At 46.8% G+C, this 71,095-nt stretch overlaps 3 protein-coding genes across 3 annotated transcripts; 2 read left to right on the top strand and 1 right to left on the bottom strand.

The window, feature by feature from the left end:
• The first annotated feature begins 24,697 nt into the window (after positions 1-24,697).
• On the top strand, positions 24,698-49,084 carry LOC120842608 (U3 small nucleolar RNA-interacting protein 2). Its single transcript, XM_040213747.3, has 15 exons — positions 24,698-24,889; positions 25,022-25,140; positions 25,646-25,758; positions 25,846-25,913; positions 25,991-26,032; positions 32,936-33,062; positions 33,663-33,796; positions 34,346-34,438; positions 36,260-36,360; positions 37,176-37,310; positions 38,729-38,791; positions 41,512-41,645; positions 44,519-44,598; positions 46,161-46,358; positions 48,640-49,084. The coding sequence occupies exons 1-15, from the start codon at positions 24,821-24,823 to the stop codon at positions 48,700-48,702; spliced, it is 1,539 nt and encodes a 512-aa protein (XP_040069681.2). The 5' UTR covers positions 24,698-24,820; the 3' UTR covers positions 48,703-49,084.
• Positions 49,085-50,855: 1,771 nt separating this feature from the next.
• Positions 50,856-57,856, bottom strand: LOC120842602 (kinetochore protein Nuf2-like). The gene is made up of 4 exons (XM_040213740.2): positions 57,147-57,856; positions 55,769-56,062; positions 54,281-54,491; positions 50,856-52,857 (listed from the first exon to the last, which is right to left on the bottom strand). The coding sequence occupies exons 1-4, from the start codon at positions 57,788-57,790 to the stop codon at positions 52,651-52,653; spliced, it is 1,356 nt and encodes a 451-aa protein (XP_040069674.1). The 5' UTR covers positions 57,791-57,856; the 3' UTR covers positions 50,856-52,650.
• A 5,647-nt stretch (positions 57,857-63,503) lies between these two features.
• Positions 63,504-64,713, top strand: LOC115325158. Its single transcript, XM_040213748.3, has one exon. It carries the CDS (start codon positions 63,523-63,525, stop codon positions 64,708-64,710), a length of 1,188 nt encoding a protein of 395 aa, XP_040069682.2. The 5' UTR covers positions 63,504-63,522; the 3' UTR covers positions 64,711-64,713.
• The last annotated feature ends 6,382 nt before the right edge of the window (positions 64,714-71,095 follow it).

The following is a 71,095-nucleotide window of genomic DNA, read 5'->3' as shown; positions in this document are numbered from 1 at the left end:
GTAGAGTTACTAAATAAAAACGAAAAAAAGAATCATGTACGCCTATGTATTCAGAGTGACCACGGATTTACTGGAGTTACATCATAGAAAGCTTACAGAAGGCATTTTAGTCACAAAGTGATTCGACTACAGCGCAGCGACGAACGAAGTTGGGAATAAATATGCCTATGTTTTCGGTTTGATGGGAAGTTCCTTCACCTCAGATTCAGGCACGTAGCCAGGGGGGGGAGGGGGGGGGGGGGGGGGGCATGGGGCTAGGGCCTTCTCCCCCCACCCCCCCCCCCCCCCCGAAATCTTCCACTTTGCTGGGACCTTCTCTCCCCCCTCCTCCTCATAAAGCATTTTGTCATGGGCGGCCCCCCCCCCCCCCCCCCGAAACAAAATCCTGGCTACGTGCCTGCTCAGAATGTGCACTGTGTGTGTGCGTTTGCGTGCGTGTGTATATGTGAGTGTGTGTGCGCGTGGGGGATGTGAGAGTGTGCGTGTGTGTGTGTGTGTGTGTGTGTGTGTGTGCGTGCGTGGGTACACGACAGGATGCTATGAGTCAAAGTTGTAAAGCTGTCATTGGCTGCCATTAATAAAACCCGGCCCTGTATATAAATAGAAATAAAGCAAAATTTATACCTTCCGTCGAAATACTTTCTAACCACGGTTTAATTCTTGCTCACCTTAACATATTGCCTATTTATCATGGCCCAAAACGTGAATTAAAAAATTCAACAGCTTATTTACGAGACAATGAAGCAAGATTAAGAGGCCCAACATCCCTGAATATCCCGCCCCCCTTTCCCCACAAAATAAAAATGTACAGGAAGTTTTAGTGCTGGATTTTTAAACGGGTACTCCACCAGTTTTTTCATTGTCTCCGATTTGCTTGAAATTTTGCTAAACTAACCAACAAACATTGCTAAAATAGTATCCCAAACATTAGGTCAAAATATTGTTTTTTCGCGAAGTTATTGAATTTACAGTTTTGGTCTTCACCATGTTTTTCAAACTGGAAGTCTCTACTGGCAACAACAACAAAGTGACGTCAGTGGAAGGCAGGGGTTAACTTTTTGGACTACAGAAGTTGTTCCCAACGGATTTGAAGCAGTTTCATGGTGTCAAATGAGTGCTTTGGAAGCTCGCTCCCGTATCCGCGCTCCAGCACGAAACAAATGATTGGCAAAGTAGAAATTTGGGCTAGTTGGTTCATGATCAGTAAATACAGCGCCAAAAAACGACAGGACAAAGACGAGAGTAAACAGGACGAGGCGCTTCGCAACCAAAGTTTATTTAGGAAAAAACACATAATATATAGGCAGTTAAAAACGCCTATTCATCCCATCAATTCAGAAGACCTCTTGATAAAATCAAACTCTCTCCCTGAGAGGGCAAGGGAAGGCTCGCTAACGCAGTCATCTCCCTCTGCTCTAATCTCATAGCGAGTTCGTTTCACGGCACTCGTGCCCACGCGTGCCCACTCGCAGCGTGGAACGGGTTCGTTTCGGCCGGCGCTCCACGAGTGGTTGCACTCTCCGAGTTCGTTTCAGCGCTGACACCCCACGCGTGCATGCACTCGCTGCACCGAGAAAATCGGGAGTGCGCCAAAATGCAATCCCGTCATGCCTCGCTCCGGCGGGGCCGGCGAGGAGCGGGAGCAGACGACGAGGGTTCGTCTGCTACGATGTGTCGCAGAACCGAAAGGAAAAAAAGTAGATTTTCTGATAGAAATCGCGTCCCGCGGGCAACGAGATCAAACGCGAGCTTGAATTGTGAGCGTCTGCTATTTCACGAAGGAAGCAATCGACAACCCGTGATTTATTTGCAGGTTTTAAATCGCTCTGTTGCCGTACAAACGCTGAAATATACCAGTGTGTAAAGAAATACTCAGAACAAACGCAACACCGGCCCCCGAGATGTCTATCACCATCCGGTGTGCGGGTGAAAAATTTAACATTATTCGATAAAACTCCCCCAGCAGAAACCTCTGACTGCCCAATAAGCAGCAGAGAAAGCTAAAGATGGTGACTTTACCCGAGGATTGGGCAACATCATCATGTTTAACATTTACCTACGCAGCTAACTTGCCCCGTCGTATTTTGTTCGAGAAAGCTCTCGTTCTCGACGCCTTCACCAAGGCTAATATCTAATCCACAATGACGATCCAAATCGAAAGTCCCAGTTTTGCTGGATATTCCAACAGGCTAGTTTTAAGCCGTACCCTTTCAGTCGTTCACGCATAATACCATGCTCAAACGGATCAAGCTTCTGCTCGGACAGCATCATCAGTTTTCTTCAGTGTAAACGGTTATAAGGATTGAAAGATTGCAACCAGTTGCTTTGTGGACAGCTGGTTGCGGAAATTTACGCCGTCTGTAACTATCTCTACGGCAGCCGAGCTGCTTGAAGACATCGCAACTATAAACTACAGGTTGCAGTTGCCAACGTTTGTAGATAAACGTTGGTAGCGACTGCATTCTCGCATTCCCACGCATCACTCGGAACAGAAAGGCGCTAGTTTCGGTTTGAAGTCGGTACCTTTTCTACCACATAGATGGCGGCAGCATCAGTCTTCTGCACTCGGTGCATTTGGCGGGTTCGTTTGAGTCCAGTTTTCCGTGCAACACTCTGTGAGTGCGATGCATTCTGGGAGAGAACTCGAACGGTGCCAGTGCGTGTGAAACGAACTCGCTAACAAACGCCTCGTGCACTTCTCGGCATAATTTATCTTTATATTTCGCAAGAACCTTCACATCATGCAAAAATGATTGGCATATTCTATTTTTAGACTACTTGCTCGACTGGCAAGCCTGCCTGCCACTGACGTCACGGCACTGAAAAGTGCGCGAATATTTGAATATTGGTTTTTGCACCGTTTTCATTTGCCGATTTCACAATACCTATTATGAATTTCGCGATGCTGAATAGCATACCGGAAAGGCTAAAGGCCGGGGAGTCAGAAAATATAGTTAGTTGAGGTAGCCCAAAAAATCGGTGGAGTACCCCTTTAAGGAGTGCGTTAGCATGACTTTTGGAAACGCCACACACGTGCCCCTTCGGGAAACGCTAACGCTGACCCCTTCACTTTTCTCTTCTTGCTTCCTCTATGTTTTCCTGCCTTTTTTGGCCTAATTACAGGGTCAGTGTTAGCGTTTCTTCAAAGGGGGACGTGTGTAGGGTTTCCTAAGGGTCATGCTAACGGTTTCCGTAAAAAATCCGCTAATGGACCTTTCTTTAATTTTTTTCACCCCTTTTTTGTACTCTGCCTGTCAGAGCAAATCGACGGCCTTGGATTCGGTCATTCACATGGCTCGAGGAAAGACCCACATCCATATCACTCATGGGAGGAACCGCATCCATATCACTCCTGGAGGGAACCGCATCTATCGTTTTCACTACACACACACATCACAGCCCATGCACCGCTACTACATAAACCCAGAGCGAAGAACAACCGGCAACAGCAGAGCGGCAACTGAGCACGCCCGCATTCCACCGCGCTGCGGCGCAACACCCCCTAGATAACAAAGCCGCGGAATGAGATGGCGCCATCAGAGAAGGCCAACGCTGGGCACAGATTGGACACGACGATTGCGTCAACGTTCGACTCAAACTTGACTCGAAGCCGAGGGCTGACGCAGCACTCATTTCCTATCTGTGTACAGCGTTGGCCTTCTCTGATGATGCCATCTCATTCAGCTCTACAACTTTGTCATCTAGAAGATGATGGGCGGCACCTCCTCCGCTCTGGCTCCAGGCCAGCTGTGCGCGTGGCTTTGATGAAAACGAAAGGACTCGTTTTGACGAAAACCCGGCGGTGTCTGTCAGTTTGTCAGCACCGGGGAGAGAGGGAGAGGTTGACTGCTAGAAGTTCACTGCTACACTCAGCAGTGAAGCTAACAACTATAAGATCAAACAAAGTTGTTAGCAGGTCACATGAACATAAACATAAGGCGCCAAAATCGCTGGTAAGATATGACAAAAATAGCGGGGTGTTGCTGTAAACTTCTAGAAGAGATAATGGAAAATACAAGCAAAATAAACACTTCATTCACAAGTAGGTACCAATAGACGATACAAAGACATCCGGGGATGATGTACCAGCCACGTCACGCGGATGATCGTTCCATTCAGCTAGCGTTCACGGAAAAAGAAAAAAAAACGATATTCGTGTGTCCTGAATTGAGGCATCACTATTTCTTTATTGTGTTTATTCCGAGTCGGTCGCGCTGTGTTAAACTGCATATGGTCGGGAAAATTCTGTCCTTTTTGGCAATTGACTATAATAAAAAAAAGGGCTTTAGTCGATGAAGCTTGTGGCGGGATTTTAATGTAGGGAGCCCAAAAGGATTCAGGAGTTCAGTCACCGAGACGTTTCTATCATAGGCATGATAAATGAAACGAAGCGCCTTCCTCTGTACGCGTTCGATGCATTCGGTATCGGTCTTTTGTGTGGGGGTCTCAGTCAACGTCACCGTACTCTAGTAGCGGTCTTACAAGAGATGTGTAGACTACCAACTTCGTTTTGCTAGTGCCGTATTTAAGCCAGTGTCGTAACAACCATAACTTTTTGTAGCCGCCTAGACAATGCTATTAATTTGGTTCTTCCAACTTAGATTAGAATTTATAATTATTCCCAGGTACTCAAACTGCGTGACTAGGCTAATCTCAGTGCTAATAATTTTATATATGTACCTGACTTCTTTTTTTGCGTGTAGTAGTCATATGTGTGCACCTAGCGGTATTTAAACTCATTTGCCAAAATTGACATCATTCGGAAATGACTGCTTTAAAATCGTTTAGAGTTACCTTGTCGCCTATTGACTAAATGATTAAATACGACGTCTTCTTAGCTGTGCACGTGCGCACAGTTGCGTTGGAAATGACGTCACAAACGATGATTATTATAGCTAGAGAAGCGCCCCCTGTAGTGCGCGCACGCCGCCAATGCCCGAACGTCCATCGCCTCTTCGAGATCCTGGTGACTCTGCGCGTAACAACGGCGGGAGTTGAGCAGTTGAAAACACACCTGAGAGCGTCCACTTCGAATGAGCGACTTTGAATGTTCACCGCGACATTGAAGTTCCAGCGGAGGACTTCCTGGATATTCTTTATCGTGAACGCAGGCGGCTGAATCTTAATGTGTAAGCGCTTGGCATATATGAGATGATCCAGAGAGCCTGTAAATTGCTTTCTGAAATAACTAGTCACACTTACTTTTTTTATTCGTGGTAATTTCTGGTCGAAAGCACGTAATTCTGATCAGTACTCAAGGTGTGCGTGAGCGCAGCGCCACCCGTTGCTTACAGTGCAGTTGTTTTTACGAAGCATATAACACATCACGGACATTGTTTTATATGATAACCATGTATTCGTTTTATTATGTTCGCTTTGGTTTAATTGAACTGTATATTTTAGTGAAGATAGTTTGTTATACTTATCCTTGAAATTGCCATCCTTCACCCCACAAACGTTTCAAAATATCCGTTCCCTATATATCTGAGAGCAAGTTCCGCATTCCACCAAATAAACGAATAAAGAAATATTGCCTATTTTATTTATTTGAGCAATTTCTACCCCACGAACACTTTTCCCGGAAGCATATAAGTTGGACGTAGTCTGCACTCCCCCTTTGCTCCATGCCCCATGCAAAACCGACTGCGTGAGCAGGGGAGCAAGCGGGCCCGCGGGGGGGGGGGGGGGGGGGGGGGGAGGGGGGGGTTCGACCCCTTCCCCCCCCCCCCCCATCCCCCCCTTGCCTACGCCACTGAGGGTAGCGCATCCTCGGAGCGGTCCACGTCCAAGCACACACTCGCCCAGTCAAGCGCACGAACGTTAAATACGCACACCAACATGGGAACACGACAGCAGCACACGACACGCGGCGGCAAAAACAACAGGTTCAGATCCCAGAAATGAACATCTCGCACACTCCGACTGGCCCCCACGACCCCGCCAACCACTGATCTCTGATCAGTGCCGCCAACCGGATTCCCGAATGAGGCATTCGCGAGGGCTTCTGGGATAGCCTCCGTCGGCGCCGTCGTCGTCCTACGTTGAACGTAGAGCATGTCCAAGTCCGTCGTAAGCTACATGCCGCGCATCGAGCTGCTTGCGCTGCGCCGCATTCAACTTGACGTTTTCGCAGACAGCGTCAGCGAGCGTGAACGAGCGCGAGCGCTCGTTGACGTTACAACGGAGTATAAACAGCCCTTGAGCGGCATAGCCGTCGCCGTCGGCGTAACCGCACGTTGCATTATGGTAAACGTCCCATAATGCAACGCGCGGGTCTCACTCGTGACCCGCGCGGTGCATCATGGGATGTTTTCGATAATGGTCACACGTGATGTCACGTGTGACGTCACGAGGGTCCCGCGCGTTGCATTCTGGGAAGCGTCCCATGATGCAACGTGCGGGTCACGATGTGTGACCCGCGCGTTGCATTATGGGGCGTCTCCCATAATGCAGCGCGCGGGTCTCACTCCGAGATCCCTTTTGATGAATGATCTCTATGGATGAATGGGCTTGAAAATCCCAGCCTCTAATTATTCACCTATCTCCTCCCACTTTATAGGTGGGATTCACTGAGCCTGCAGGTTCGATTTTGCCAGGGAGCGCCACCGTCGATCCGCCATCTTCGAGGTCTCTGTTTGACTGGCTTGGGTACGCTACTCGGCCGTCCGCTGCTAGTGTGTGCTAATTTCATATCGTTGAAGCTTCGTTGAACAGAAGAGAGAAGAAAAGTTGGTCTCGGGGGCGGGCCGTTTTCCTTGTTGCCGCCGAGTACCGTGTGTAAAGGCTGAACCGCATGTAAGCAATTTGGCGAGCGACGGGACGAGAGAAGCGACAGCGACGAGACACGCGACGACGACCCGCTTCGCTGTCGCTCGGTCACTCGCGCGACGTGGCAAACCACATGAAAGCGACGGGAGCAAGCGACCAAGGCGATAAGCGACCCTTTCTAGAAATCCAAAAACCGAGCGACGCGACGACCGACTGCGAGAAATCTACGTCGCTCGTCGCCGACTCCCGTCGCTGTCGCCATCGCTCGCTAAATCGCTTACATGCGGTTCACCCTTCACTGTCACTCGTCGCGTAGCTCGGTTTTGGGATTTCTGGAAAACTTAGCGCTCATCGCCTTGGTCGTGTGCTCCTTCGCTTTCATGCGGTTTGCCTCGTCGCGCGAGTGACCGAGCGGCAGCGAAGCGGGTCGCCGTCGCTTGTCTTCCCGCTCGCCAAATCGCTTACATGCGGTTTTTAAATCGCTTGGGCTAATGAAAAATGCGCCGCATTTTTCATAAGCTGCGCACTCTGTGAGCCGCACGGTATGTTTCTGCACAGGAACGAACACCGAAGGCACGACGTATGTACGACACAGCGGCGATGGAGCAACACGGTTACACGGCCGTAGTACAGAAAATCCGCTAGAGAAAAACAATAAAGAAACTAGCAAAACAAAACAAAGAGTAATCACAGTCGTACTCGGTCGCAAGAGTGTGACCGGCGCTTAACCCCTAGTTTCGGTCAAAAAGACCCCTTAAAGGGGTACGGAAACCAAATTCTGGAGCTCATTTCTTTGTTTCAACACGACGCAGGTAGCAGCACAACCACAGAAACATAAATATTGCGCTAGAAAACGCAAGAAAACATGTTTTAAAGTGAATTAAACGATAATCAAAAACCACCTGGTAGTTGGTTATGAAGCTTCAATGGAATGTCGTGACGACAACATGCCTCTGAAAGCAGCGCCGCAGCGGTATGTCCGCTCACTGGTATAGATTGCCTAGGCCTGAACGCAATACCGAGGCGTCTTGGTGGAAAGAGCCAAAACGAAATGAGCCACCTTGGTTTCAGCTCTCGCGCGACGTGCAAACGCGTGCTTCGGTTGTTCTCAGGTTTGGTGCGCGTGCTGGCCCCGCGATCTCTACAGCCCTTGGGTACTTCGACAAAGCGAGATTGTAACGCGTTGACGCCTCCAAGTGGCAAAACTCGTCACTACGGTACGCTTGGTCGTCCGAGGCATGATGACGTCAAGACGTCTGCCGGATCTCCCGAGATGCATCGCGCTCCTCCATGGCTGATTTTGAAGCGCTCGCCAAAATCGCGGCATTTAGAGCATAAAATATAGCCATCTGCTCAAAATACGACCGTGCGATTATTCATTACAGGCTTAGCTGATCATATTGAACTCATTTCTTGATGTTTTCTCTATATTTCAAGTTTCGATTCCGTATCCCTTTAAAGTTGTAAAATACTGCTAAACCACGCTCAAAAGGTCCGGCCAGATGGCATTCGCGATAGCAAGAGACCTCGAAGATGGCGACCGTGGTGGGCGATGCCAGCGAACCTAGCGAGTGACGTCAAGTGAATGTCACCTATTATGTTCCTACTTCCCAGCATGTTTACGATATTTCTACGGGGCTCCCTCCTGCTCCCCCTGCTGCTCCTGCGGTGCTCACACCCAGGACTCCAGGAGCTTCTCGCGACTCTGGTACCCGAGCACATGGTGCTGGTCAGGGGTTTCCCAAGGAATTGAAATCAGGGGGGGTGTCTAAATCTTTTTTTTTTGGGGGGGGGGGGGGCGGTTAAAGGGGGGGGGGCGGCATTGCGAATATAGGAGTCGTTGTGAATTAAGGGGGTGCCTTCGGAAAAACGAGGGGGGGTCCTAACCCCCCCTAGGGGGGTCTAGGGAAATCCCTGGTGCTGGTGCTGGTACGTACATCTACACCGGTACCCTATGGGCTCTGTGGGTCCCCAAAAAAGCATCAACATGATGACCCATCCTTTTTCGCACTAAAGCCCCTTGATAAAGCCGTTTTTTACAAGTACCGCCAACCATTGTTGTGGAAACGCGCGAGACACGTGCCTCGAGCGGGTGCTCCGCCGCCATTCGCTTCCAAGGGCCGCTCATTTCAGTGCTGCGCCGCCATTTGCTTCCAAGGGCCGCTCGAGACATAGAGATCATACATACTAACTCTAGAGGAAAAGGTCCGCCATTTTCCCATACATTCTGGCTGCCGCAAGCGGCGGCTCCTGCAGGCAGACCCTCGGGCATGGAGAATAGAAGGGTAGGAGAGGGCATGACGTCGGCCGCGTAGCCTCCACAAGCCATGCTCCCTTGACGCCTCGTCTCTTTCTCATTTTCCTCCTTACTCTCCTCTCTTACCATGCCAACGTGACCACATCACATGACCGTAGCTAGACTTCGTCTTGCTGTGGGGTACTAGAATACACCACAGTCTAGACTTCGACCTGATAAAACCTACCGGACGGAGCGCGCGCAAGCCTGCAAGGAGTCCTTCTACAACCAACCATCCATCTCACACGTGACATGTCACGCGCACCAATCGCCAGAGAGATCTACGGTCACGCTGGGCACAAAATCGTTTAAACTTTTTATGACTAGGCTTCACCAACCTTGCAACGTGCCCCCTCCTAGTACTTCTAACCTCCTTGCCCTCGGGGTCCCAAACACGGTTACATCTAGGGGTGTCGCGAACTTTTGTCGAACCAGATATTTTGGTCGAACTTCAGGGGTTCGACTGGGTCGAACCGGTTCGACGAACCTTCGACCTTTTAACCAAATTCGACCGGTTCGACTTTGTGGACAGTGTGGCCAGACCTTTATAAAAGCATGTCTAAGTTTGGAGAAATTTTTTTTATGCGAAGGGTTATTTTTAAATTTATGAACAGTTGCAATTAAAGAAACCAATTATAATCACTGAAGAAGTTAATAACTTAATTGTTTTGTGCTGTATTAACTGAAATAACCAATCAGCGCTGCACTTAATTTATCTCTTAGCCATTATCATCCAATCCGAAGCCAACTGGCCAGCCTGTCGCGCATGCGCACACGAGTCGAACCTCAATAGAAGGTTCGTCGAAATTTCCACCAAAAGGTCGAAAAAGTCGAACCTGGTCGAACTCGAACCGCGGCCGGTTCGCGACACCCCTAGTAGACCTGTGCGCCGCCGCGCCGCGCCGCCGCCGCCGCCTGTTTTGCTCTCGCCGCCCTGCGCCGCCGCCGGAATCCCCAGAGCCAGCACGCCGCCGCCGCCGCCGCACAATAAATCCGGCGCGCCGCCGACGTCGCCACTTTTTTTTTTTTTTTTTTTTTTTTTTTTTTTTTTTTTAAGGGGGGGGGGGGGGGTATTGGTGTGTTTTTTTTCTGCTTCTATGAGTTTTACCTACTATATTATGCATAAAAAATGAATAGATTGTTTTGCCTTTCATTTTTACTCCTGTAAATGTATCAATAAATGTAGAAGTTCCATAAAAAACGGAGACACAGAACGATAAAAAAGCGGACAAAACAACAAGTCTCAAACACTGTTTGTAGTTTATTTGAACAACGAACGTTGTTACATATACCTCAAAACCCTCACCACCAAAAAAGAAACACTTCCCATGCACTAGGTCACCGAGAGCCGGACGCTCAGACAGAACCCATATAATTCATGATTCAGACATATCTAAATGATTCACACCAACCAGCCACCCTGATGACCTACCTCCCTTGAGGGCTGACCAGCCAAATCCGATAACAGGCAACTCCAGCTTCAGCACAGCCCGTAGAATTCTTAGAAAACACGCAAAAACGCTTCATATCACTGCCCAATGCCAAGGACGGTGTGCTTACTCAATTACCAGAGGTCACAATACGCATGGTCTCCCTCAGGACTCTCCTACCATTGCTGATTGTTGGGCGAGTTGGTATTGTGCGTGAGAAAACATGATCGCGCTTTAAGACAAAGAGGAAGAACACTACAGAGCGCTTACTTTCAACTGATTTAATCCAAGCGCCTCAGCGTAGATACACACTGCGTCACCGCACCGCATCGCAACCAATCCGTGGCCCCGCCGAGGACCGCAAATACACTATCACTTTTTCTGCAAAGTCAATTGAAACCACGCATGCCTGCAGGTGCAAACATTATTTGCTTCATCCACTGTTCTCGCAAGGCACAAATATAAGACTGTTAGAGAGATAATTGAGGCGGACGCCATCAATAGTTCCGGCACGTGTTGTGCACGTGTTTTTTTCTGGCACCCCTGAGGACAACTCCGAAAAGGAGGTTGACCTTTCTAATTTGTGCTGAGCTTTAAAAACTAAATTTACACCGAACCTCTCTGCCACTGATATGAATTTATGAGAGATTCTAAAGTAGTAAGGCACACACACAACATTCCTTACAACCGGTTTTTTTCCACAGGAGCCGGATTAAACGTACGCTCCTTACACCTTGAGCACAACTGCAACAATCCCATCCTGGTGTAATTGTTCAAATGGTTCTGAACAAAAATTGAGCTTGGCAGAAGGTGTTGTCGGTTTTTATCTAGAAATGCCTGACAGGAGTGGAGCAACAGCCCATTGTCACTCAAAAACTCTGAGCAATTGATTGAAATATTGAATCCGCATCATGGGAGAAGGTGCGATGTGACAACTGTAGACATCAAGGACTTATGTTACTCTATGGATAAGTCGGAGCTGTTAATAAAGGTCAGGAGGTGGTGTGATGATAATCTAGTGAAGTTGCAGTCTGCCAGTGGGAATGATGTAGATAGTTTTACAGCATTCTGGAGTTTCATTTAGAGTCCACTGCCGTAGACTTTGATGGTTCTCTTTTTATTCAAAAACAGGGTGTGTGTATCGGGTCGTGAATTGCTCCAGTGTTGTCCGAATTTTTTTTTTTTTTTTCAAAACGAGATTTATGTGCACGTTGACACCGTTGTGCGGTCCTTGTCGATTGGACCGCCCTAGGCATATGGTACGCTGACCCCCCTCTAGATTTCTGCATGTGTAAAATTTAGGGCGTTAAACGAGGGAGAGGGGGTTTCTAAACATATGGTACGCTGACCAATACCTGACCCCCCTCCCGTCAGGAAATTCCTGCATCCGCCCCTGGTTGCACACGGTAAAGGGCCTGTGCTGGATGTACGGCAAGGAATCAGCCAAGCCCCTGTTGGCAGCTGAGAGCTGTCACTTGAAAATAGTTAAGAGTGTCGTAATTGCGCCTGCGATGGATAACGCTTGTAACAAAATCCCGTATGTTTTGGGTTGGTGAGGCAGTTGAGTTGCAAAAGATGCGTCGTTTCGAAGCGGGCCATCACCATGACGTAATTGTTAGAGTTGTGCTCAAGCTGCTGAAGGTTTAATCCGGCTCCTGTGGAAAAACCGGTTGTGAAGAATGTTGTATGTGTGCCTTACTACCATTGAATCTCTCATAACTTTATATCAGTGGCGAATAGGTTCGGTGTAAATTTAGTTTTCAAAGCTCAACACAAATTAGAAAGGTCAACCCCCTTTCTGGTGGTATTCAGGGGCGCCAGAAAAAAACATAAGAACCCAGATGTAACTTTTCAGGCAGGAGTGGTGTACGGGACCCTCTCATTTCGTCGAAACTCGTTTCGTGGAATTAAGTATCGCAGACAACATTTCATGGGCACACGTTTCACGGACACACGTTTTGTCGACACGATCGTTTCATCGACGCTCGTTAAGCGAACTGCACGCTGTAGGGACATCTCGTCACGCGTGTATCAAATTAGTAAGGGTTCTGATGGAGTTGCCTGTTATCGCATATATGGCTGGTCAGTCATCAAGCGGGGTCGTCTGGGTGGCAGGTTGGTGTGACCATGAATCATTTGGATCTGCCTGAATGTTTGGCTTTCAGTGACCAACACTCTAAAAAAAGGGTACATTCTTACACCCTTTGTCCCATATAAGACACCCCAAAACTTCAGACGTCGATCTGACGGTACTTAATTTTCACGAGAGGCTTGATAGCCGTGTGGTACAACTTATTAAAATAGCTAATGTACGTTTTACTGAAAAGAACAAGGGAAGGTCCCGAGAAAGAAGTCACGCGCAAGTGCGACCACTTCTCTTTTTTTTCATTAAACGTTTTACACACACACAATGACAAGAAAAAAAAAAAAAAGAATAATCGTTTTTTTTTTTTTGTCCCTGCTGCAAAACATCAGTGTTTTCTTTCTGTGGTCTTCTTTAGCTATTTAATAAGTTATATCGCTCCGTTATCAGGCCCCTTGTAAAATGTGTGGCCGTCTGTGCGCTGTGCATCAAACTAAAGTTTTGGGGTGAGTTATATGGGACAAAAGGGTGTATGGTGATATCCATTTTTTTAAAGAGTACTTTTTTGGTAGTGAGGGCCTTGACGTATATATAAGAGCGTTCCTTGTTCAAAGAAACTATACCCATTGTTTTTTTAAGGAAAAATAAAGTTTTGAGCGTTTATTTATTTATTTATTAAAGTACCCTCAGGGCCCGAAGGCATTACAGCGGGGGAGAGCACATACATGAAACAAAGATGTTCGTATACGCGACGCAAAGTCTTACGAGATTTGGTTGTCGGAGAAAAAAGCGATGATTTTGGCGCTGGAACGTGTACGTCTTGATAACATATAGTAGAATCCAGCTACATATATCTTAATTCTCTACATAAAGGTGGAAAGTAGTAATGGTTCGCAAGGAGTCGGACTCTTTTTACTAAAGTTCTTGACGTGAAAACGGGGTTTGAGACTTGTTGTCTTGTCCGTTATTTTTATCGTTTCGTGTCTCCCGTTACTACAGAAGTTCTTCACCAGCTCGCCTGTGTTTTTAAAATGTTATAACGGAATGAACGGTTTTGTAGACCGCAAAACGATTTAATGAAATTTTAGTGAAATAATTTGATACAAAAGGGCTATATTCGCGTCCGTTTTCAGGCTTCTTTCAAACGTATTTTATTTTGATCCACACTCCTGGCTTGTTCCTGTCACATCGTGTTTCTAGGGGTCCTCCTTTCTCATTCACACGCCGGGATCCAGCATCGGGGGTCGAAGTCGAGCCCCCATCCGGTCGAGTCGGGGAGGCTCTCCTTACGGGTCTTTGCCGCCAGCGTATTTGCTTACACTCCCGAGCTCAAAATCCTTGCGCCCTCGCACATTTTGTTAATGTTGTCATGATCCTCTGTTATGCGTCTAGCCATCGTGGAGGGCGGCGTCGGCGTGATGCGCTTGTAATCGGAAGATCTGCCGCGGTGCAAGGCGAGTTGGTTGAAATCGACGTCAATCGCTGCAGGTTGTTCGTAAAACAAAAAAAAAAAAAAAAAAGAAAAAAAGATCTATCGTGCGGCAGCTTGGCGGCAATCCGGTGTGCCTTGCGGGGTAAACCCGGAAATGGTGTAGGTTTGATTGTTCACGTTGGTGATGAATTAAGTGACCGTGGAAAAGCAAGCCAAGTTTCGAGGAAGGAACGCCGTTCGTGTACCATACACTGTCCCTGACCCTGAATGGAGCTGGTCGATGTTTTGCATCGTAGGAACGCTTCATGCCGTGAAGGTAAGCGAGGCTCGCGTTTGCAGCGTCGCAGTTCGCGCGGACGTCGCCGACCTCGTCGGGAAGCGGGGAAAATTCCATTAGGTCGACGTGGGACAAAGTTGAACAGGAGTTCGAACGCTGATGCCTGGAGTCCGGCGTACGGCTGCTGGTTCACTTGAAAGCTGGTTGCCTGGAGACAATCGCTCCAATGGTCGATGTCGCCGTTGACGTTCTTTCGCGCAGACATGGAAGGATTTTTCCGTTGGCGCGTTCCACAAAGCCGTTAGCTTCGGGAGCGTAAAGTACTGTTAGGGATGCTCTGAATGTGCCTGTCGGCGAAGTCCCCCGTAGCCGAACGAGAGGTTAGGACCCTGTCGTTGTTGGTGATGACGGCTTGCGGCGTATCGAATGAGAGTACGAGTTCTATAAATCGAAGGACGTGCTTGGTCGACTTGTTAGGCACGCGGCGTGCGACAAGCGCGTGGTGAGGTGGAACGCGGTGATAAAATACCTGTTGTCGTCGGTCCTCATCTTGCGGAGGATCTTGCGCCGCCGCTGCCAGCCGGCGACATATTCTCTTAAAGGGACACTGACAGGGTATTTATGCTCGACGAGGTTTTTAGTTGTACGTGACATATGAGAGCTCAACTACCCAGAACAGAATTTGCGGCTCGAAATTCGGTTTCTTTCCACCCGAAAACCGCCGATCAAGAGCTGGCCGGTTCGAGTCTCGCTCACTCTCTTTTTCGCGGTCACGGGCCGTTTTCTAAGGTATCGATGCGACCACCAAATTTAATCAAAGTCGTGGGTCACTGAAGGCACACACTAAATATTAAAAATAGAAAAAAATATGAACCCCATTTTTTGTGGCTTCTAAAAAGCTGTAAATACGTTGATTGAAAAAAAAAAAAAAAAGTTCCACAGACAACCGGAAGCATTCTGTGCGTTCGTCGTTTCGCGTATCGTGGGACTCGCGGAGACGGCGATGGCAGCGGACGACGGGCGTGGGACCTCTATTTCAGAACTGTCGTTCGCGGTACCGGCGAATTCTGTCGACCGTTAAAAGAAAAATTTGGGACTGATCAAAAGAATTGGTATTCATCCCGTACGACACGGCCGGCCACCAAGCCGATTTGCACGAAGACGTCGCCGAGCCGTCGCTCCCACTGATCTCTATGACAGTGGTCGCTCCCTTCTCGTGGCTGAAGACATCGCTCGCGCAAACGTCAAGCAAGACGTGCCTACTTCGAGTTGAATATGCACGCGTACGATTTCTTCACTAGGTGCGAATGTCCCCAATGCGTGGTGCTTCCCGACTTCGACCCGGGAGTGCTTTTTCTAGAGAAAAATCGACAGCAAGCTTTCCAACTTACAGTTACCGGCTGAATTATTACTAAGGAAAGAGATCCACCATCGAAGAAATGCTGCAGTAGCTCAGTGGGAAAGACGTCCGGTGGAACTTTTTTTTTTTTTTCAAACATTTTCCGATGTTTACACATCTTTTTTTTTTTTTTTTTTTTTTTTTTTTACAATCATTACTGAAGAAACAAACAAAAAAATAACAAACAAATGTTGTGGGCGATACTTCTCTGAAATAAATGGTATGGGATTTCCGTTTTGACACCTTCGAACTCCATGTAATCACTTTCCACAAAATGCAAGGAGCATATAAATCGGGTAGCGTCCGCTTTCCGAGGTGCCCGTAACTGTTTTGCAGGAATTGCAGCCAGCCATTGGTCCCGATCCCGTTGATCTTTCGGAAACTCTGTCGCACAATGCCACTTCTGTTTCGGACGCAGGACATGTGAGCCAGCTCTTGACGCAACATCTTGAGCGTATTCTTTTCGGAGCCGATCATGGAAATTCACCAAGTGCACTCACTACTCATCTCCAACTCCTCAATGTACAAAAAAACTCATCTTGGAGTACAGAACAACGAGCGGAACAAACATAACTGCAAGTAATCGCACGGCGAGCAGTTCCCGCACGCCGCATCGCACGCCGCATGTCGTGTCGTCTGCTACGGAAAGGAGAAAAAAAAAAAAAAAAAAACGCACGGTCGGGTGTAGCCACGTGACTTCCGCCACTCGCTCTCTTCTCTCCGCTTCTCCGACCTCTGTCGGGTTTCGGTTTCGGTTTCGAGCAGTTGCGTCTTTTGGCTTTATTAAAAAAATACGCTACTCTGTTGCAAAATATTAATTGGGCAGTCCTCCGACACCATAATAAAGCGCCTGGCAAAAAATAAAAAAAATTTTTTGGGGGGTGTCAGTGTCCCTTTAACAAACGAGAATAAACAAGACGCCGAAGTACCTGATTCTTCTAACGGACGCACTCTTCACAGAAAAAAATAAAATAAAAAAGTGTGTTCCTTTTTATGGTATTTCCATCTTGTTTTCCAAATCCAAGCAACTCCTTTCTCTCTCCTCCTCACTCTCTAATCCCCCCCCCCCCTCCCCCCTCTCTTCCGCGCCGCGCCGCCGCCGGTCCGTTGATCCCCGCGCCGTCAACACGCCGCCGCCGGAGGTATAAACACCGGCGCGCCGCCGCCGGTGATTTCTGACCGGCGCACAGGTCTAACCCCTAGTTACATCATCAGAGCAGTTTCGTGAACTTCAACAATCCACGAACTTACCGGTGGAAAGATATTCGCGTTCCTTCCGAAGATTTCTTTTTGCATAGCGCGCAGATGTACGGCTTCGCGTTAACGCTAAACTAGACCATACACCCGGCTTCGCCGGTAGGGCGCGGGTGGGCGCGGTTGAGGAATACGAAACTGCGCAATCACCAGATTTTCGAGATTTCGACAGAAGGGAAGTTAATGCAGCGTAATTACTTTATTGCTTTTTATAAGCGTTAGAATACGCCTCGCAAGTGGGCTCATTTTTGTCTTCTGCGCATGAGAAAGGAAGTAGCGGTGACGTCAGAACGCCTAGCCCTGATTGGCTGATCGCGACCCCCTATCCGAGCGTCGTCTGCTCCTTTGCAACGTCGTCTGCTCGCAACGTCGTCTGCGTCTGTCTTACCTTTCCTGCGACCTTCGGAAGTGCAGGGTCTTTACGAGCGAGCTCGACTTCGGCTTTCAGAGAGGGCAGACGAAATAACTCGAGCGGTATGTTGTTTTTGTCTAACAACTAGCAGACGTGCATCAAGGAGGGAAGTCAAAGGACTCACTGGAGAGGTGTCCCGAGGCGCCGAGTTTTGTTTGCTAGGAACCGAGAGGTGAGGATGCTTAGTGTCCGCAAGTTCCCTCCCAAATACTTTTTCCCTCCTTTCGTGTGCGGCGAGACCCCTGATTCTTCAACGGCGTCGGCGAGTTGGTGCAGTTAACGTCGTCTGCTTTACGTCTGCTAGTCAAAGCGATGGCTGCTTTACCTTTCCTGCGTCTGTCGGAGATTCACCGCTTTTTTACCGGCGAGAGTCACCGTTGCCTCGAGAAACAAGGAGATAACAAGAGGAAGAAATCGACCTCTTAATCTAAAATTGAGGTCAGCGATCAAAGTACAATACGGGAAGGGTTCACAAGGGTCGCGCGGGCATATTCAATTCAGCACGCCAGCCGGTCGTGGGCAGACGGTCGCCGAGTCGCGGAGTGCCTGCTAGGCCTAACTGCCGTACTCGCTTGGTCGTGTTCGTTGGAATCGTGGTCGTTGGAGCTTTTCCCGGGTGTTTCTGGATCCAGCGTTCTTGTTCGTCGTGGTCTGTTTCAAGTACTTTTTACTTTTTTTCTTGCTGCTTCAAGTTGGGACGCGCGAGAAGCGCACGTAGAAAAATAAACGTCCGTGGGTCGTCGCGACTGCGACGCTGTCGGCCATGCTGATTTGATCGTAAGAAGTGCGTATAGACATGTAGCTTCGGAGCTGTCGTAGGATTTCGTCGTATCCTGCGCAAAACTAACGAAAATTTTGTTTCGTGAATACGAATTCGTTCTTAACTTATGTCTTACGCACATTTTGGCGTAAGATCGTTTCGTGAATCTGCACTTCCGAAAGCTGCAGGAAAGGTAAGACAGATGCAGACGACGTTGCAAAGGAGCAGACGACGCTCAGATAGGGGGGCGCGATCAGCCAATCAGGGCTCGGCGTTCTGACGTCACCGCTACCCCCTGCGCAAGAAGCAGATGAACTTGCCCTCCGCATAGCTCAGAATTTAGTTTACAACGTTAAATTGTCACTGTTTATATTGCTGAGAGTTTTCACTCTTCGCGTTTACCATGGCAACGTTGCTTTCTTTCTCTCGTGTTCTGTCGCTCTCTTTTGCGTTCGTTCACTCGGGACCCCGGGTGTCGGCGCACGGGATTTGTCACTCCTCCTCACCCACTTTTACCCCCCTGGCTCGAGACACGGGCCACGTGAGCTCGCGCATTTGACGCTACTTGCAAGACAAACGGAAACATATCGGGGGGCTTTATTTCGCACTAGTGTAATGTCGATTGTTAGCTAGTTCATGACGCGTGTCGGCGCAACAGCTGAACCAGGGTTGCCATTTTTGTGTGCTTTCAGCTGTTTCAGCCATAGAGATCATACCACTGATCCCACTGATCGAGATCAGTGGATCATACATACTAACTCTAGAGGAAAAGGTCCGCCATTTTCCCATACATTCTGGCTGCCGCAAGTGGCGGATCATGCAGGCAGACCCTCGGGGTCCCAAACACGGTTACATCATCAGAGCAGTTTCGTGAACTTCAACAATCCACGAACTTACCGGTGGAAAGATATTCGCGTTCCTTCCGAAGCTTTCTTTTTGCATAGCGCGCAGTAGTACGGCCTCGCGTTAACGCTAAACTAAACCATATACCCGGCTTCGCCGGTGGGGCGCGGCTGGGCGCGGTTGAGGAATACGAAACTGCGCAACCACCAGATTTCCGAGATTTCGACAGAAGGGAAGTTAATGCAGCGTAATGACTTTATTGCTTTTTATAAGCGTTAGAATAGCTCAGAATTTAGTTTACAACGTTAAATTATCACTGTTTATATTGCTCAGAGTTTACACCAAGGAGGTTGTTTACACTCTTCGCGTTTACCATGGCAACGTTGCTTTCTTTCTCTCGTGTTCTGTCGCTCTCTTTTGCGATCGTTCACTCGGGACCCCGGGTGTCGGCGCACGGGATTTGCCACTCCTCCTCACCCACCTTTACCCCCCCTGGTTTCAGCGCTCAGAGCAACGAGGTAGAGGGGCTTAGAGTGATAAACCGGAAGTTCGGAAGTGGCACCCCCCCGGTTGCCGCCATATTTTACGCAAATGTGACCACTTGTCACGTGACCTCCCAAGAGCCGTGACGTCACAGGTAAGATGGCAGCGCCCAGAGCTGGCGGATGCGAGTTTGTTCGGTGCGCGGTAGCCGTGATGTGCAGCTGCTTTCCGACGACTTCGGGCTTCTTCGTGCTCGCTGACGCAGGTATAATGTGAAAATATGAAGGAATGAGACTTTATACCGTTTTTGCGCAAGATCGCTCTGGATCATCTGGATATTAACGCCTGTGAGACAGCATCAGCTCTGCATCGCCGTACCGGTGCTCGGATTCCGAGATGTGTCCGAGGATCGATAGAACTTTGAGTGCTTTTAACATGAAATTTTCGCATTCTCTTAGCTTTGTTTGAACGTTGAAATATCTGAGAATCTACGCGAAATGTAGACGTCGCGTTAGGGCCTAAGGGAAGTTGTTTCAGCCCTCCGTCACCGAACAACCATAGCAACTTTTATCGAGGAAGCTCCTGCGATTTTAACCTTTTGTGCTAATCCACGATTCTACATTCGATCGCTTTTCTTCCTTTTTTTTTTGTGTGTGTGTGTGTGACTGCGAAGTGCACCCTTATTTTCAGCTACGAGGTTGGCGTTTTATTGAGTATGGGGAAGAATAAATCGTTGCAGGCACCTGCTTCAAAGCTATTCGACTTGCTATAAGAACAACTGTTTTGGTGCATGCATAGATTAACTGCCCATTTTTTCTGTTTTGTAGGATTTATTGCTGCTATACTCTTTTCCATCAAGAGTGCATTGTATTAGTCGGTCAATTATTTAATTGTTCTAATTACCCGGATAAGATGATTCATATTTGTGTTCATCCCTTGCCTGGAGAGCAGTCTTGTTGAAAAATGTTGACTACCATTCCTTTCGGTCTCTTCAATAGACTCTTTGTAAAAGTGTGGGCTGTCTATACTTCGCATCACCGTAACTTGGAAAAGGCCAACCGCCACAGCCCCCTCGAGCCAATCAGAGACGGAGCGAAGGTGTGTGACAAATCTGCAGATGAGCACTGTGGTGATATGCTGTCATGTGCCTCTCTCCAATGTGTGTATTGATTCACCGAGACCGTAGCCTTTGCCGTCTGCCAAATTCTGATGAAACAAATTACTGTAGCTACTACTGTAATTACCCCAGGCTTTCATACTTTGGGTATTTGTTCGACAAGAATGTTATGTCCGCCATCCCTGTGAATTCCGCTCAGCACCTATTGGACTCGAATGCTACATTGGCGTTCGACGTGAACTGGGGCCCATTCGTGTGCTTTGCGCCGAAAAGAATGGTGACGGTTGTGTTGCTTGATAAAGTTCTGCAAAGGGTCTATTGTGTCATACATATAGGAAGTGTCATGCTATATAACAATGCATCAACACACTATTAAACTATATGCTCAGAGGTGTGTTTGTTTTTCCAATTAACAAGTTACAGCAGTGTGCTTTAATGCTATTATCATGTGTGTTGTTTTAAGTATCCTCTCTGCAATGCCTACGAAGGCCCCTGGAAGGAATAAATTAATAAATAACATTTTCACATCACTGGAGTTGGTTTTCGAATGCACCACATGTTCAGGAAAGGTTGTACGAGTGCAGCCCCTTGCAAGAAGTCTGCCAGTCTGGTATGACCCCTTAATTAATATTGAAGGGTCAGAGAAGCGAGTGTCCTCGTAAGGTCCAGAGCGTGCAATGGACACAATTCTCGGTGTGTAGACTCTCAAGGCATGAAGGCAAGCGGAAATATGTTTATCTGGTTAGTGTATCAAATATGTTTATTTCCACTTGATTACATAATTATTGATTCTTAGTAAATGGTTCCATAACGAGTTCTTTCTGCGACAGTCTCGTGTCAGGCGTTCAGTCGTAGTACCTGTGGACCTTGTTGTCGGATGACGCTCCTGGCACGTCGGTATTCAGTTTGGTCGAGTAGCAACTTTGACCGACTGATGCTGTCTTGTAATCATACGTCATGTGCACTGAAGCTGCAGGGCTGGCTTCTAATCCGAAAATTTTCCTGGTAGTTTTAGGCATCAACTTAGCAAGCTCGGGCATGTATTGCTTACGTGGCTGTGCCTTTTGCTGTACCGTTGACTTGAAAGCTGGCAACAATTTTTGTTTGCTATCCAAGTCTGGTGATGCTTGCAGTTCACTTTTGAGAGCAACCAACCATTCTATTCCTTCAAGTCACTCAGGGGCATTCTCCCTCAAAGTTGGAAATTGTGTGCTTCGTGGAGTGGACACAGAAAATTGGTGTCAGCAAATTTTTAGGTATTGTCCTTGGACGACAACCGACACCAAATCCACTGTCACTGCATCGATGCTCACCTGCTTTGTCGTGCTTACCTCTTGTTGAGGTGATGGACATCAGGAGCTTTGGGGTAATCAGGGATTCAGAATCTTCGATTCAGCACCTTCAGCATCAGGGACAAAGGTCGCCGAAGGTAATCCTTAATCTCCTGTGGTCGCTCCTCGAGACGTAATCGAGGGTCGTTTGGCACGAACCCTCGCCGACCGATTCATGGGTACGGGCTGCTTTGGTAGACATGGTCGGCTTCATGCAGTGGTAGCAAAGTGGTTTTCGGTCGCACATTCGCATCACCTACGTTTTCCTCGGTGTACTTTGTTGAGCACAGTCCTACACACGATGTCGGGAATGCTTCGGCGTTAGAGTGTCTCATTGAATTGGCACTGAATACTAAGGGGCAGCCGGTGGCGGTCGTCGTGCCATTGTGGCGTAAGTTGCCCTTGGTTTGTCAGATGCCGCTTCGCTCGCAGAAGTCTCGGTTGAAATACCTATTAAACTTGTTCCGAAACAATCTCGGCAATCAATATAAAAGCCGGGCAACTGATGGCAGGAAGTAGCTCCCTGATCTCCTCCCAGACAACGTCGTGGGTGATGTCGTGGATGCCTGGGAGGCTGGCGTCGAAGTAGTAGCTGGACAACTCTAGTGTCGAGACGCCGGGAAGTTGTTCATAGTGGCAGGCTCGGGCATGCAGTGCACATTCCATGTTGGAAGCCTCAGTGATATGAACACTTCGACTGTTGTTGGGGGGTTGCGGACAAGGCTGCCGAAGGTGTTGTCCCTCACGTGAGGCGCATGGGACTCTTAGGTTCTTGTCTTCTGTAGCATCAAGGTCGGCGTGGGCGTGGGCGCTCGATCAAGCGCAAAACATCCTCCATGAGTGCGGTGGCGCTCTCATTGGGGCAGTGTCCTGGACAGAATCAAGAATGCGGCTCTCTTTCGTTGATGTTGGCTGACGGATGCGCGCTTCAGCTTGATCTTGCAAACTTCCCATGACGTTAAGGAGGATCCATGGTTCTCAGACCAGCGCCGGCGGTTGCTTCCACGAGAAGTATAGGTTCTGCAGGAGCTGGTCTGTCCACCCAATGTGGCGGGCGACACTGTCATATTGTTCAATCCAGTCCTTGACGTCTTCATACAGCTTGCGTGAAAAAGCGTCGGAGTGTGATTTGCGACGGGCATGCAGACAATGGTGGGAGGGGACACGGTTTGCTGCTACAGGTTTGTCATTGTTGGCTCAGTCAGCTTCGGATTTTCTGACAGGAGACCGAATTCCGGTGGTTTTTCCTGGTAGCAGCAACTGGCTCGGATTTCAGGTGCTTTGTGGTGTATTTCCGAGGTTACTCCTTGTGGTACTCGGTCGTCTTGCGGTTGTTCTGCCAGGCTCGGGTCAGGACTTTGCCTACGGCTCGACAGGGGTATAAGACGCAGAATAGTCCGCCAGCCGTGTCCCATTATCGAGTAACTCGGCTGAAGAGCCGCCGGGTTCACACAGAGTGAAGGGCTACGGGTAAAGTGCCCAGCACCTCCACCTGAACATACGATTACAGCTGAGCATGACCTGCAGTGTCCCAGAATAGTGAATATTGATAGAAGATAGGACTGGAACAAGGATCCGTGACAGTATAACAAAACTAGCAGAAGAGAATCTATCCTGACCACTGAAGAAGCTGCATTGCTTTAGTGGCATTCTGTCCGAATAAATCCTCTCCTTCGGGGTTTGGCGACTGCCGTGGACGAACTGAATTGAAATGGATGTGGGACCACTTTTCTGGTAATGAGCCACTGCAGACTTGCCACAAAGCGGCGTGATCTGGGTACGTAACACGCTCGGTGAAATGTCCGGACAGCTTGCAATTCGCGTAACCAGTGTGGATGAAATGTTTGTGTTGACGAAACGTGCGACAGACCAGCGGGATCAATACCAACTGCAACACCTGTGCTCCGTGAAAGTGCACGTCTACGCCGGAACAATTTCGGAAGCAGCACAGCATCACCTAAAGCATGGCACAGGAACTACCAGCTTGAAGGCAGCTCTTCGGTGCGCCGCACACCTGTGCTCCGTGAAAGTGCACTTCTACGCCGGAACAATTTGTAAGCAGCACAGCATCATTCAGCACGGCACGGGAACTACCAGCTTCAAGGCAGCCTTCCGGTGCGCCGCACAACCGAAGTGAGCCCTCGGTCATTTGATCGAAACTGCACCGCGATTGCACACCGCCAAGCACGACTCACGCAATTTCCGTCGCTAAACTGTGTATCCAAATATATTGCACACGCTTCACTGCAAACCTCGATGATTCCGATGGTCAACGAGAGCACAGAAACGTCGCCTTAAATTTTATCCTAGCGGTATCCGAATCAATCCGAGGTCCGAGCAACGTAGGTCAGATTGTCTCTTCCGTGGCAATATCCCGGTCGGTCACCAGCGAAATGCACACCGTTTCTCCGTATTTTCACGTTATACCTACGTCAAACACCACGCTGAACTCTGAACTCGCTTTCGACCGGCCTCATATGACGGCTTCCGCGTCTGAAATCAACTCGCCGATACGAACGACAACCAACAAAGCATCCGACAAGCTCCGGCCAGCCGCTGCATGGGCGCTGCCATCTTTTCGGTGACGTCACGTATTTGGTTTGGTCATGTGACGTGTGGTCAAATTTGCGTACAATGGCAGCCTCCTTATGGGGGTCACTTTCGAGTGCAGACCGGAACCCCGGTTTATCGCTCTAAGCCCCTCTACCTCGTTGGCTCAGAGGTAAGTTTCAGATGATTCCGCGGTGCGTGAGTTGGCTACACTGTCAACTCACTATCATCATCATCGTAACCTCTGTTCCGCATCCGCATGTCCCGACTCCCGCATGGTTTGTGGAGTGCGATGTCTGCTTCAACCGTTTGTACAGGCGTCGCTCCCTTCACGTGCTTATTTTGACGTTCACAAGTGTAAGTATTTTGTCTGACCGCGTTCAGAATGTCGTTCTTCATCAGGAACTCGAAAGGGAACGCTTCAGTTACACAACAACGCTCCAAAGACAGGAAAGTAAGTAGCCACGACTGTCATCCTGGGGAAACAGTTCTCCGGCTTTCAGCCTGTGCTAACTATAAGCATTTTGGGAGGATTTCTGCTCGCCCTCAAGTTCCGGCATGTAAACCGGGTACTTCGTTATTTCAGAAGCGGAAAGGAACGCAGCCATCTAACAGAAACGATGCCAAGAAAGCGGCCGGTGATCGAGGCGCCAAGGCCAATTCAAAAGCTTCCGAAGAAATCCTGTCCAGCGAGTCGGATATTGAGTGAGTTCCGACGGCAATGCTACCCGTTTTACCCATTTCTTTAATATTCTCGACCATCTGTGTCTAGAGATAAGCTTACAGTCTGCAGAGAAATGGAAGCGGCCTCTCTTTTGACTGAATGGAGAGTAGCCCCTTTGAAGGGGCAGGGGGTATCGGTGGCCGAGTGTTGTAACGCACCGCAGCGTGGGGCGAAAGCTCGCGCTACAGAACACAGGGATTCTGGGCTCAATTCCCACCCCTGCCCGTTTCGACCTAGATGAGCATCGTACGACCTGCAGGTGTGTATCACTATACTGCGTGATGCATTTGTAAGACCCCATGCTAGCAGCGGTCGTACTGCACTGGGTAAATTGCTCATCTACAGCTGAGACACCAGACGCCCATTGGGACTGACTTAAGTTCACGCTGTCTAAAAGTACACGCAACATAATTTTTTTTCCAGAAGAAGCACCCATCCTCAAGCATCTGGGTTTGGCAATGAATTTCGTTGATTGTATATTTACAGAGACCGTGTTGTTCCCGGAACCCACTTTTCCGACGACGATGAGGAGCTGGAGACTGAGCAAGAAAAAAAGCTAAGGCTCGCGAAGAAGTACCTTGCTGAAATAGAGAAACAAGGTATACCCCGTTCATCTACTGTGGCAACCTGCCATCTGCATGAAGGTAGAAAGCATTGCAATGGTTTTGTTTGTTTGTTCGTTTCAGAGAAGGAGAGGCTCGAAGTCGAAGAACTCGACCGGTCGGTTCTCTCTCATCGCTTACGTAACGAGCTGGTAAGAGGATTACTATGACATATTTCTTTAATAAACCCATTACTGAGGCATCACATTTTCTTTTTTTTTATTTCTAGCTCGAGCAGAGTGGGCAACTGCAGAAGAAAGTTGCTGACAAGGTGACTAAACATATGCATTTTCATGAAATATTTATACCTTTCATATTACACCTTTTTCAAAAAGGTACTCCCTCCAGTAGCTGCTGCATCAGTTATTCAAGGCCGTCATATTTTGGGTGTGCATTTTGAGCATGCAGTCGACACGAGTACTGCGTCAGCGCTCGGCATGAACTCGGATTCAATTGCACGCTTCATGCAGGAAGCAATGCCCAAGGGTTGTATGCATGAATGAATGCTAATAGCTGTACCCTTCATAACGGGCGGTAGCTTGCGCCACCTAGCCTAGAAACCAAAAGTATTTTTTCTCCCCTTGCACTTCTAATCCACTCTGCTTCTGCTCTGCTTTTCTGTAACTATCACCAGGTAGTGTGGGTTATTGATAGGATTACCTTGAGGGGATTGGGCAAGGACCTAAAAGCATTACCTCTGCCTTCCTCCCCGGTGAGGGAGTCGCCAATTTTCTTCTAGTCAAACCTAGCCGGCACTACCCGAACACCGTGCCCACTGGGCGACAGGATTGAAACTTTGAGCCAGAGCTACACCGGAGGAAATGCCAATTTCACTTTCTTCTGTCCCGCTTGTCCCCAGCTGTGCCAGTTAGTTTTACTTCATTCAGTTTTCCCTGCATAGTTCCCACCAATCTTCTACCTACTCTTTGTTACTGTAAACCTTTTCTCCTTCATTCTCCCATCCTCGCCAGCAAAACCCAGTGCCCCCGCCACATCCGTTACCCTTTCAGGGAGGGCAGCGCGAGCCCCGTCCACTTCAAAACCAAATATCCTAGTGTCTCACTCTCATTATGGCACATACATAATATGTCTATCTTCTGAACTTTAGCCCTATACAGTAGAGAACTTCCACATGAATTATAAAACTCCTTTTCCTTTCTCATGACCTGTTTCTGTGACCTATACACTTTTAAAGCCGATTTTTCTTGCATTCTTTCCTCCCACATTTTCCTTTCTGCCTCTTTTACTCCCTTTTTCACTAAACTAGTCTGCTCAGCCCCATCACTGGCGTGCAGCTTTTTGTCAGCTTGCAGGTTCGGTTTGGGTTCAATTTGTCCATTTTATGTGCATACTTTTGATGCTCATACTTTCGATGTACCTTTCCAAAAAATGCTCCTAGGCCGCCGCCATGTTGTTCATGATAACGCAGCTTGTGCAACTATCACGCCCTCGTCAGCTAGAAATCTTCTGCCTCTTTCTTGGACTGTGGAAACCTGCTCAGCACGAGGTTTTGCTATCAAAGTTTTCCGACCTCTTGAAAGTTTCCACTTTATTTTTCTTATGCATGCTGCACATCCTTTTTATGTTACCTTCCCCTGTGAGAAGTGGGGCTGGTAAGTGCCTGCCATTCAAGCGTTTCTGCTTGACATTTACGGGAAACGAAGGAGGAGATGGATGTCGAACGGCCCTCGGCGTGATTTTGTGAATAATGACAATTTTTCTCCCCCCTTCAAGAGATAATCTGTGTAGAGTCCTTCTCAGCCACTGCCAAAAATAGTTGTTCGGGTCTTAATTGGGCCAGTCGTGTCTGCTCCTTTGCATTGGTGCTGGTGTGAAAAAACGGAGCTCGCCCCAAAATGCAGGGGTGGAACGGCTGCGCCATTTTGCGCCAGATGCATCTGTCTGCGCCATCCTGCGCCATGTTGCAGAAACTGTGCGACAGCCATTACCTCGCACCATTATGCAGCAAATCGCAAAACGTGTGCCAAAACAAATAGGATTTTGTCTTGGTTTCGGTTTTTATCGACTCGATTGGCAACAATGAGCGCGTTTAGCTTGGTTGTCCTTGCAATCCTTTGTTCTTTTTATTCTCCCTGTGTATCCTGAGTCGGAAGCGGATGAAAAACCTCGGGGGTCGGATTCCAAGTGGTACACCGCCTGCGAATAGATTGTTATTCTTTAACCATAAGCGGTTAAGCAAGTCGGCCAAGTTGAGGTCGAATCGTTAATCGTCGGATTGCCTGAGGCTCTGCGGCCCAGGATCCGGACGTCAGCCAGTTGAAGACAATTGAGCAAAAGATTCCTTTTAGTGCTTCGTTGTTAGAAGTTAGAAACGCATTCCCGCAAGATAAATCGTGATTTGATAGAACTGAAACGCGGTACGATCCGAAACCTTGCCAGCCAGTAGCTCTCTGGCGAGCGGTAGATCTGCTCGGCGTACTTCGACCTTGCTCCTGCTTATCGCTTCGAATACGATAACTCCTTTAATCATAGTGTGCTGCTTCGATATTGAGTTGCACAATAGGATAAACTCGAAATTTGTTGCCCTGTTCCTCCGCGCAACTGCATGTCCGTTGCTTACGCGCGTTACGTGGTTCGCACATATAATTACTATGCCAAGCATGTGTGGGTTGCGCGATAAGCAGCGCTGGTGTCCTATTTGAGCAGCTGAAAGCCACTCAGAAAATGTCCAGGACACTATCTTCAGAAACATATAGTACTTTCGTTTTGGTTCTCATTAAGGCTCACAAATTTTCAAGTTTTCGCATCTGTTACACTGTTATCCCATCTACCTGAGGTCCCTAACCACTCATGTTCATCTGTGCTGCTAAGCACAATTGAAATTGCTCCCGTGCTTGTCTAAGACACAAGCTGAAGTGCAATGAAAACTGATCTGGGCTGCTCCTAGCCCGCTCCAGAATGAAGTTTTAGCTGCTCCCAACCTGCTCCAAAACAGCTGTTTCAGCTGCTCCCTTGGCTGCTCCCAAGTACATTTCATGAGTACCACCCCTGAAAAAGTAGTTCTTTCAGATTCTGTCCGATCGGCAAGACGTGACTGTCGTCGGCACAGTAGTGCTACATGTGTTATTTGAGATATTTCTCAAATAAATCCTTTTCGGATAACAGTGTGCCATGTGTGGTATGTACAGTTGTATGTTCTAGTCCTGTCCATCGGTAACAGATTATTTGTGTGCGTAAAATATGTGTGCCTTTCAGCTATCTTTTGTTGTAAATTATTTTCGACCGCTAAGTGCTTTGTCATTTGACACGCAGCTGAGCGGGTGGTGCAAAACTTCTCGTAAAATATAGCAAACATTCCAGTCGCATTTATTTCGTTGCGTGCATACCCGACGAAAATTTTTTTACAATCGACTTCTTCCAAAATTTGAAATGCCATGCAGTGCACACTGGGAACTAGTAAGTCACTCAGTTTCAGTTTCGATTGAACAGCTTCAGTTCATGCTATCACGCCGGGATTGAATGCGCAGCTTGAATTTTGATTATCTGACTTCCCACGAATGTACAATACTCTCATTCTTAAGCAATATAGAAGGAAGACCAGGGCACTTTTCTTGGTTTCTGGCATGCAGGACATTGTGCGTGCACATGCTAACGTAGTAAGACGTGGCTTACCATAGAATACCGCGCATCCACCCATACCACACTAAGTGCCCATACCCAAATTTATAAGGTCTGAGAAAATATGCACAGTACATTGATATGTAAAATTGATGACCGGACAAGTGCCCATCCCCCATTTTTTCGCGATTATCTCTAAATTTTGAGTGGGCGCTTGCCCGGTATTTTACGGTGGTCACCTCACCTCATGATTTTATCTGTGAGCTTAATTTTAATAACCCTGTCTAGTAGCAATGAACCACAATTCATATTCGGTCACTTTGAGCCCTACACATGTTTTGTTTGCCAAATGTCCGCGTCTTGTTGTTTTTTTGGGTGAAAAACAAGCCACATCCCCACAGGGCACCCACAGTTGAGCCTAATGCATGAATGAACTTTTAAGGGAATGCAATTAATTTGCCGTCACTACTGATCAAAAGTTACTATGAAGTCTTCCTTGTGGCATCATATATCTCCCACTCAAGTTCTATGATAACTGGAGATTAAGTTTTCCCAAACGCTGAAATTGACTACAATGGAAGCCCTAACAAGTGTCCCCTGCTCCTAGCTAACCCTTTTTGGAAGAGTCTTTACTGGCATCCAAGGTGTGTGTCTTAATGGTGGGTCTGAAATTATCTTGGCACACTCAGACCGGAAGCAAGCAATAACATAACTAATCTTATGGCCATTAGCAACCATCAAATGCACTTGGAATCATCTAGTTCGCTTGGCGCACCATCAAGGGGTTCCCGCCCGTATACTTGCTGTGCGGCGAACGGTGCTACAATCTTTACGCAAGTGTTCAGCTGTTACTTTCTTAAACATTTTGTATGTGTGAATGTGCCTATCTGATTGCAGGTTAACTTCATGCACATACGCAGTATTGTATTTGTAGAATGCAAGTGGTTGGGTACTTCACTTCGTGCAGTGCTGCAGGCCAGTACAGCTTTAGAGAGAAGTGTGTTCGATTTTAGCCTTTCAATGACATCTCCAAGTTTTATCTCGCGTTCTCAGGCGTGTTAAGATAAACAGTAATTGAAAAAGGTAATTCTGTCAATAGACTCAACAAAACAAGTAACTAGCTTACAAGTAACACAAATGTAAATGTGCAAGCTCTGTGTATGCATATTTATTGGTTGATACAGCGTGTTGACTCGTACACAAGCAAAATCCCCGAGCTTTGCAGCAACGAGATTCCCGGCACCGGCTTGTCTTCATACCTTGAAACTCCAACAGAAAGGCTCGAGTACAAAAATACAACAAGACAAACTTTACGTATGGTTCGGGCTTGTGATGAAGCTTCGAGGCCTGGCCATTTAGGTTAATTTGGAGACCAGAAACAATTCATTCAGGACAAGAAAACATGAGATAAGAGCTGTTTATAGTTCATGGTCTGTGTAGGATTTCTTGTCGACTTGTCGATCATAGCCGAAGCCATGCCACTCTCCTTCCTGGCCAACTACTTCCCAGGGAGCAATGTGTGCATTGTTGCATGCAGGAATTTATGGGGGTTGTCTATTTTTGTTTTGTTTGTTTCAAATGTGGTACAATGCTTTCTCAATGTCCTCTGGAAAATACACACACACCATGAAACACAAAAAACAGCAAGGCCAGCAGTGCCCACCGGATATCACCGGACTCAGTTAGTGTTAGCAGGGACGCCGGTGAAAGACTAGCCTTAAACCCGGTGACTGGGTTCGAAAAGGGTTCTCTTGTCCTTGAGGCCAAGTGTTTCTTGGAAAGGTGCATCGATACTTGACCACTTTTCGTGCCCACCGGATATCACCCATTTCAGTTAACCTTTCTTCAGATTTCAATTTACTAATTTCTTCTTTGCTCTCCAAGCATGACTAGCCCCAAATAATGGCGGTTTCCAGTGTTGCTTTATGGTTTAATGAAATCTGTCTATTAGCTGTTTGTTTGAGCACCTGCATTGTATCTGACCCTTTAGTCGTTCAAAACTATATTCTGAATACTTCACCAGTATCCTGAAAAATGACAAATTAAAACATTACCGTCTTTATGATGACCTGTTTATCAGGCTGGTGTGAGTCATGCATTTTTGGATTCTTTCAAATTCCTAGTCTCAGTTACCTACTTGCTCCTTTGCAATTGGCTTGCAGTCTTTCGCAGTGGCTATGGGCTGAATTATATGCGAAAGGTGTAATGCTCGAATGTGACAAAAAGGCGTTATGCGCAGGCCAAGGCAGCATAAAGGATACATAATCATCCAAAGCATCTTGAAGGCATTATTAGTTACAAAATTTCAAACATAACCATAACGAGGAACAAATCATCAAAACCAGCGAGATTCACCAAGGAGCTCGGTGGGAATTGAACCCTGGACCGCAGGCCAGGGTTCAATGTCTTTGCTCAAAGCCACAAGGAGGACATAAAAGAGAGCACAAACAGATGGACTAGGTATTACTTGCCCCAGACATTAGCTTGGCATTAGCAAGGTACCATGCGACTGTCTGTGGCGAGTGATACTTAGTCCTGGATACTTAGTACACAGCTGATTGTAGGCAGTGAGTCATACTTAGTCCAGTATACTCTGTCCTCAGGTGACCGTCAGTGGCGAGTCATACTTTGTCCAGCGTGCTTAGTCCACAGACGACCGTCGGTGGCAAGTCATACTTATTCCACAGGCAAACGTTGGTGGCGAGTTACATTTAGTCCAACATACTTAGTCCATAGACAACCATTGGTGGTGGATCATACTTAGTCCAGCATGCTTACTCAGTGGACTACAGTTGGCGGCAAGTCATACATAGTCCAGCACACTTAGTCTGCAAGTGAGCACCGGTGGCAAGTCATACTTAGTCTTGCTTACTTGGTCTGCAGGCGACTATCAGCGCTTGCAGCTATAGTCGGGGACAGGTCAAGAACGAAGTGGAAGTTCCTCCCACCTCTTTCCACTTTAGTAGAGCGAACGCGGGAGAGGAGGTGACCTCCTCTCCATCGTTCACTTTGCTGAAGTGGAAAGGGTTGGGGGGAGCTTCCACTTCATTCTTGACCTGTCACCGACTATAGTTTCCAAATGACGAAGACTAGCTCCCTACGTAGGCTCCCAAAATCACGGGGGGCCACATAACGTACCAAGGGATAGTGCGGCGGGCATATGACGTCGCAACTTCAAACACTAGTCAGTAGAGGGCGTAAAGAACGCGATAAACCTCCTTCTTTAATGATTATTTCAGTTAGCACAGAAGGTATCTTACGATGCAAGAGCACTAAGAATTCAACGGCCCTCATGCACCCACGAAAAGAAAGGGTGGAGCCCGTGAAGAACTTCTTAAATCCTCGTGATGTGCTCCACTCCTGAATAAATTTAAACTTGTGTATATCGTTCTGATATACCCAGAGAACACAAGAGTATTGTGTGTGCATCCGCATCCAAGCATAGCAAATCGTAACGCATGCACAACACATGCACGACACAGTCTGCTCTCCGGGGTTTGTCAGCATGATCAAGAAGTTGTTTTTTTTTAATTTTATGAGGACAATTGGAATACTATTTGCATACTTACTACAGTTCCTTTTTGCTCACTGCTAGGTTGAGGGCGTGTATGACAGCGACATCAAGATTTTGAGGGGCCACAAGTTGTCAGTGACCTGCGTGACCATTTCCCACGACGAAAAGCACATCTTTAGTGGCTCCAAGGACTGCTCCATCATCAAGTGTAAGTACTGCAGATTTTTGAATTGGACATGGAGCTTGTAGTCTAGCTAAAGGCCCCTGTGGAGTGCCCTATGGGATGTCACTTTTAAGACCATTCACAGTCATAAACTTTGCTGAAACTCCCGACTTGGCAGAGCCAGCGGATGCTGGATCCCATACCTAAAACATTGTGACCCGAATCGTGCCTTGGCCGCACTGTATGATCTGAAAAGCTAGCTATCGTCCTCTCATGACTGAGTCGCAGTTGTGGACAACAGACCATCTTGGAAATATGCAGTGCCCCTACCATCTTTGTGACACATTACATCATTCCTGTGCATGGTGTGGCATGTTTAGGGATACCCATGAAAAGGAGCAGTTCATGTTGGTCTTGTGGGTTTTTTTGGAAAGGTCTGTTGGCCACGTTGCTTCCTCTCAAGCGATCCAGTGCCCTGTATAAAGAGAGTGTTCTGCCACTGTCCGAAAGTTGTTCTACATTAAATTTTGTTTCTTCCTACCCTGTGGTTTTCCCAGTGCAACAGCAGGAATAGCTGCACCACCATGGTGTCGAGTAGTCGCGTCCTTCTTAATAATGCATGGCGCATGTTTGGGTTACGGGCAGGGTGCACCAGGACGGGAGCCAAACTTCACCAGGTGCCCGGTGCCAAGAAAGCTGCCACATCGGATCAGGAGATACCGTTGGCACATACCGGTCATGTGCTGGCACTGGCAGTTTCCTCGGATGGTTCTTTCCTGGTGAGTGCTTGGAGCTCAAGTGCAGTGCGGTGATATTTGTCAAGGCTAGAAAGTGCACAAAATGAAGAACGGTTGTCGATGAGAAGCCCCTCGAAGCCGAGAGGGTTGAGAAGGGAACGCGATTTTTAACCAACTCGCAACTTGCTTGGGAGCTTAAGGTGCAATTGGCATTCTTTTGTTTTTGCTGGTCCAAACTATGCTTGATTGTTTAGCACACATTGTTTAATTATCTCATTTTATTTTGATGCTAGTGTTAATTTGTTTTAGAAGTAGATCTCCTTTGTAGCAAACAAAAAATGACATGGAATTTAAATACACTTATAGTATTGGTGGTAGTTTACTCAAGCGGTCAATCCGAGCTAGACGCACAGCAGTTTGTGGCATCTGTTGCTCTCCCTCTCGGAAAGGGTAACAAAAAACATTTCTCAGTATTGTGGTTACTCATAAGGTCAAGACCCGTAGCAATGTTTCGCTTGACAAGCTGTGAATGTTCCAGGCTATCCGTGTCGTTCTTTTGGACTCCTCTGCTGATGCCGGTATCCGTTGCAGGCATCAGGCTGCCAGAACAAGGTGGTCTTCATCTGGGACCCAGCAACCATGAACCGCCTTCATACCTTCCAAGGCCACAGAGGTTCCGTCACGGTAAGGGGACATTTTGTTTTCATTCTTTCTCGAGTATGACGTTAAATGACGTTGTAAGGGCAGAAGCATGCATGTTTTTTTACCTTTTAGATTGTATGCTTTACTTCTCGTAAGTGCATGCCAGCAGCATACTCATTCAAGTATTAACTCCCTTCTTTTTATGTTGTGAGGAGGGGGGCAGCAGGACTTTGCATCCATATTCAATTTCAGCTTAATTGTTTGTTTGTAGGTGTTGTGGGTGTCGAGCCACGCATTGAAAAAAAGCTTTATTCGACGATCATCCTTTTTATTCACAATAAACGGTGCTTGGGGGCTTCACATTTAGAAAGATGAAGCCACCTACAATGTTCAACAAGGAACAAATGATTCATACAGTTGAACCTCGATTTAACGAAGTTACCGGGACCCGCTAATTACTTCGTTAAGTCGGGAACTTTGTAAAATCGAGGAAGGGAGACCTCGCGCGTAGGCTGTACAGGGAATGCAAATTTTTTCGTTAAATTGGGGATATTTGTAAAATTGGGTTTCGTTAAATCGGGGTTCAACTGTATGTTGAAATTGGAGTGCTTTGTGTTGTGCCTTGCTGGAGCTTATAAAGGCCCGTTCACACTCTTGCGACCTCTTAAACCTAGGTTCCTTAAAGCTTCTTAAACCAGAGAACACACTGGCGCCATCTATTGGGAAGCAATGTAAACTCGGCGGTCCGGCATATTTTTTTTATTTCTCGCGCATTATCCTTTCTCTCTTGGCTCGAAAAACTTTTGTCAATGTTATAAACGAGCCTTTCTATGGTTATTACGCACATTTGACCTCAGAAATCCCGCAAAACCTTCGCTCTTGTGAAATGCAGTTCCAGGGTCACCGCATAGATGGCACCACAATACCAGTGTGTTCCCTCATTCTAAAAACATTTAAGAAGTTTTAAGAGATCCTCGTCTCTCTCAGTCGTACTCGGTCGCAAGAGTGTGAACGGGCCTTAAGCAACAAGGTTGAAGCAGCAAGAATGAGGCCTATGCTTTGAGCCTGCCTGATGTGAATGTGCTCTCATGCAGTAGAAGCATTGTTGAAGTAAGCATTTCTTAAGGCCCGTTCACACACTTGCGACCTCTTACAACCGGGTGCCTTGGAGCTTCTTAATATCTCCTACAATGAGAGGACACACTGGTGCCATCTATTGGGTAGCAGTGTAAACTTAGCGGTCTGGCATGTTTTCTATTTCTCTCGCGCATTATCCTTTCTTTCTTGGCTCGAAAAACTTTTGCCAACATTATAAACAAGCGTTTCTTATGGGTATTACGCACGTTCGACCTCAGAAATCCCGCAAAACCTTCGCTCTTGTGAAATGCAGTTCCAGGGTCACCACATAGATGGTGCCAGCATGCCAGTCTGTTCTCTCATACTAAGAAATTTTAAGAGGTTTCAACAGGTCTCGTCTCTCTCGGTTGTACTCGGTTGCAAGAGTGTGGACAGGCCTTTACACCTCAAGACGAGCACCAAGAACATGAAAACATATAAGCAGGAGGCACCACAGTATGGTATAAGGAGTTTTAATTCTTGCTAATCTAAAAAAATGTATCAAAACTTCATTTTTTTTTTAAATAAAACTTAAGTTTGATGTAGCACTTTATGTTGTCCTATCTCTGACCATTCTCATGTTCTTCACACTTATAATTTTGTAGCTGTATACTATTAGAAACTAACCATTTTATTGCTCTCATTGTTGTTCCAGCTGCTAAGATGAACCATAGTTAATTGTGCTAGTTATTAAGTTCATGCAAATGGTAAAAGATGACAGTCTGTATCTCTTTACACTCATTGCAGGGACTGGCGTTTCGTCTGGGATCCCACCAGCTGTTCAGCTGCTCAACTGACCGTTCGGTGAAGATCTGGAACTTGGATGAGATGGCCTACGTCGAGACCCTGTGAGGTTCATTCTTTAATTCCCCAGAAGGCTCTTCCTTTGTTAGCAAGGCTGATGCTCCATTAAGAAGCTTGCGACAGGAATCTCGATAGTCTTTTAGAAGAAATGTATGCTCTCTATCCTTGTCATGGTACTAGGCAAGCATTTTAGAGCGCAGCTCTTAGGTGCCCGTTCCTGGCTTGAGCGGCGTTGCCGTCGGCGTAACTGCGCATTGCATGCAACCCAGCATTGCATGTGCCTTGCATGCAACTCGCGCATTGCATGCGAGGCGCATGCAATGCCCGTGCAAAGAGTGCATGCAACGCGTTGCATGCAAGTGGCGTAACCGTGCTTTGTTTGCAACCCGAGCGTTGCATGCAATTTGTGTGTTTCGTGCAATTATCACATTGCATGCAAAGCTTGCATGCAATGCGTTTCATGCAAGCGACGTAACCGCACGTTGCATTATAGGTAGTTCCCATAATGACATCACGAGGGTTACCCTCGTAAGGGTTATGAGGGTTACTCTCACGAGGGTTACCATCGCAAGGATCACGAGGGTCACGAGCGTTACCCTCACGAAGGTTGCGAGGGTTAGTTACCCTCAAAAGGGTTACCCTCATGAGGATCACGAGGGTTACTCTCACGAGGGTTACCCTCACCAGGGTTATGAGTTACCCTCACGTAACCCCCCCCTGAGGTCACGTGGCCTCAGGGAATCACCTATCCCCTCAGTACCCTTCCATCCTCCTTTTCAAGAGCTGCGCTCTAGTCCGGCTTTACGGGGAGTTGTAGACAGCTTTCACTTTTTTTGGTCTACACCCCCAACCCCCCCAGGTTTGGACATCAGGACGCGGTGACGGGTATCGACAGCTACACTCGAGAGCGAGCCGTCACTTCTGGGGGTCGTGACAACACGCTGCGCATCTGGAAGGTCGTCGAAGAGTCACAGTTGGTGTATCAGAGCCACAGGTGTGTATATTTGCTCTTTCTCGCGTGATTTGAAACGTGGTGGCACAAGTGTGCAAATAGCCCCCAATCACTTCCGGCTCTGAACTAGACAACGGGTTCCGCAGTATTTGCAAAGTCAAGTATACACGCTATCTTCTGGAAATGGCCACTTATAGCACTGTCAGACTTAATTTATTCTTATTATAAAAGAATGAGGAGTAAAAAATAGGAAATGTATGTGAACCGGAAGTGTGCCAGGGCTACCCAGTAGGTGGCACCACTGAGTTTGCTGCCAAACAAAAAAGGAGCGAAGACTGCTTGCGAGATGTTTCTGTTGTGGCATGATGGCTAGAATGTGTCTTCTAGTGGTGCGTCTTGCATACTATAGGGCAGTTCCACGCGGATTTTTCTGGCTCATCACTTTGCTAGGATCTGTGCTAGTAACCCTTTGCCAACACGCAAGGGAAATGTATTTCAGCTTGCTCAAGCTCTTTTGCATTGTGATTAATTGCATCAGCTGGAGAGGTCAGCGACGTAAAGTAATGTTGGCTGCTACTATATTCTTTTACGAACCAACTTTTATTCGGAGCTGAGGCGAGCTGGCACTCGAGCAGTCAGCTCGTCTGCCAGCAGATAGGCCCCAGATGACGCCGGCACGATTCGAAACACAAGAAATTGAAGTTAATAGGGGTTTGTGTGACCCCAAATAGGTCCCCCATCGTGCTCCTTGAGTTCTGCCGTCGACGGGGCCACTTGCCATACTTCCGCATTACATGAAAACAAATAAGGCAAATGGTGGAAAAAGTTTCCCAGTATTTTTGGACCTGTGTATCGTTAGTGAAATTGCCCTAATACTGCTGGTCAGTCATGGAAGCGATAGCATTCTTGACCAGAAACTCTGGTCGTGATTGTCTGCCGAAATCTTTGTCAACTGGCCAGCTGGCAGGCGGGTGGTAGAGAAGACCTGTAGTCCTCACCTCTTTTCTGCTGCCAAACCTGTCGGTTGTTCTAGAAAGCAGCGTCCGCCAGTGTTGCAACAATCTGGAATGTTACCGCGTTAAATGTGATCGAATAGAAAATGGGCATTGTAAGCACATCAGTCGGTTGCAGACGGTGTCTTTTGCACATGTTTTGTGCCTGTTTTTGGAGATACTACTTTTTCTTTTTATAATTTGTGGAGCTATCCTTGTTGCCATGGTAATGAACAAAAATTGACAGGAGGCATGTGTGTTCTCATTGTGGCCTTGCTGGTGCTCGTTCCTTTGAAAACTGCAATGCAGTGATTCTATGCTGCAGCATTAACCACACGGTATGCCAGTAACAGAATACTTATCTTGCTGGCATATGTCGAGCAGAAGTTGAGGTTTTGAAGTTTACCCAAAAGGCATATTTTAAAGCTCCTCAAGAATAAACTGGTTGTTGCTTTGGATTTATTTCAGCTGCTCTGTGGACTGTGTGAGCATGATCAACGAGCAACACTTCATTTCTGGTGCTGACGATGGGTGAGTGTCTCCCTCCACCTCTAGGACATTTTTCTAAGCCTGATCATGCAGTCATCTTCAAATCTTTTATGCTACTATTAGGGAATGTTGGGATTGCATTCAACCATATGTTGAGCATGCCTTTAATACAAAACTTTTGTAGGTACTGTATTGTACCATATTTTCTGGACTATAGTAGTTTCCGGACTATAGGGTGCATGGGTGCAGGCAAGCTAGTGAATATTAACCATGTTGAATTAACTTGAGTCTGAATAACAAGAGAAACATGAGACCGTAGAAAATAGACAGGACGACGTCTAAATTTTTAAACATTGCCCAGCCTATTTTTATTTTTTACAGCAGTGCTGTTAAGGGCTAGGTTCCCCAGGATTGTGTCCGTGTATGTCGACACAAGCCTACCTGAACAGCTACCGCCATCTATAAGCGAGGGCGGGAAGCACACAACCAGTATGGTTTCCGCCGTCGCTCGGAGATGGCGGCAACCTTTCCAGCTATATAATAGAAGAACGGATAGTTGGGCATGTTGGTGGGAATTCATCGTAGGAAAACAGCGCGAAAAACAGATGACGATGAAGAAGAAGCACACAGTGTATCGAGTACAGCTCCGCTGGTCTTCCTTCTTCACGAGAGTGGAAAGGCTGTTTGCACACTTTGCTACAGGCGGTTAGAACTTCGAAGTGTGAACGCATAGCACATGGAAACCATTGACGACGCTGCCACAGACTACGACCCCAACTCCGATAAGGTGCCTCCCGACTGATACCAACACCCAAAATGGCAAGCGGCGCAAATGATAACTAGTCGTGATGTCAGAGGTCCAGTTCGATCTTTGTTTTCTGCAGTGGGGGAGGGGCGGCGAAAGCAGTTGGCAGTTGTGACAGACAGACAATGTGAGCGCTGTCGGTTCGGCGCGCTCCTCCCCCTCAGAATAAAAGTGAGCCCGTCCTCGATTGCCTCGCGGTGGAGTCGAAGAAGCTTGTGGCAGAAGGCGTGATAGATTCGAAAATCCCTACTCGCGTCCTTTCTGTCGTGTTGTGTTCCTTTGACGTTTAATGTTTCTCTCCTTCCCCAGTCTGACAATAATTCAAACGCGTTTATAAGTTAAAAGTTTATGAGGCGCAGACTGTCTACAAGTGCGGGCTGTACGAGGATTAGTGTTTTCTAGATTCTTAATTATTATGAGACGTGACGGATTTCGAGAATTATAGAATCTGCTAGTGATAGTTTGCGTACGACACAAGCTTTTTTGTGGGCTAGTAAAGGAGGCATTTGTTAAGGGGGGACATGGCCTCGGAATTCAAAATTTTCAGAAAAAAATGTTTTTTTCAAATATGATATGTTTATGCTTAGTAACTTCCAAAGAATGGTTTCAGAAACTTTCATTTATAAACATGCAGGATTTATCTCAGAATAAATTATTTTCAACATGTCGGCAGCCCTCCGAGTCAGCAGGGAGCAAGTTTTTTGTGTTTTTTATTTAGAGCTGCTTCATACTCATTTAACCTAGCCAGAACATTTCACCCTCACTGGGAGTGCCATTTACTCTAGATTTAGCCCGTAGAAGCTTTCGAAGTTTACAAGTATCAGTGGCCAGGAGGACCCAATACATCGAAACAGAAAAAATTCTGAAAATTTGGTATGAGCAATTTTATTGGTTTAGACCTGAAACAGGGTTTACGATTGGTTCTTTTTGGTGACGTGATATTGTGTCGTCTTCAGTAACGCCCCTTTACAGTATCTCCCATATCAGATCCTATTACTGCTTTGCTGCTCTTTCTCAGTGTGATTTGCCTCTTAGTTCTTGCCAGTTTATCTGTCGGGGAATGCCTGCTACAAAAGTTAGCGAGCCTACAAACAACACAAACTGGTAGCTATTGCCAGGGGAACAGGGAAGCCTCAAAGAGGAAGGTTCTAACAATGCGCCTGGTGAATTTTGCCTACCTCGGACCCACAGAAAAGAAAGAAACCTAAAGTTGAAACTTTAAATGCATTTTTCTCAGTTTCACTTTTTGGCAGGAAATGTGGTGTGAGGAAATGTATCATTGGACGTTTTGAAAGTGTAAAGATTTCATTCAGTGCTGTCCTGGACTAAAATTTCGTGAGGAACAAGTTAAGGTACTCGTAATCTGAAAGAGCTAAATTCTTCATGACCAAAACTGAATATTTTAAAACTCAGAAATTTGTTAAAATCGTTTGTTCTTTTTGGCTGTTATTGTTTTTCTCTAGAATTGCATTTTCTACAATTAATTTTTGCCTTAACTTGCACTATGGGTATTCTACTTCACATTAAACCAAACATTTTGTGGATTGCAATTATTTTTTTTCTTAAATACATTTCCTAATAAAGCAACTTTTTTCTGGAGCTTGTTAAGCATAGTATGTTGCAGAGTTGGCCGATAAGACTGAAACTTTAGATGTCATCACTCCTAATGGGGTTCAATTCACCCTGAAAGTTTGAATCTATTTGAGACATTGGTTCAAAAGTTGACCCTCCCAGGCCATGTCCCCCCTTAAGGCGTGCTGCGTACGAGCATTGTTTACGTCCCAACAGGGTGCCAGGTGCACACTGCTCCCGGTGCAAATTATTCAAGGAAAATGTTTTTTTTTTATCAGAATTAATTTTTGTTGATCATACACTGTGCGGACTACATTCTGTAAAATATGCTACAACTTTGACTTCTTTTCGATGACTATACCGTGCCCGGCGTATTTCGTTTCAGGTCCCTGTGCCTGTGGACGGCAATGAAGAAGAAGCCGACCTGCACTGTTCACCAGGCCCACGGTGCTCGCGACGGGTCTCCGTTGTGGCTCACTGCTCTGGCTGCACTCCGCTGCACCGACCTAGTTGCCTCGGGTATGCGCATTGCCCGTAGCACTCTACAGACGTCCGGGTGCTCCTGCATTTGAATGCAGGTTTCTCTATGCGTGCGTATAAGGACTCCGGCGTAAATGCAATGGAACCTCATAGATACCTTCTTGGCGCACCGCGGTAAAGAAGCGTGTAATCTGGGAAAACATAATGGCTGGTAACGCTTTTGGGGGTCTAGATGTGACAGAAAGCAACTATTGCACAACAGTGAACTGCCTCTATTCAAATATAAGCGTGCAAGTGTGTTTCTTTTTTCCTGCCAATGCTTTTTATGGTTGGGGATCAACTAATATCTGCAACCAAAAAATGTCAACTTAAAAGAGTGCCAAAAATATTCAAAGCACATCGAGCCGGCCGAGATGTCTTCTGCTCCTAGCACGCTGGTGCGAAGCGGTGAAGCGTGATTTCAGTCTCCCATTGAGGGTATCAAAGGTCCATTTTTATGTTGTCGGAGCAAAAGCACAAAGATGCTGTAAGTAATTTAGAGGTACTATAGTCGGTTACAAGTCAAGAAGGTAGGAGAAGCTCCTCCGACAAGCGTGATGCGCCCGTTTAAAATCTTTCCGCAGTCGAAAGAAGAGTTCATTGCAAATGCTCCTTGTTCCGCTTCAATGGATAGATATTAGCTGCAGAGTGATGCCAACTTATCTCCGATCCCACTTTTTAAGAAAGCGACCTTTGTATTCATCGGAGGGGGAACCGAGCCCCTGAAAGCAGCCTTTCCCGGAAGTTGTATTTGTTTCCATCGGAGGAGGAAAACTCTAATCTCCCTCTCGTGGCTTCCACAATGCTAAGTCAAAGTTGAAAGATAAAGCAAATATGTACAGGAAGGCAAGACCCTCCTCGCGCGTTGGCCGCGACGTCATGGAAACGATGGGACGCTATTGGATGCGGAGGCGGCGGAGGGTTATATGATTCCCTTTGAGGAGCATTTGCTGCTACCTTCTCGACCTGTAACTTACTATAGCAGGGGTTCTCAAACTGGGTTTCGGGGTACACAAAGGTTCCACGAGCTGGTCTCATGGGTTCCGCAAACACCCAAATTGCAACCCCCCATGCCACAAGCTGCGCGGAGGACCATGCAAAGCACCTTCATCTCACTTTGTGCTGACATTGCGATTGATATGGTGGGGATATGTGGGAAGCAACACAAGCAAAATTGCCTACAATTGTGCATCTGTTGCTTCTCGGTCAACAAATATGGAGGGGGGAAGAAGAGAGAGAGGGGGGGGGGGGGGGGGGGGAGGAAGGAGGAGGAGGGTGTTCAGCGGACGTTTTTGAGGCTTCCTGGGGTTCCGTGAGGCCAAAAAGTTGAGAACCCCTGTACTATAGTATACTGCCTATCAAAGTTTATAGATGGACAGTACTACCTGTTGAGACAAATAGGTCAAACCCATGTAAATTGCAAAAATCAGTTTCATATGATGTGGCACTAATTCAATCTGTATGTGTGGCTAAGTGGTGCATCTGATTTGTGAAGATACGGTTTAAAAAATTGGGTAAGAAGGAAGGAAATTTTTGCTTTGCTCTTGTTGACTTGTTTTTCTAATTTATTGCCTTAATGACATTTTTTCTAATTTATTGCCTAATGATGTTTTTCTAATTTATTGCCTTAATGCATTAGCATTAGTACCTACATGACAGTGAAAAGCTGATGTCTGTCTGCAGACAAAACAGTGGAAAGAAAAGCGTGCCACATAGAGAGCAGGAGAGTAGTGAAGAACAAAGGCGAAAGGGAGCCAGCGTCATGGGGTGGAAGCCAATGAGTTTGCGGGAAACCGGTGAACTGCAAAAGCAGCGTCCGGCAGCGGATGCCATTGCTAAGCATGCAAGGCGAGCGAATTAGACGGAGGAGTGGAAGTAGTACCTAGCTCTACTGTCCGAAATGCGGCGCAAGAAGCGGCCAGCCGACGCAGGTCTGTGTGCGACAGAGGTTGGAGAAAAGTGGGCTCGGCGAGCCTGCTTCGCTGGAAAAAGTTTTAGGGAGGTCCATCAGTGGATTTGTAAGGAATGCGTCATCATGACACATGAAAAACACCACACATGTCCCCCTTTGGGAAATGCTAACACTGACCCCATAACGAAGCCAAAAAGAGGCAGCAAAAATTAGAGAAGCAATACAGAAAGCCAAAACAGAAAAGTGAAGGGGTCAACGTCAGCGTTTTCCAAGGGTCATGCTAACCCATTTCCTAAGAATCCACCAATGAATCTTCCTTTATTTGTTTTGTTTTTTTCACTTTGAGATTAAGAAAGCTGAAGAAATGTGGTGAATTGGGTCGGTTGGTATTGAGACGATATGATGACAAAACGCCGCACAAAGGACAGGACGACAGGAGAACTCGTAGGACACACGAGCTTGTGCATTCTATGTGTTTTTCTCCTGTTCTGTCCTTTGTGTGCTGGTTTTTCATCATGTTGAAAAGGCTAAACTCCATATCACACCTTAGGAAAACTTGTTTTTGTTTGTAACTTTTGAGTGAGACAAGTTTCTCCAATATTTTGACAAATCAGATGCCCCATCTAGCCGCAGACACTATACTCCGTGTCACTAGCTGCGTGCAGTACAGGCGAAGGCAACGCCAGGCGGGGGAAGAAAAGGCAAGCACTAGGAAGGTTGGGAAGGAGGAGAGAAACCTCCTCTCTAACGTTCCTAGTGCTCTCCCTTTCTCCCCTCGCCCTCCATTGCCCTCCTCTCCCGTCCCACCTTCCTAGTGCTCACCCTTTCTCTCTTCGCATGGCATTGCCCTTGACTGCATTGCAAACAACTAGTGACACGGAGCATAGAAGGTGGGGGGGGGGAGCATTTGTGTGATAGCTCGGTGTACCTGACTAAGTATTCCTCTTCTTTTTTTTTTCAGGATCTTCCAATGGAGAAGTGAAGTTGTGGAGTTGCGGTGATGACTGCAAGAGGCTGACTGAAGTCATCTCGATTCCTCTGGTACGAAAACCAATGGCGCAACTGCCTCACTACTGCAGCATCATTTTTTTTCTCTTGTCAACTTTAGAAAAGATTTTGTCTTTTCTGTTTTGCATAATCACCTCTTATGTGAGGGTTCTGATCCAGGTATATTTTGCTTATGCTAGTATATGGTGACTGAGGTGCTGCGAAATCTTTGTGCATGCTCATGACTGGCCATGTCTCTTAAAGACTGACGTGCAAAATATTTATCAACCAGGGTGAAAATCCTCTTTGCCACCCTTCCCATTTCCCCTCTCCCACTCTTAACTTGGTGGGGAGTCCTTTTTTTGTTGCGGCATCTTGGGACCGGATATGCCGGGAGCTTATTCTGTCTCATCCAACCCCAAGACCCGGCAAGAAAAGGGGTCCACCCCCCCCCCCCCCCCCCTCCCCTGCCATCAAGATAGCGGTGGGAGATGGGAAATCGGGAAGATTTTCATTGGTTGAAAAATATTTTGCAAGTTGGCCTTTAAATTCGAAGGGATCATGAAATTATTTGTTTTCCACTTTGGCTTTTGACTGTTTTCCACTAGTGCTCAGTGCTTCATGGTGTACTCAATTCACATTCGTAAGGCATGCCGCAGACATCAGCTTTCGTTCACAAGTGCTGGTTTCTACAAAAGGAGGAGAAATGGTTCTATGAGTGTGGGACCATCTTTGTGCTTCACTCGCACGAGGGTGCATGCAAATGGGATGCTTAACAAGACCATGTGCTCACCCCAGTAGCTTTAACAATGCTTTGTGCTATGTGTGAGACTAAGTACAGCACCTATTTTCCCCTATTATGCCCCTCATTGAAGCAAAAAAAAGGATTATCTTTTGGGGATCATACTTTGCTTTGTAGGGCTAGTCATAGGTTGGAATATGATGGGGCCAACCTTGAGTTTATTTAAACGGGAAAACGACAAAAACAAAAATGGTGTAGTCAACAGCTACTTCAATTGCTGCTTCGGTCCCTTATGCAAGCAGGCTCACTCGAGACAAGAGTCCCAGTGATGTCCTAAGAAAATGATAACACAGTGCAGAGAAGGGTCATCCGGTCTTCTGCTGCCAACTTTTAATTTCACAGTTCCTTTAAAAAAGCACAGCAAACTTCTTTCGACAAACGTCAGGCTTTAAGGCGTGTTTACACCGGCGATACAAAGCAGTCGTGCGATATGACCAGATAGCATCACAAAAAAAAATTGGACATTCACACTGCCGTGCACAATGAGCAAGCCCAACGCCTTCGTTGGCGCGTCGCCTCTCGAAAACTCCCGCTCCAAACACCGTTGATTGGCTCAGCTGCTCTGCGACTAGATCGCATTGCAAAAGGTCGGGTCAGGTAGCGACTGCTCAAATCGTGTTGCTTTTTTTCCGCGATGGTCGCTTTTGTGATGAAAGGTATCGCGCAGCTAGATTGCATCGCCAGTGTGAACGCGCCTTGAAAGACTATGCATCTCGCGAAAAAGTGGGGCCATGACGATACTAGTTTTACTACTTGCTTCATTGTGATCTTTTGTCTCCGACTAAATTTTAAGATGATTATGTTTGTCCAACAGGAGGGCTTTGTGAACGAGCTTGTGTTCAGCAACTCTGGACAACTGCTGGTTGCGGCGGTTGGTCAGGAGCACAGGCTGGGACGCTGGTGGAACCTGAGGAAAGCCAAGAACTGTGTCGCCATCCTACCTCTCAAGATTTCCGACCGACCAGTAGCAGCCCTGGCAGATGCCTCTGCTAAGCCTGTCCTCAAAGGAAAAGTGCGATGAGATACTGGTTAAAAATATAAATAAAAAAACTTTTTTGTAAGATGTTTTTTTATATATATATTATATTTTAATTTCTGGTGGGAAAGTCTCGCCCATTCTGTGTTCTGCATTTCACACTCCTTGAACTAAAAATTACTTCCATGACCATCCATTGATCTGGCTCGAAGTCCACTGAGCTATTCTGGTTGGCTCTTGTTTCATGAATTGTTTACATTCAAGCCAAGTCTATCGGGATTCTTGAGCTGTTGCAATTTACCAGGGGACCCTATTGGAGAGCCAGCCTAGCCTCGTTAAACTGGTGTTTGACAGTGAGAGGCACTAAAAACAATGTACTCCTTTGACTGCTTCGGATTAAGTTGCATCATGGCTGCCTTTTTTTTTTTTTTGGGGTGTCGTGAATTCGGATTGAGCCTACTTGTATCCGGGTGACCACCCGTCCCGCGACTCTCGGGAATGTCCCGCATTGAGGGCTCGTGTCCTGCGTCCTGCGAGAAATTCCTGAATCGTCCAAATGTCCTGCATTTGACACTGTCGTAAAATTCACTCCGCAACTCGTGGTGCTGCCGAACAACGGGACACGGGGAGGCACGGAGGTTGTTGGTAACCGCATGAATCGCAATGGTACACCATTTTCTATACAAGCATTGCGGGAAGCGACCATCGTTCATGAAGGAGAAATGACGTGCATGCGCCGTTGTAACTCTGCCCTTGGTGGCATAATATTGTAAGAGAAAATTGCTCGCCAAAAGTTTAAATTATTTTCAAATCGCTGTGTCAATGCAAAAGGGTAGCTGTCGAATTTTTTTTTTAGTGGAGACATTAATGTTTATACCACAGTAAAATTTAAAAAAAAAAAAATTTGGCTATTATTTAAGAGTGTGGGGAATGTGGCCACAGTTTAAGAATGTGGGCACTGAACTTTCTGAGGCCACAGTCCATAAATATTGTTAGATAAAAATCATTTTAGCTTAGAAATGGACAAGTGGGAAGCTCGGGAACAACCTTCACTAGTTCAGCTGCTTTTTATTTAAGCATGGTGCCTAGCGAAAGGTTTGGAGAAACTATTTGATATTCGATTAGAAAATATACGGCCAAAACCACTATTCGCTCCGAAGTCAAAATCCACTTCATATTTGCACATGCCTAGGATAGATAAACTCTAGTTGTCTAACTGGCTCGTCTGCTTCATTGTGCAATGCTATTACTGGACTACAGTGTTGCTTAATTAGATAATTGGAATCGCCAGGCCACTTGACGGGGAGGATTGATGTTGTAAGCATTCTGTTTCGGCACTCTCAAGCACCTTCTCGCAAAGTGCAAAGGATCAACCAGCACATAATCATTCGCTTTATAATTATTGTTTTCCAGTAAAAGTATGGTGTAAAACATTCACTTCAAGTGTGCTCTCGTAGATTTGATTATTCTAGGGACGAAGCCCAGTTGTTTTTATGTTCCTTTGCAACAACCATAAACTTGGCATCTGGATTTTAATTGATCTAGCTGGTGATGCTATTTTTTGTTTCTTCTAATTACACAGGTGTTTGTCTTTTTTTTAAAGGAAAATGTATTACTGTTGCATTGTGAGCCCGAGTTTGCAATAACAGGATGGTACTGGCGATCAGTTACATTTTTTCACATATTTGGCACATTTACTGTAGCACCGGTGTTAAGCAGGTGCACAAAATTAAATAATGAAAAAGCATTTCAAGCAACTAGTCGGGGCTCTTGGGAATTGCATTATCAAGGAAAGAGTAGACCTTTAAATGGACAAAAAAGGGGTCTGAACATGGACAGTACAGATGTACAAAGTGTCTCTTAAAAAAAAATAGGAATTCTTTTTTTGTTGCAAAAAATTAACTGTATGCACCACCAATTGCTGTCTCTGCCCAAAAGTGGCGCTAGCAGTCCGGACCATATGTCAAAGTGTCGGTGCTTGATGTTATTTGGTTCAAACGTCATAAAACAATTTTCGTAAATTTGCAATGGAAAAATGGCAGCCGACGATGCCCACGAACACGTGAAGCTGAATGGCATTGGCCGCCAAGAACGGGTCTCATTTTTCCATTTTAATTTTCAGAAAATCACTCGGGAGTGAGATAATGGTTAGTTCTGACCCATTTGGGTGGAATCTGAGCTTTTAACGTAGCATAGGTAGTTTTGGTAAAGAAAACACCATCAAATTATTTTGGGTGCGCAGTGTGGATTCATAGTCAATCACTCAAAGGGCTGCTTGCATGCCGTCCATTTAAGAAATTGCACAACCCTCTCGCAGCTCTTGACCACGTTGTCGATCACCAAGAGATCCGGGACCGACGCCAAGCAGGGAGGCTGCTGAGGTTAAATCCCGTCGTCTGGAGGGCCGTCTGCTTCGACCAGTCTGCCGACGTCTCCTCGCACCGAAGAGCCATAGACATGAAGTGGCGATAGAAGCAGATTGCAAGCCTTTCATCAACAACAGAAGTCGGCGTGGAAGTGGCAGCCTTCCGGCGATGGGGAAAAAACCGTGTTTTGTCGGGCATCACTGCGCAGCTTCTCGCACTTGCGAGACAAATGACGGCTGTGCCGCGAAACAAAGAATTTGGGAGCGGCCGGTTCGATGTTGCTGCAGCAGTCGTTCCCTCAAGCTCAATCGCAAGATTGCTTGTTTTTTTAAACTGTGCAGAGCTTGTTTCTTTGTAGTGTTATGCGCTTTGCAATAAATATTTATTGAGCTCTTATCATTCTAGTTACATCCCAATTTTACTGCGGCTACGACTTGGTATCGAGGGGCCAGGTGGCCCAATGGTGGCATCTAGCACAGACTACTGTAGGTAAGGACTACATGTTGATCAGACTGCATTCAAAGCTGAGCAATCTCTCTGGTAGCCATCGTGAATTTTTTATGGATGTATACCATATACACGGACATTGCAAGTAAAATGTGCCATTCAAAAGGAATTCTTGCAAGATCTCATGCGAATTACAAAGTGATCGGGTAAGGCGTTCCAAAGCACTTGATCCGACTTTTGAGCCTATGCCTCTTACCTCCATGTGATGGAATGATGCAAGCAGTGATGGAATTATTGTGCTGCCATGCTGGCCATATCATCATCTGCAAGTTCAGACAATGACATGGCCATGCTGGCCATGTCATCATCTGAACTTGCAGATGATGTCGATGATGTCAGAGCTCGAGAGGATGCTTAAGCTTCGATAGCTAAACATATAAACCCACTCATTCTCAAGCCATGCAAGCCTGCCTGCATGGCCTAGTGGCTAGCATGTCTGGCTCGCAACCTAGGTCATAGATTGGAATCCTGCCGCCGCCTAAAATTCTTTTTGAATTTTTTCTTTAAGGCAAATGTATTGCTTTATAGCAGGGGTTCTCAAACTGGGTTCTGGGGAACACAGGGGTTCCACGAGCTGGTCTCATGGGTTCCATGAACACCCAATTTGCAACCCCCCCCCCCCCCCTGCTGCAGGCTGCGCGGCAGGACCATGCAAAGCACCTTCATCTCATTTTGTACTGACATTGCAATTGATATGGTGGGGATATATGGGAAGCAACACAAGCAAAATTGCCTACAATTATGCATCTGTTGCTTCTCGGTGGGCAAATATGGAGGAAGTGGGGGGGGGGTTCCGCGGCAGTTTTTGAGGCTTCCTGTGGTTCCGCGAAGCCAAAACGTTTGAGAACCCCTGCTTTATAGAGTGAAATCATTTCAGACATGCAGTGACCTTGAATTTGCATTACACGTCACGTTTTAGTCACTTTCATTCCACGTGAGCATTTGAAATTCCCACGCGAGTTTGTGTGGCTGGGATGTTGACCCTATCGACCAATCAGGATTTTTCCATTCCACGCCAACGACACTTCTGCGACACAAGCTCCTTAAAGCTATCACTTTCAAATTAATAAAATGGTGGTATAGCGGTAGCTCTAAAACAGAACCAACGTCTCGTACTCCCGATGAGATCTCTCAATCATCATCTCCGCCACATGCCTCTACACCTTGACACAACCGCTGCTCCCATCAACCTTCACCACCTTGCACAGGCACGCATGCATCAAACTTCTCTGCATCGCATTGGTGCGTTGGGGGAAGTGACTTGTGCGGCCTAACACCTGTGGGTTAGCACGATGGGCTCAGAAATTACGCACTGTACTATTACAAATCACTTTTTTTTCTTGATTGTAGGTTGACTTAATTTCAAAGAACAGTGCCAACAAAAAAAAGGAAACAAGAAATGCACTTATATTTGAACAAGTAAACAAGGTAGTTTCCATTGAGCAGTTTACTCTAGCCTGGGGTCAGCCAGTACGATGATCATCCAGATGGAAATGGGCGGGGTGGGGATGGAACCGAAGTTCCCTGGATTCTGCAGTAAGAGGTTTTTCTCCACGTGCTCCAAGCTGGTGTGCACTAGCCCACTCTGCCACCGATCCCTTCCACATATGTTTATTGATTTTACTATGCACATAAAAGAGGGAGTGGGAGAAGCGTGAAGTATTTTGCTATAATTTATTTTCAATCTTTATTTTTCTTAATTTCTATTGTAAACAGAACCTACTTTGACCCGAGCATTCTAAAATACAGTTGTGTGTCATGTGCTTTTCATGACTATTTGTATAATTACAAAAGGTAGCAAGTAAAACATTTGTATATCAAAGCTGAACCCTGCATTATTATTGAAGATTGGCCCTTTTAACAGTGCAATTATTTAATTTTAAAGTGATGTGCTAACACACATTAGGATTTGCTCCAAAAAAAACACATGACTGCTCCAAGCAAAATGTTGCTTCCATCACCATACAAGCCTTTTAACCCCAATGCACAAGTTCTCAAACCTCTACCTAGGAGCCCAGAGGCTTCGCATTCCCGAAGTTCTCAAATTTCCTCAGTCAATCCAGCCTTTGATGTTGCTGGCATCCCCAAAAACACCATAATGGTTTTGACATTGGTGCACAAAAGTTGTTTCCATAAAACAGATAAAAAATAAACCTAACGTGCAAAGACATAAAACGCACAAGTAGCACATCAAGAGCCAGAGTTGTAATAAATCATTACAGGTACATTCCGGTATTTAGAGAGAGAAATAAGTATTCTGGTTTAATAAGCAATAAAACCAGAGGAGAATCCAATGCTTTACAAGTGATTTAGGAATATGGCTACACTTGTTACATGCTTTTATGAAATTGAAACAGCATGCACACCAACATTAAATATATGCATTGATCACCACATGCACGATGCAGCATTGGAAGCGTTCAAGCCAGAACTTGGCAGAGTTTGGGATAACTGGTGGTGAACTAAACCCTAAGGGGGCCTCAGACTCCAGCAATATGCCTCTAGTACCAACAAACCTCTGAATTACATGAAAAAAAAAAAAAGTAACACTTCTTGGGACAAGGATCATGTGATGGGCTAGTTGGTTATACATTACAAATTTAAAAGTAGCGCTAAAGACAAGGACAAGTAGAAGACACGGACACGGACAGGCGCCGACTCATAACTGATACTTAGTGAAGAGTAAAAGGAAGATAAAACAGAAGTGCAAGGACATATATATACAAAATGAAAAAGAAGACTAAACAAAATGAAAGAAAGCAACAATTATTTTTGACTTCAAAATTAGAAAATAAGAAAAAAAGTATGGTAAAAATTAAAATCTTGGGACAGTTTTTTGTGTAGTCACCTACTTGTACTGGGCAATTGCAGAGCAAGGCAGTGAGCTTTCACAACGATAAAAACTTACATTATGCCTAGTAAAACGTTAATACTCACACCATGCAACCTTTGTGTTGTTAAATATCTATTAATGCACTGCATTCTGTTCAGAAGGCAGACTCAGCAATGCGGACATGCTTAAAAAAATTACAAGTTTCAGAACTGTTGGCGTAGAGCACTCCACCAGAAGGCACTCCACGAATCCATCGTCGCATGCTGCAATACAACACTAGTGGCTTGCTCTGGCCATAGCTTTCAGATTGTGAAGTTTCACTGAACCAAAGCAAGCAAAGATACAGCCAAAGGTAGTCTTGAGAGCAAGGAAAAATTTCGCTTTTGTATCTTACTGCCCTTGATAAGCACGAAACAAGAGTGAATTTCCCCATTGCTCTCAAAACCTCCTCAATGGGCCAGTGCCAACCAAGGTGGCACTGCCACATAGGAGCGAGCCCGCTCAGGCGAAGCGTGCCAGGAGACTCGACTTGTTTTAGAAAGACTACATAAATGACGAACACTAAGACTTTTCATTAAAAAAAATACAAAGCAAAAAAAAAAAAAAGGTGCGGACACGGTTGTTACAGATTAGATGCACCCTCCGCATCTTTGGAGGGTTCTTCGTCCTCGGGAAAGAACACCTTCTCGGCCATTTTGAGCATGGCCTGGTGTCTCGCAAAGACTCGCTGGGAGTTCAGTCTTGTCTCGGCCACTTTGTCCGCCAAGGACTGCCGAACCTTTTTCGCTTCGTCCTGGACTTGACGGATTTCAGCATCCAAGCCTGCCACCTGAGCAGAGATCGGACAGTGTAAAACACAGCATGCAAGGAGACAAACACGGCATGTCCCCCTAAAAAATTTACAGGGTTTGTTTTTTTTTCACCCGGGAAATAAACTGTGCATCGCCGAACACTCAGACTTTGCCCAACTGTAGCGCTAGTGGTCCGAACGATTTAGTTGGCAGTCACCTCGTTTCTACTTGTTTTCTCTCTGTTACTGCTTCACAGCGCACAAGATCAGCAGCGTGAGTGTTCTTCCTGTGTATGCGTGAAATTACTTTTAATTTTAAGTGTGTCTGATCTTGTGCGCTGTGAAGCAGTATCATGAATCACCAACTCGCCCAAGTTGAAGTTCTGTCCAATTCTCTCTCTGTATTTCGGGTGCGCGGAGGAGATGTGGATTGGCTTCGCGACCGAAATAGTCATTCCGGAATGACCGGAGACATCGTGAACTTCGCGTGCAGAATTTCAAATAAACCTCTCGCCGTCAATATTGCTCTAAAAATTATTTTTTTCGCTCAAAATTTATTTTTTGACACGCAAGTCTCAACCAGATTGTTTAAAAAAAAAAAAAAAAAGTTTCTTTTCAGGGTTTTTTTAAGTGGAAAAAAAGGGCCCTTTCTTGGGAAATGACGGCGTTCATCCCCACATAGCTGCCATTTACCCACTGCCAATTTCAGAAAATTGCTTACAACCATTAAAAAAGATAGTTCTGGAGCTCTGGCGCCTGGGTCCGGACTGCTAGTGCCATATTTGGGCAAAGGCCGAAAACGGCAATATGTTTGTTTTTGTGGCGAAAAATATTCCGTAAATTATTTTTGAGGCGTCCCATGCACAAGCAGAGGGACACCGTGCAACAGAAACCTTTATGCTGTCCGATCACAGTCGTACCAAGGCAGCAAACATTAGGATGTGCACGAAACGAGACGCGGGTTTCTCCAGTGCAAACCGACACGAAGGGGCATTGCATTCATCTGATTTCGCCTAAAATTGGTAATATAGGATTTGGGGGCCCGCAGAAGAAGATGCCCAAATATGGCAAAGCAACCTGCACACTCGTGCGAATTTCGTAGGAAGAGTGAAAAATGCACCCTTTGCAGTTCACAACCAGAATGGAACATCCAAGAGCAAACTGCCGTATGTTGCATGGTACCAAGTGCAAGCAGCCTTTGTTGCGCAGGATACAGCAGAGGTTTTCTCTTCGGCTCTCAACTTGACAAAGAGGAAACGTGTCACATATTGAGGAGGGAGGGGAGGCATGAGCGTTGCCTATTTTGGCACAAAAAGCAGAGCACATGGAACTCTTTTCCTGTTGGCCTAAAGACTGTGGGGACACTTTTTGTCCACGCCCACTTCCGTGACGTTACGCCACCTCCTGCCCATTATAACCTCCTTGCCTACTATAGAATGGCGGCCAGCTGGCAGTGCCAGACCTCGGAATCCTTGGAGCAGACCACCTCTTGGCGCTCGAGATGGAGCTCCTCGAGGCGCTGCTTCGCTTGGGCCAACTGCTCCTTCTTGAAACTGAGCTGGGACTGCATGGCCTGGTGCTTTAACGCCGTCTGGCCGTTCAGCTGGCTTTTCTTTTCGGCCACTGCCTCCCTCTCCTTCAGCAGGCGGTGGTATTTGTCCTCCGCACTCTTCCTGCGTTCAAAAGCACGGGCAAATCGGGGCAAGAACAGCTTCTTCCCGCCGCTGTCACTTTGTCAATAATTACAGTTACGGGCAGTGTTACCAAAGGTACGAGGACGAGATCATAACTCAAGCAGTTGGAGAGGGGACAACTTTCTCGGATTCTGCTATAATCGGGGACGACATTCTGTGGCAATGCAGTCAAAGGTATGGGAACACGTGTGCTCACGCGCCTCGAGCTGCACCCAAGGCTGCGCATGCGCACTCCTCCTCTTTTCGGAAAGCCCGTGGAACTTTCCCCTCGATAAAACAAAGCAGAGAATACAAAAGCGTAGACCTGCCTTTAAAATGCTCCCCTAAAGAAAACAAAACAAAATTAATATTTGGTTAGTTATTACTGATATAGAATTATGCTTAAAGGCTTATTTACACATATGTGTTTAGCGTGTTGCGCGATCTCTCGCAACTGCTCACACGAACACCATCTGTCAGGCAGCCCCGGAGCACGTCTAAAAAAGTCAAATTTGGGGGTTTTACGTGCCAAACCTAAAACGGGCATCTGGCACGCCCCAGCGAAGGACAGGATTAATTTCGACCACCTGGGGATCTTTTTGTTGTGCAACCGAAAGCTCGGTTACACGGCGCCTTCTCCGCAATAAGTTTCCGTCAGATTGCGGGCACCTCGGTCGGGATTCGAACCCGCCACCTGGGGATCCATAGGCCGGCGCTCTTGCCTCGGAGCCACCGAGGCGGCTCCGGAGCACGTCTAGTCCACAGACAAGGTTTTGCAGTTTTTGCGAGATCAAATCTATGCATTACATACGAGCAATGGTTGCCTCTAACATTGTCAGAATTATTTCGTGACCACGGTAAGTGAATGATGCATAAAAAAAATTAGATTGTACGAGCATGAGGGAAACATTTATTTAGCCACGAGATTACGGGGGGCAGTTGCGCTGCGGCAGGGCAGAAAATATATACTAGGCAAAATGGAAGCGCCAGTACGTCCTCTGGTCGCAGCTGGCTGGAAGCGAGTGCAGCACAATCAATATGTGAACCAACCTCAAAACAACACGGATAGAGAAGAGCACTTTTTAAGCAAGCTCCGGATGTTCCCAAGGACGTTACGAGTCTCACCGAACTCCGACGTTACGAGTCTCACCCACCTCCGACGTTACAAGTCGCAGCAAACTCGTCGCAAGACAACCGCCCAGGCCGCCACGGCGGTTTTAGGACACCAAGTGCGGTGCGACGGAGGGCTATAAAAAAAGACGGAGTACGGGACGGACCTGCGCGCAGACGCGTTGTCCTTGTCCTGCACCAATGACTCCAGACGCTGCGCAACGGCCAGGCTGGAGTGCAGCTGGGTCTTGAGTTTGGTCAAGGCCTCTCGCTCTCTCGGAGCCTTCTGCATCTTGCGGCGCAACTCCTCTACCCTGGTTTGCAGATGACAATGCTCCTCCTGCAGCTGAGACGCTGTCTCCGCTTCCTCAGCCAAGCACCATCGCTGCCGCTCTGGCGAATGGCAGATTCTGGCTTGGACGTCGTGCACTGCAGACCTCAGGTCGAGGACCTCCACCTCACTGCAGAGAATGCACAGGGTGTGGCAGACCGCGAGATCACAGACCCTTTTCGAAGTTCACTATGGCAACTTATGAGAATCCCAATCGTCACCGCGGGTAGGTGGCGCAAGCTACCGCCCGTTATAAAGGGTACAGTCGTTAGCATCCATCCATCCATCTATGTATGACATCTGCGCCAAACTAATGGCAGCCTTCTTGAGCCTGGTGAAGGAAGAAAGAAGATACTACCACAAGCCGAGGACATACGAGGCCTGAATGTTCAATATGTCATTGTGCTACACCACTCTCTTACCACAAAAAACTTGGCTCTAAAGGCTTTTGTTGGCAGATATTTAACCGAGGGACTTGTGGGTCGCCACTTTGTACTGGTCAATTCTTATGTTCACACCATTGAAACTGAAACAAATCGAAACAGGATTTTGAGGTGATCAAAGGAGCAATTCTCATATGCCACGATTTAAAACTTGACTAAAACAGAAGAGCAACTGAACGACTGCCATTTAGGTTGGTCACTTGCCTGCTTGCATGAATTTGTACAAAAGGTCATATCAAAGCGACATTCTCATGCAGTATTGGCACGGAAAGCCGCAAACATACACGAGAAAAATTGCCTCATTACGCGTCGCTGCAGGCCTCAGACATGGGCGAATGACCCTTCTTTGTTGTCACAACCCCTCAGCATTGAATTAAGATTATTATTATGTTTGTGCCGTGTTTACCCAACAGTTCATTTTTTTGAAAAATGCTTGAAAGGAGGCATTGTGAAGGTCCCTTAGGCACTGTAGTTGGTGGAAAATAGGAAATGGGACAATACGCCGAATAACTGAGGTAGCCAGAGCTCCGGTTGGAATGACTAGTGGGGAGACCTCAAGCAGGCTCCACTGCACTCATTAAACGCTTTAGAACGCGGAACGCCGGCGTCCGCCATTTGCCTTTCGCATTCGGACGCGTTCGACGAGTGTAGTGGAAACAAAGGCAGGCAGCTTTTGGGTCTAGCGGCTTAGCCACTAATCATGCGAACCAGAACTCGGCATTCTCGTGTCAGTACTCGTCAACTGAATAGATAGGAGCGACGAAAACAAACCTTTTCTTCAGCTGCTCGGTCACCTGGCATTTGGCACTTTTTAAGTTCTTGTAGTCGTTCATCACAACCGCCTGCTTTGGCTCCTTGGTCGCCAGCGCCTTGTTTTCGGCCGCGAGCTCCCCTTGCGCTGCCGCCAGCCTCTCCGGGTTGATGCCGGGATGCTGGGACAGCTGGTTGACCTTGGCCTTGACCGCGTCCAGCTGGGCTCTTTTGGCTTCGCGGTCAGTTTTCGCGGCGGCGAGGCCCACCTCGATGTCTGACCACATGTTCCACTGCCGACCCAGTCGCACCCAGAAGTTGCAGAGTATCGAGAGCAGCTTACGACTGCGCTTCGGCTCCGGGTCGCTGATGTCGGATAGGCCGAAGTCGGGGACGCCCAGCTTCGTAAAGACCACCTGCATCAGTTTGTTGAGGTGTAATGTTGGCACGAAGCTGCTCACGTGTGCCGGCACGAGGAATTGGGACATTTCGAAGGCGGTCTCGTTCAGGCCCGCCTCCTTGAAAACGCCGTAGAAGACTTTCGTCATAAATTCGCTCGTCGGGGCTTCGACTTCCCGTCGGGTCACCTTGTCGTTGAGCATTTCACTTAGCAAGGCTGCAAGGCGTTCGTGGCTATCCGCAGCTCGTGCCATTTTCGCGGTCATGACGTTTACGACGACGACACGACAATGACTGCCCGATGGCCCGATGGCCAGATTGTCTTCGCGCGCGCAGCAAGATATTTTGGCTTGGATTGGATTACACGTTGAGTTTGTCTGCATGTAAAACCAAAACTGCTGCTTCTAAAGCTTGTAAGTTACATTTCTCTAATGGCTACACCTTTCAGTATTTGGAACGAATATTTCTACCAAAATTGAAGGGTAAGCGCCTTGATGTTGGCTATAAACTCGCTCGGAAAAATATTATGACCTCCGCAAGTCATAACGTCACAGCATGGCAACGTTGGCCACCGATTCGAAGTACAGAGGGCGTGGCCACTGATGTCACAGACGTTAGAATAAGTTATTTTGACATCCGTAACGTCACAGTGGTTTATATTTGTTTTGTTCTTTTTTTTACAAAAAAAAAAACACAAAAAAAAATATGGCGTGCAACGTTGGTCGGGCGCTCGGCGACTCGGCTGACTCGGCGGTGTCCGCACTGGTCTGTGTTGTCGACGTGCAGCCTGTGCTCGTCGCGTTCCTGGCTTTCATTTTCGAATTTCGCCCTGTGCCGAGAAAAGAATTATGTGGCTTGGAGTTGGTTTTGGAGGAGATCGTTGCCCTCCCTACTCTCCAGGGTTAAAATAGAGAGTTTTAGTAGACCGTTTTCGGTTTCCCGCTCCGCTCTATGGAAAGCGGAGTCGCCATCGCGCATGCGCGACCCGCTCTGGGATTTGAGCGTGTAGCCAGTGTAGCGTCAGTACGTTCCACTCTCAGTAAAGGTTCACTAGATAGTGCTTTTCTGGAAAGGTGGGTGGGTGGGTGCTCGCTATTTGAAATCATGCTTGGGAGCGCGCTTGACCGTTATGAACCTCGCTGCACTAAGAAGCTGCGCAGATTTTGTTTGAAAAGGCGTCCCCCAGAAAACGTTTCACGGTGGTCAAGAACCTCTGGCTGCTTCGAGAAATCGCTAGCCGCAATCCTTTCACGGAGGTGCTGCCTTGTCTAAGCCAGCGGGCTCGATTTTTCTTTGCGAGATGACGACGACGACGTTGAGAGGATGACACACCGGGCGACGGCGGTGTCTCAATCTGAGCCCTGGGCCTCGGTTCCCGGGAGGCGGCAGCTTCTACTTCGGCTGGACTACCTCCTTGGATCATGATTCTTTGACCCCAGTTGACCCCAGTGAGCAATAGCGCCATTATGTTCCTGGTGCTCCTTCATGCACTGATCGAACGGCGTGCAAGATCCTCATAGCTCGCTGCTCACCCGCCCAACCCGCCTCCACGAAGTCTGGACTTCTGCGAATCGGACTGCCACCCTCCCCAATACCAACAACCCATGTCGTCGACTCGTCGTCATCTTGCACGTATATACTCATCACATTACCATGTTCCCTAGACGCGGCACCGCGGGTATGGTGCCGGGATCGCGTCTTCGACTGGTGTGTTTAGCGTCCTATCCCGCCCATACATCAAAAGTGGTCCCAATGTGGCAACAAATGACGCGAGTGTCATGCTGTTGCCTGTCGCGATCCTGGCGGTTGGCCGTAGAAATGCTGGCGAAAAGCACGAGCGAACGCGAGTGTCGCTTTAGTCACGACGTCCCTTTAGGCGTCCCAACTTCCGGCTGCTGTAGCTTCCGTGAACTGTCACAGTGGAAAGCGACCTGCAGCAGAACAGGCGTCTGCCACTTACACCACAACTGTTGGGGCGCCGCCAGGGTCGCAACAGGCGACAGCATGACACTTCTATGACGTCATCAGGCGGAAATCGAGGGACCACTTTTTTGAACCCGGTAAACACACCAGTCGGAGACGCGTTCCAGGCACCATACCGCGGGCCTCGGTGGTACGGGCTGCTTCCTTTCCGCGGTGCCGCGGCTCTCCAGAGCCAAAAATTAAAGGTTAAAGACCAAAGACTAAAGCAGTCGGCAAACGAACAGATATTTTGTTTGGTTACTTCAGGCAGCAAGACAGTGAAAATTAGCGAAAGCGAGTACTCCATTTATATCTCTACTTTTTTCCCCCAATGAAATAAGTCTTTTCTTCTTCGTATGCTTCGGTTTGTGATATGGTGCCTTGGTGTTTATGTACACTGCGCGACACTGTTAGCGGGAGCATTGAATATCCTGTTTTCATTTTTCACCTTAAATTCGAGGGGCTGACATTTGCCTATTGGTGTGGAATAAAGCGCTCGTTTGGGGCACTAATCTGAGCGACAAATTTTTAGCTTTTTCAATAGCTGTCAAAGAAATAAACTGCAAATAAAAGCGATTTTTTTCGTGTTCGTATTAACAGTGGAGCGCAGTGTATGTATCTGCCTTGGGGGGTGACATGAAACCATTTTGCTTGACTATACACTTTTTTTTATTTCTTTTGTGTGTTTATGAAAGTGCGTTTTTCAGCTTAAGCTCCTGCCTAGTTTCTGCCTCACTTGTGCTACGGTCTTTTCTTGCAATAGAAGGCCACGCAACATAGGCTACTCTTACAATGCTGAATTCAACAGTAACACTGTAATTTGGTTTGATGCAATATTCACACGCACATCTGAGAAGTAAAATGGGAGTCGCTAGTAAACGTTTTTTATTAAAATATTTCTAGATGCCTTTCAGCCCAGTTGGACAGGTATTTCGCTCAGTAGAAAAGCTTGAATATGATTTACTGTGATAATTTTATGCATTCTAATATTAAACAAACAAAAAAATGCCCATGGTTTTTGTAGGTTTTGTCCAGCCGTCAAATTATGCCGTCTGCGCACATCACTGCCTGGTGCTTCACGACGAGCACCGTCTTGTGGTCTTCTTCTGATTTTTTGATGGACGGCATATGGGCATGCTGTGCGGTCAACAAAACCCCAACAGTTGTTTAGAGGTGTTCCCTTGTCCTTGAAGGCCTAATAAAAAAAAGACAAAGAAAAACACTCTTACAACATGGCAGTATTTAAACACTACCAAAACATGTGATATGGGACTTGTTACTCTTTAAGATAAAGCGTATTTCTATTGTAGGGTTGTAAAAAATTGGGTATCGTAAATTAATATATATATATATATATATATATATAGTTGTTCTTTAATTCTGCTAAGCTTTGAGGCCGTCAAACTGTGCATGCGAGGCCCGCTACGCCGGAATTCAAAACGAAACTTCTGAAAACTGTTCTAATCTACCACTACTGCTTAGAAGTCCAGGGTTGTGTTTGCTAAATTTTGCATGTTACCACCACGACCGGCTTTACCGGTCGTGGTTACCACCGGGTAACAAATTCGGCCGCCATATTTTGGGCATCGCTTTTAGTGCGAGACTTGTGACTAGAACCAATTTCATATTCAGTATTGACGCAGCATTCGTGTCTAATACATTTAGACTCGCGTCCGCGACAAACAATGACGTAGCTCTCTTGCTCCCTAGTCACTTGGCCAAAATAAGGCGGCCTCGAAGACTAGCGGCACCATGGGTTGCAATTTTAAAAAGGCTGCATTCAAGTTTCTATTATTTTCTAAATCTACCAAGGAAATCCAATGCGAACATTTCTTGAGGAAAGTTAAACAATTCAAAAGTTGCGAGCGAGTGTGAATAAATAAAGCTGAGAGGGGGGGAATGGTTTCTTTTGTGCAGCTTGCGAGCGCTATGCTCGTGGTCAGCTTTCAGTGGCATTTTCGACAGGAGGGCGCATGCACCGATATAATCGGCGTTCAAGCACGCGCACCCGTACATCTGACTGCATAGCCATAGGACGTCCACAAAACGCGACGACTTTACCGACGCCGTGCTGGTTGCAAAGTGATACTCGTTCACTTCGTTTGATTATGCCGTTTTGTGTTACATAGAACTCAAATCGAATGGTTTACTTTTTACGCGCGGGGCGTACGCTTTACTTCTTGATTCGACCTCTTTCAAGCTGAGGTCACGGTCAAAAACATCGACGCGTATTGAGTAAGTGCAGCCATCTTGAGATCTAAGCGATCACGCTAAGGACGCTGAGGGCAGTCTGCTCTACAACTTGTGAAGCGGAGCGCACGCTCACTCCGCTAACTATACGCTCCAACTCGGAGCGGGCCACGCATGCGCGGTGGGGACGATGCTTCTCGCAGAGCGTAAAGTAGAGCAAAGAGGGCTCATAAAAGTGGCCTACTAATACTCACAGATTACGAACGCGCTCGTTGTGGCTTGTCCTGACACTGCCCATGTACACCTTTGGCGTATAGAAAAAAGTAACTTTTCACCAGACAGGGCAACTGTGAAAGAAACAATGGAAACGCGAAATTTACACAAATCATGCAGGGTCTCACCTGTGAGCACAGCTCTAGTTTCGCCAGGGTCAACCACCTATGTTTGTTCATGTCAGCGAGCAGGTGGCCGAACCTCTCGTTGATGTGACCCACGATGAGGTTCACAGAACTGAAGAACACCGACAAGTTCTGTCCAAACGCTCATCCAAGTACGAACAGACGGTTGGGATAGGCCAGTCGAGGAAGAACCATGCAAAGCGTCTCGCCAGATTGGCAACACCCTGCGCCGATCTGTCGGGTGCTGGTATTTGGAGGCCCGCATGCAGAGCAGCCAGGTCCTTCTTTAAGCAGGATAGCTTCCTAAAGGGTTTCTTTTCTACGTTGGAAATATCCAGCAAACCGCGTTCGGAAAGGAAGCTTCGGCGCTTGATGGCACGAGGGATACGAATCATAGATTCGATGTCTCGCCAGCTTAATCTCGTTAGTAGAAGTCTCCTTCCTTGAGAACAGCCTTGAGCAACACTGTACTCGTACTACGCAAAAGGATGTACTCGCAATGCGCAAACTTCGTCCTTTTCTTTTATTTTTCTACTTCGAATAAGTAAATCTGTTTCAGTTTTAATTCGAGTGGAGCAGAAGCTACAAGAGCGAGTGCCGGCCTTTCAGCGTCCTTGATAAGCACGCGCGCTCGTGCAGTGCAAGTACCGTTTAGAACAACATGCTCATGCTTATACCCTTATAGACCTTTTCATCCTCCACCACATGGGCGCTGCCATCTTGGAATCACGTGACGCGGCAGCCATTAGGTTGCTTCAACTTGCTCCTCCGCTCTCCCCTCCGAACCTTGGCGGATGCGTTGTATCCGTGTTTTTCGTTGCATTTCACCGCGCTTTCTGGCCTTGCTTCGGAAACTGTAGTCCGATATGTCTACTCGACGACTAAAGCATCACGAGCATTCAAAGGTTCTTATGTTAACTGTGGTTTGCTTAGTAATAGTAACGAACATTCCCAGTAAGAAGCGCGTTTATTTATATCGCGCATTTAGGATCGGAAGGCGTCAAGAATAGTCAGCGCAAGGAGACTATCGTTATTTCCTGAAAGTATCGTTCTTTGTATTCATAATATATCGTGAACAGTTGCTTTTGATTATGTAAGGAAACTCGCGGAAGAGATGGACAACGAATGTTTAACTTGTATTTTATCTGACGCTAGAGGTAATGGTACGTCAACATCAGGTGAATTGTTTGTTCATAATATCACACCTACATGTGGATGAGGTTCTCAATCTTTTTTTGCGACATGAATATTCGGTTGGTCGGTTTACTTATGAAGTTTAAGCAATTGTATACCGTGCTCGCTTCCATTTCGACAGTCATTTAAGTGATTTATTGATTATATTTAGACAACCAGTGTCATCCACTCAATTTATTTTAACACAAAGGTTGGGAGGGGGGATCGGTGGCCGAGGAGAAGCGCGTGACGCCGTTCGAAACGGTCGCAAAAAAATGAGCTCCCGTGGAGCGTCTGCAACGGCTTTCACCGGCCGTGGTTCATCTGCTGAAATGTCTCAGGATACCTACCGAGTGGTTCTGCCGTCACTGCCTACAGGTACTGAAGTTTTGAACTCTGTATTCGCTCATTGCGACGTCACCGGACGCCCGTACAAGATTGACGACTTTCGAGGAGAAATGGAACGCCACGGCGTTCTAAACGACCTCATTGGAGCCGGCGCGTACCAGATGAACCATGTTTGGCTCTTCACCTTCAACTCCCTGACAGCGAAGCGAAAAATTCTGGAAGCCAAGGAACTTGTGGTGAAAGAAAAAAGGTGCCTGCTCATCGATCCCGATGAGTGCGAGGTACGAATACGGCTGCACTGGATACCTATTCACATAAGCGACGACACAGTGCGGAGGGCCCTGGAGCCTTATGGAAAAATCAACGAAGTATCCCGCGACACATGGAGGGCGGAAGGCTTCCAGAATGTTCAGACGACGACAAGGCTGGTGAGAATGAACCTAAAGGAAGGCGTAACCAAGGAAAACCTCCCGCACCAGCTGCGTCTGTTCGGCAGCAACGTTCTCGTTCTTGTCCCCGGAAGAGCGCCTCTCTGCCTTCGATGTAAGAGAACAGGCCACATCCGTCGAGAATGTCGCGTCCCTCGCTGTGACAAGTGCCATCGTTTTGGTCATGAGCAAGAGGATTGCATCCGGACGTACGCCACTGTAATGCGACCGGCTCCCGAGGAAGACAACTCTGAATTCTTCATCGATGAATTTGAAGCTTCGAAAATCGAAGACGGCTCTGGGCACCCAACCACCACCCATACCCAGACACCTTCAGGGGCTGACAAACGAGACGCATCGCAAGACGAAGACACCACCGCAACGATTCCCGAAGCTGACAAGACGGCTGCCTGCGTCGGAAACGGCACAGACATCGTGAAGGCCGCTCCAGGCTCCTCTAAAAGCCAGCGACAGAAGACAGTCGACGGGAACGACCTCTCCTTTGACGATGCCACTGAAGTTGACTCGGAAATGGGCGACAGCTCGGATCCCTCCAAGCGACCGCTAGATCGCGTCGAGGAGGAAGACCCCGACCTTGAAGGGCCTGACTGGAGCAAGCCACAAGGAAGAAAGAAACGCAAGCCCCGAGCTCCACCGGAAGGCCAACGAGAGCAAACCTCGCAGTAGGTGGTTGTGTTCACATAGAGAACAGTTACCGACAGTTCTTTACTTTATTCGAATATTTACTCGTGCTTGTCGCCACAGCTATGAATTATGTAAGTTTTGCGTAAATTTGTTGTAAATCGCTCTTTATTACAAACCTCCTCCTCCGCCCCAATAATGTTTGCATCCAAATTTCCCACTTTTTCTACTAATTGCTTAACGTTGGGTACACTCAATATTAGAGGTTTAAATTCTACTCGTAAACAGTATCAGCTATTACGTTTGCTTCACGAAGAGCAAGTAGACTTTTTAGCCATACAAGAAACAAAAATGTCGGAGGAAGAGCAAGTTACGAAGGCGCTACAACCCTTTCTTACTTCGTACGAAGTATGTGTAACGCATGCAGTTGGCACGGCAGGAGGCTGTTTTTTGTTCCTTAAGAAATCTGTCCCCCTCTCTGATGTAAGTCTCATCACCGATGCTCATGGACGTTTTATAATATGTGACTTTAATTTGTTTGATGCACAGTGGCGAATTATTTGTGTCTATGCCCCGTGTAAAGCCAGTGAGCGAACCTTGTTCTTCCACGATATGTCACACTACATCAAATCAAATCGGACAACTGTATTACTGGGTGACTATAATTGTGTATGCAATGCAGGTGATAGATTTCCAATAACGCGTAATAACGATGCTAGTGCAAATCGTCTGAGTGAAATAATAGCAGAAAACAATATGGAAGATGTTTTCCACATATCGAGGGGAACTAAAAAAATTCAATTTACGCACTTTCAAGAATCTTCGCACGCACGCCTTGATCGTGTTTATGTTTCTGCTGACATTGTACATAACATTAGCTCTTATTGTGTAAAACCAGTGTTTTTTAGTGACCACTGCCTCGTAAAGGTCGCGATTGGAGAAAACAAAATTCCCAAGGCAAAGTTTAATTGGCGGTTGTGGAAGCTGAACACCAGTCTGCTTAAAGACAAAACATTTGTAGCTACAGTAGATGACCTGTTAAGGAAAATAACAGAGCAGAATGAGACATGTCCATTGGAACGATGGGAGCGGTTCAAAGAGCAAGTAAAAATGTCAGCAATCGAGAGATCAAGCACGCTGAAGTTCTACGCTCGGGCAGAAGAACGAAAACTGCAGAAGGATTTACGCACCTTGTGCGAAGCTGAATGTGAATGCCCTGGTTGGGGAACAAAGGATATCGCGAATGTCAAATCACGACTCGAGAAATTCCAGAAAGAGCGATACGAGGGCGCTGTGATACGCTCGAGGACACAGCGGTTTCTCTGTGGTGAGCAACCCACTAAACAGGCCTTGATAGCAGAAAGAAGGTATGCTTTGTCTAAAGAAATCCTCGAAATAGAGAGAAATGGTACTATAGCTACAGACAGAGTAAGCATTGAGGATGCCTTTGTGGACCATTATCGACGAATTTTCGAGCTCACACCAGAACGACAAGAAGACAAAATTGACGAACTGCTGTCTTTCATGCCGAGAATAGATGACGAGACAAGGGAATGGCTGGAGGGACCCATAAGCCTGGAGGAAGTCGAAAAGGCAATAGGCGACCTGCCCGGTGGTAAAACTCCAGGCCCAGACGGGATTTGTTCAAGCTTTTACAAGAAATTCAGAAAAGCACTCGCTCCCATTCTTCTCGCTGTCATAGAGGAATCTTATAAAAGAAAATCATTACCGCTATCTTTTTCTAGAACGCACACTGTGCTAGTTCCAAAATCAGAGGACGCCGACAAGCTACGACGTGTAGAAGGCTATCGACCAATAAGTCTATGTAATGTAGATTATAAGATATTAGCCAAAATACTCAATGGAAGGCTACAGCACGTAATTCGCGAATTGGTGGGTGACCACCAAACGTGTGGCATAAAGGGCAGGACGATCCAAACGAACGTTCACGTAGCCAGAAGCATTTTAGAATGTTGTACAGAAGAAGAAAATCAGATTGCCATGCTTCAGATTGATTTAGAAAAGGCATTTGACCGCGTACGCCATAAATTTCTTTGGGCCATTTTGCGGCACATCAACATTGGAGATGTTATTTATGAAGGCGTACGAATGGCATATAGTGGCTGTTCTACGCGACGCGTAGCGTAACTTGCAGCATCCCTGTAATGTCCTCAGTACGTCAGGGTTGCCCACTCTCGCCTTTATTATTTGCGCTTTATCTTGAGCCTCTCTGCTTGAGCGTTGCTAACAACAGAAACGTTCATGGATTCACGCTTAACTCCATAGAAGTCAAGGTATTGGCTTATGCTGACGATGTAGCAGTTTTTTGCAAAGACAAAAAAAGTGTAAGCAGCGTTATTGATTTAGTTAAACACTTTTGCGAAATTACCGGTGCGGCTGTAAATTTAGAAAAATGCGCAGGCTTTTGGCACGGTACATGGGCCACAAAGCCCTCAGAGTTTGAAGGGATCAAGTGGAGCTCAACACCTACGAAGTACCTCGGTGTACCACTCCAGCACATGCGTAATCCAAGTGTTTACTGGTCCGAAGCCACGGCTGAATTAAAAAAGCGGGTAGCACGGTGGCCTAACCGCGACTTATCAATTTTTGCTAGAGCAACGGCCTGCAACATATTTCTTCTTGCTGGGCTCATGTATGTGTTTCAGGTGTTGCATTGTGCTCAAAGTGTAATGAGAAAAGTTCATAGAATATGTGCCACATTTATCTGGAAATCAGACTGGGAGCCAATGAGAAGAAATAACCTCTTCCGCCGTATTCCTTTAGGGGGATTAGGTTTATCGCATTTGTTTGTCCGGCAGCTCGTGTCGCGATTCATTTTCCTACGGGATACTGAACAGCCTTTCATGCGCGCGGTGTTTCAGACGAAACTGGCCGGGCACTTGCCTTCCTTTTTGGTCTCGAGTCATGGCGAGCAGTCAACAAGAATTGTTGGATTTCTAAAGGAGGTCGTTGAAGCATACCGTTTTTTGGCGGTGCGCTATTCCAGAGAATATTTGTCTTGCATAACTAGAAAATCTTTGTCCAACGCCCTGTATGACACCCTTTTCCCGGAGCCTTTGTATCGTGCACTGTACAACCAGGAAACCGGTCAGGATGTTCTTTGTCGCGTCAAGAGAATGGCAATCCAGCCACGTGCCAAAAGCTTTTTTTTCAAACTTCATACCTCGACGCTCCCCGTGAAAGTGTGGCTTCACGAGAAAGGTATTTTTGTTCCTTGGACCACTAATTGCTTGCTGTGTAAAGCTCCCGAAACTATAGAGCACGTGTTTATTTTCTGTTGGGATGCCCTGTTGTTTTGGGACGTGTTGCAGAGAACCTTAAAAAAAGACCTAAAAATAACAGCACATTCGATCCGTTTTCTTCCGATTGCTTCACAGGAACTTGTACCGTACGACCTTATAATGTTAATTGGCCTGTACAGCATCTGGTGTTCGCGAATGGCGGTGAGGCATGCGGACCTTAACCCGCGACCGGTTGAGGCATACTTTATAGAATTTGTGACTGAAATACGTAGTACCTATGCACATCAGGATACTGTTCCTGAGTGGGTTGGGATGTGTGAGAGACTCCTAAAGAGCCCCCAACGTATTAATTGATATGTACTAATCAAAAGACTGTACGCTTAGCCTGAACGTGTTTGTGCTGTGTATGCTGTAATAAAGATAAAAAAAAAAAATCGGTGGCCGAGTGGTCTAGCGCACACCAGCTCGGAGCACGTGGAGCGATAGCTCGCGCTGCAGAACCCAGGGATCCTGGGTTCGAGCCCCACCCCTGCCCGTTTCGATCTGGATGAGCATCGTACCGGCGTGCGGTCGTGTATCACTACTGCGTGATGCACGTTAAAGACCCCAGGCTAGCGGCTGTACCGCACTGGCTAAATTTCTCATCTACAGCTGGGAGACTCGTCGCCCCTGTGAGGCAGACCAAGTTCTAGGCTGTATAAACACACACACAACCCAATTTTTACAAAGGTTGGGACTTCCCGCGTAAGAAGGTAGCGAGTTTTAGAATGGCGTGCACAAAGAAATAACGCCGTTTCTATTTGCAAATCCAAAACGCGGTTTGGGTTCGGCGCATGCTCAATAACAACGACGCTTCCTTTCTTTCTTTCTTTCTTTTTTTTTTCGTACGCTGTTTTAGTTTTTGTGCGTACCTAAAATCCGCAATATTTTACGAAAAAAAAAAAAAAAGAGCCGTTTGCATAACAATTTTTTTTTAGTCCAGGATTGTCTATGGGGCATAGAGGTTTACTTTTGGTGACTGGCGACGCCTAAGTTTAGAGAGCGAATCTGTTCAAACAAATTAATATTTGTTCACACAGGTCCGTAAAGTGGTGCCTAGCGCTAGAATTCAGCCAAGCTATCAGAGGCATTTCTCTTCCTGAGCCCTTTAATTTTATTTGGCCACTTTTACGGAAGACAAATGCCAGATTTAATTTGACGGGCCTGTCACTTATATCTTGAGTAAGCAAATGTTCCTATAAAAATAATTTATTTTCTAGGGCCAATATCGCGAAATATTGCTTATGAGTACTTTAGCAGGGTTGACAATTTAAGAAACTTCCTACTCGGCATGTCAAAGCCTGCTGAAGTAATGGATTAAAAAAAAAAAAAGATAGGCCGAGACGATACTACTTGTTTATACCATGTATCTGCGTCATTGCACGAAAGGTTTTATCCTGCGAAGTTCCCTAAAGGTTGCGTGCCCACGAAAACCGAAATGTGAGTAGTAAACTCGCGAGTTCATCTGTTCTGGCCGATTCAGCACATTGCTGATCAAGCTGTCGATATGCTTATTTGCATTCACGTGTTAGTGTCTTCATTATATTGTTTTTCTGGAAACTGGTGTCATCGGGTACGGCTGTATACGATGGTAATTTCCCCCGTACATCAGTCAGGCGTTTCGCAACCGACCATATAATCAGCTACATCAAAGGAGTGGGTAAACAAAAAGCCCACAATTTAGGCTAAAATACATCTCGTAGTCCTCGAAATGACTCAATACCATTGTTTCATTTGTTGTGTGCTACAAGGAAACTAATCTAATCACAAAATTAAGCAAAAACAACGTAAAACAGCAACATAGCCGCGTTCACGTTGAAACCGAAACCAACAAATTGAAGCAACCTGATGGCGCCGAGTGCGTCAGCGCCCTCTATCCACCGGTGAGGCAACTAATAAAATGAAAAGGTCTATACCTTCGGCTTCACTCGCACACAAGGTGGAACGATTATATTTATATTTTATAGCTTAATATTTCTTCAGGTTTGTGCCTACTCTTTTGTGTTCATTATTGTCGCCTTCGTTTTTACTACCTCTACAAACAAGCTCCCTTTCACTTTCTTGGTGTTAACGTTTAGGTTTTTTTGTCTTACTAGTACTATAAACGTCCACTTGTGGGGCTACGCAAGCAAATTTTTCGAACCCGCTCAAAACGCTCTTACGCTGAAGAAAAACGCTCTACTAAAACGCGTTTTTTGACCCCCGCTTTCCATTCCGGCGAAGCAGGCCGCGCATGCGCAGTTTGGCACCCCCAGAGCGGAGCGGAAAATGAAAACGGTCTACTAAAACTCTCTAATGTCTGTAGTCACCTCTCGCCTGCACCCTTGCTTTAACTTCATTACTTCTACCTAACGCAGACATTGTCCCAATATCTACTTCTGTTCTTTCCCTAATGAATCCGAGAGACCTTTATTGTAAGCAGTGAGAGAGTGCAGGCGAGCTGGTAATCAATCGTCATCTTGTAAACCCTGAGATGGGGAACGATAAAAAAACGGACGGACACAACAAAATCTCAAACGCAGCTGAAGTTTTATTGATAGAAGCATACCAATAAATAGACTTTTACACAAAAGGAAAAGAGAAAGGGCAACAAAAACTCAAAAGCAAAAACAAGACGGCCAACGCGTTCACCCCAGACTCCCCGGCTCCAACAAACCCCGGAAAGGGCGCCGACCACTCGAACAACAACAACCCCACGGTCACCACACACGGTGACCTCCAAACCGCTAAAGCCTAATCCCCAAATTTCTTACTCGAAGCAAACGCTTCCCGGTCCCCCCCCCCCCCCCCCCCCCCCCCCCGCCTTTTTCAAGGTTTACAAAGCTCCCTTCAAACAAGCAAAAACTCTTTCATTCGATCAGTGATCACCAAGGACGGCTGGCTGACACAATTCCCCCGCTCGCGAATGCATAAAGTCTCCTTAATTAGCCTTCTAAACAATTCTTTTTCGTTACACAACACAGAAGTCTTTTCCCAAAGAGGGGAACAAAAATTACAAGAACTAACATGATTAACCAATTCAGAATTCTGCGCCAAATTTTTTACACACCTTTTATGCTCCACAAGTCGGTCATTCAAACAACGGCCCGTCTGACCAACATAACACAATCCACAGTCAAAGGGGATCT

The sequence above is a fragment of the Ixodes scapularis genome, unplaced genomic scaffold (genome assembly GCF_016920785.2).
Source record: "Ixodes scapularis isolate PalLabHiFi unplaced genomic scaffold, ASM1692078v2 PGA_scaffold2__306_contigs__length_199485367, whole genome shotgun sequence".
NCBI classification, from domain to species: domain Eukaryota; kingdom Metazoa; phylum Arthropoda; class Arachnida; order Ixodida; family Ixodidae; genus Ixodes; species Ixodes scapularis.
Note: the sequence above shows the minus strand (reverse complement) of the source record. Positions and strands in the feature narration are given on the sequence as shown.

Bases quoted from the DNA above. Each gene is read 5' to 3' on its own strand.
- LOC120842608 (XM_040213747.3), top strand. From the start codon at position 24,821: ATGTCGTTCTTCATCAGGAACTCGAAAGGGAACGCTTCAGTTACACAA. The intron at 25,141-25,645 runs GTGAGTTCCGAC...GTATATTTACAG, and splicing joins TCCAGCGAGTCGGATATTGA to AGACCGTGTTGTTCCCGGAA. The intron at 26,033-32,935 runs GTGACTAAACAT...GCTCACTGCTAG, and splicing joins AGAAGAAAGTTGCTGACAAG to GTTGAGGGCGTGTATGACAG.
- LOC120842602 (XM_040213740.2), bottom strand. From the start codon at position 57,790: ATGACCGCGAAAATGGCACGAGCTGCGGATAGCCACGAACGCCTTGCA. The intron at 56,063-57,146 runs GTTTGTTTTCGT...CATTCTCTGCAG, and splicing joins ACCGAGCAGCTGAAGAAAAG to TGAGGTGGAGGTCCTCGACC. The intron at 52,858-54,280 runs GTCTGGCACTGC...ATCTCTGCTCAG, and splicing joins TCTGCTCCAAGGATTCCGAG to GTGGCAGGCTTGGATGCTGA.
- LOC115325158 (XM_040213748.3), top strand. From the start codon at position 63,523: ATGAGCTCCCGTGGAGCGTCTGCAACGGCTTTCACCGGCCGTGGTTCA.